This window comes from Maylandia zebra, linkage group LG23, assembly GCF_041146795.1.
Source record: "Maylandia zebra isolate NMK-2024a linkage group LG23, Mzebra_GT3a, whole genome shotgun sequence".
In the NCBI taxonomy this organism is placed as follows: Eukaryota; Metazoa; Chordata; class Actinopteri; order Cichliformes; family Cichlidae; genus Maylandia; species Maylandia zebra.
This window is the reverse complement of record NC_135188.1, coordinates 41,835,989-41,907,239: the sequence shown is the minus strand read 5'-3', so window position 1 is coordinate 41,907,239 and position 71,251 is coordinate 41,835,989. Positions and strand designations below refer to the sequence as shown.

Genomic DNA, 71,251 nt, shown 5'->3' with positions numbered 1-71,251 from the left:
TTGCTTCATAGGAAGTCAGAGCCAGTTCTAGAGTTTAGGAAGCTTACTGCTTTAATGTACAGGCTTATCAGCTCATCACACACACACACACACACACACACACACACACACACACACACACACACACACACACACACACACACACACACACACACAGTGGACCATGAACCAGTCAACGTCATATCCTACTTATCCAACCTCCCTGGGAGATCTTAAACCTGCTTCAAAGTAACCTGCGCACAGGGAGGGAGTCGTCCTATCAAAATAAAGGCACGAACCATGTCATTATCTACGGCTTGTTGCTCATTAGAATTATTATTATTATTTTTCTTATTTAGGAGGATAGCTCATAGCTAGTTGTCTTCGGTGAAGACTATGCGCTTATTTTAAGTTAGACGATATATGTTGTTTTTTTTATTTCTGTTAAGCACATTTTGTGATAAGTAGTGTATGATGATAACATTAAAACCCGATGAACTAGCTGAAAAATTACATTATAGTACAAGCTCTGTGTATTTGTTGGCTACTTTCTTATTATTGTTTAACGAAAGCAGGCAGTTAAAGGTATGAAAACAATGCTTTTACTCTGAAAGTTAAACCCGGAAGTTTGACTGATTACCCGAGCTGGCTTGATCCTGGAAAGCAGCAAGTGCATAGGCAGCAAACGGCTGGAATAAGATTGTTTTCAAGCGGACGAAACCTTAGACACCTTCAGGAACTCTTCTGTGTCTATTATGAGTTGACAATTTGGGCTAATTTGGTGTTGTTGTGTTTTTTTCTTCGTGCACAGTTTTTCCAGGAGCCGAGGGGCGACAGCGAGTGTCAGAGGAACATAACCGAGTTTGTTAAAGGCTGCGGGGCTTTCGGTGTGGAGGTGAGTTAATGCACCCGTAATGTGCCCATTAACTGCGGGAAGCCTCGGGTGCAGCGTGTCCTGTGGTTTCACAGAGAGTTTCATTGTTTGAATGGACCCTCTTTTTTTTTTTTTACTTAAAAAATGCATTTGTTATAGTAGCTGCTAATGGCACGAGACAGTACTCACGAGCTGAAAGTGTGTCGTTAATGAGTGAATACCTGTGGCTATTTCTCCTCGAGGAAGCATTAAAACACAACGACACAATTGTGTCCACTTGTTTTAATTCAATTCGTTAATTACATATTTATAAACACTGAAAAACACTGGAAGAAGGTGACCTCATAAGAAATAGATCCTAATGGAAGCCCTTTTCAGCTTTATTAATGCTTACTAAAGCTTTGTACATACCTATATGAGCCATTTTGGGGTATTCAGACACTTTTAAGCTTTATTACTGTATAATAATCTGTAAATATGAGGCTTTATATCATCAGGTGTGCGGTTTATGTGATGTTCATGTGGTCCAGGCAAACTTGGGAATGATTTTTCATAAAAATAAACTCGAAAGTTATAGTTTTTACTAGTTAGTCATTGATAAAGTCTTTAGCAAACGCCTACATGCGTGGTGCTTTATATAAAAGTTGCACAGTTTTGCTTTTATTTAGACAAGGTGGGCGTATCCTCATATGATACACTCCTCTACCCATGCTGAAAAGCACCAGCTGTGGTGTTGACTGTGAGGAGCAGAGCCAGTAAAAGTAGGCCAAAATGAGTTGATTTTCAGTCTGTCTCAAAGATGTTTTGAGCCCACAGGCTTGTATGGCTGTTGCTGCCTGTAGACCATTTGTAGTTATGGAAACAAGAAGCAGAGATAAGCGTGGATGCTCTGTTTTCATTTCTGACTTGGCAGCAGTATTCAGACTGCACAACAGATCAATAATTGGGTATGTTTGTTTTCAGGATGACTGTAGTCCAGACTAAAGATGCACCAAATGTGAAATTCTGGGCCCATACTAGGGTCTAAAATAAAAAGAGCTGATGCTAGGAGTGATCCATTTTTATGTTTTTTTATTTATTTGTCATTTTTCTTATCACTTGTTTATTCTTTGCTTCCACGTGGGACACAACAGCTAAACACAGGCCATCACCACAGGTTAATATCCTTTATAATGACAGAGAATGACATCAATGTCTGTCGGTTATATTGGTGCGTTGCTGGTCGATACCATTGAGTTGTGGGTGATCCCATTTGGAATAAGAGAAAAACACAGGTAGTTAATGTGTGACTTGATCATTACCATAGTTCTCATTTGGGGCGTGCTTTAAGTCAAAGGGAGTGTGTTGTTGGAGGTGGAGCAGACTTTTCTGCTGATCTGAATGCTGTTTCAACTACTGCCGTTAATATTTGGGAATGAATAAGCAGTTGTTTGGCAAAGAAAGGGTTAAGTATGAAGCTGGATATTGAATTTGTTATAAAATGCTGTGCTAAAAATATCCATACCGCTCTCAGTGTTCAGAATCGCATATTAGGATGTGTGCTTCTGTCTGTGTTTGCACAACGGCAGGCCCAGGAGCCAGGTTATATCCTGGCTCACAGTGAGTGTGAAGAGAAAGCTAGTAAATAGTGTATGATGTGACACACACACACCCATGTACACACTATTGATCTTAGCCGTGGAAAAAGCCATGGGGTCATAATTGAGAAGAGTAGATTGCGCAACACAAGAGTCAAGGTTCTAGACGTGTAGCGTGGTTTCGCTCAGGACTTGGAAAACAACTGTGGGCTTTTAGAAGAGGAATGGAAGGAGCATGAAAAGATGAAATGAAGGAGAGTAAAAGAGTGGGCTGATGTAATGCTGCACGCCAGGCAGCCCGAGCCAGTGGGTTTTCCAATCAGCTTGATTAGAGGCATGCCAGCCATATTGCTGGAAGCCAAGGTCTCCATTACTAGCAGTCTGACTGACATCAGCATTGTAATTCTCTCAGACAGTCCTCGGGACAAGAAGAGGGCGAGCCAGACTGTGTGTGTCCAGCACAAGAGGATTAGAGAGCGGGCAATAAGTGCCGGCTTGAGCGTGGACGAACGCTGAACGTGATTAAGAAGAGCTGCACAGTTAATAAAAAAAACCCCAAAAAACAGTCGTGATCATAGATTGGCGTCTGCTGTTAATTAAACTTGACCAGGGTGGGACAGTGATCCTGTGCATTTTGAGTGCCTTCGCTGCAACAGTAGATCAAGTGCTGCCTATAATCAGGTAAGCTGTTTGACCTATGACAGGTGTTTGTTGTAAGTGAGTTGTGACGGTAGGTGCTCGTCTACAGATGCAGGCGAGAAAATCTACAGGGCAAAGTGTAAGACAAGCATATTGCATGCTTGATTTTTTTTTTTAAGGATTGTCTGAATTTGTAATTGTAGTACATTTTTTCTTTCAGCCTAATATGCTTCAGTGGAGCTAAAGTAATCCTAGCCTAAATCTTAGGACTCTGGTTGGACAGAAGTAAGAACATTTGTCAGTAACTGCCAAATGTAACACGTAGGATGTCTGTGTCAAATGCATTTTCCTTCATTAGTTAAAGTGCTTTTTTTGTGTCAGGTGTCAGATTGATCAGGGGCCTGCATTAAACTGCTAAAATGTGTTCACATGCAGCTGTAGCACTGTTGCTAAGTCTCATTTTGTGTCTTGGGCCAGTGCCAGTAGGAGAGGTGAACGTGTGAATTAACTTTTGGGTCCACGCTGCTCTTGACTACCAGTCAAGCTTGTATGCATAAATCAAACCAGAGCACTTTCCGAAAAAGGCAACATAAAAGGACAGTGTGGTTTTATTTATTAGATCAAAGCGACTCAGTCTGCGCAGAAACAGAGAATGAAGATTACAGATGTTCTTTCTTTTTAAATAGCTCTATTTTCCAAAGCTGATTTTTATGCCTCAGTATCGCCCCACCTTCACGGCTTGGGAATTTAGAAGTCATTCAGTGTGTGTGGTGTACACAAGATTAGGAGCCTCACAAGTATGTTGATTATGGTTTTGTGTGTCTGTGTGTGTAATGTGGAGATTAATGAGGGGGGGGGGGCTCAGACTTTAAGTAATCCTGGTCCAGACTGTAGTTGGAGTAGGGATGTAAGCCCCCCACTAACTACTTGTGTTTCTTAATTTTTTAGGCAGACATACTTCTTCATTATGTACATTTACAATTATTGAAGTGAACCAAATAGGAAGAAGATATTTTCTTGTAGTCTTGTTTTTTGTTGCCCTTTGTTTTTCAAACCCCTTTTATTTGCTTCCACATTTCTATGTGAGATACATGCACAGCTATTTCAGGAAGGCAGTTTGTGTGATTCTTGATGTCATGCTCTATGAATTTATTATGAATGTGTATTTTCCCCACTTTACGTCAAACCTCTCTATGGTTTATTGCTGTTCTAAAATTCCCTTCATATTCTTTATTTGGTTTTCTCTCCTTGAAGCCTTTCGAGGTCAATGACCTGCTGCAGGGACTGAACTTCTCTAAGGTGCTAAACTCCTTGGTTGCCCTCAACAAAGCTACTGAAGGTAAGATCACTGTGTGTGTGTGAGAGCAGTATTTATTCCATCTCTGCAAACATTTGGACTTTTTTGGAGCATCTTCCTGTTTGGCCACCACATGAATTTAAGATGTATTCAGTTGCATCATGCATTTGCAGATTTGAGTGTTTCTGGGGACACCGTATGTGTGGCACACTCCTCAACCTCAAGGATCAAGTCCTTTGACTCTCTGAACACTCAGAGTCGCTCCTTGAAACTGCTGCAGCCTCAGTACCGCAGCCTGGTGAGTAACCACGTCAAAGATAAGAACGGTAATAACAGCAAACAAACAGCAACAGGGTTAGAAATATTATTGTGTTGTGAAAAAGTTTAATCCTCTAAAGTCCCCTGAAGGTGGTGCCTGCCTGAACACGACTAATAAATAACAGCTTTCTGTTTTCACGTTGTTTTCCGCTCCTCTCGTTCACAGGACATGTCAGAGGGCAGTGGGTGTGGCCAGCTGTTGGTCAGGGCACGCTTCCCCTTCCAGCAGACCAATGAGGACGAACTGTCTTTCTCCAAGGGTGACCTCATTATTGTGACCAGGCAGGAGGAGGGGGGCTGGTGGGAAGGCACGCTGAAGGACAAGACTGGGTGGTTCCCCAGTAACTATGTACGGGAGCTGAAAGGAAATGGTGGGTTAAACTATTACTGCTTCAGATGTTGTGCACCACTGAGGAGAAATAACTCCTTATTGCTTTGGTCACAGAGGACAGTTTGATACCTTTCTGCACATGGGCCTCATGTTAAGATGTTTGACTTTACATATTCCCATCTTCAAGCCTGTCAGCAGATTTAGAGCAGCTTGCTTATAAAATATTTTGAACATTTTGCTTCCATCATGCACGATATGAGCCATTAATATTATATGACAGTTTCAAGTTCTAAAATGCAGTAAAATAAACATTGGAATTGAAAAAAAAAAACACTCTGCTAATATCAATTTAAAGTGAGGGTTGTTTCCCCCAAAGCAGCAGCAAAGACACACAACCAGATACACACAAACAGACTTCCTGCATGTCTGTTCTTACTGATTATAACTTCCTGACCTCTTTTAGTTGAATGATTTCTCAAGGACTGGACAAGATATCCTTGGCACGTACTGTAATTGAGATTTATTTCATATGTCATGTTTCTTTTTGGGTTTGTTTGTTTTGTTCAGAAATTCCCCTCATTCCTCGCCGTTCTTTAACATAGTTGCATAGTTAGGTTTCTTCACCCTGGAATTCAACAATAATCAACATATATGAGCTTTTTCTGCCTTTATTTTAATACTAACATGGTGTTTCTTTTTTTGACATCTTAGGTTAAATTTGTTGGTTAGTTTTGTTGCTTTTGGGGGAGGAAAGGCAGGACAGAAGGAAGAAAGCTTTGCAATAACACAAAGAAAGGAAGTTCCAGAACTGCTGTATAAAAAGAAACTTCCTGACTTTAACATCACAGCAGAAAACTTCAACCGTGATAACAGCACTCTGAGGAATGGCAGTAAATCCAAATGTCCAGTGGGAGTTGTTTGATGTGTGAGATAGCAGGCTTATACTTGTGATTGCTGTGCCTGTTTGTAGAGTCAACAGCGATGACATAAAGCATTCTTTTTGAGAGCAATGAACCAAGATCTCGGAAAGTGTCTTTCATAGCTTCCTTAGGTTGCTCTTTAGTTTCTGTAGTCTGTCGGGTGAGTTTAAAAAGTGCATTAAGGCGACCATTATCTGGAACATACTTTTGTGCTGTTGTCGCTCGTCTTGCCTTACTTTGCAGTGTCTACAAATAGTGAAGAGAAGAATACGAGAAGGTTTCTGTTATGGGCCACCCAGGGCTGTAATAACAGTGGCCTGGACAATGAAATGACATGACATTGTCGAGTCAATGAGTTATAGCATTCAATCACTGGTTGACCTACATACTGGATCAGCCACAACATTGTCCTGCAGTTGGAGAATGTTGGAGCTTTCATCCCAAAAAAATTGTTTCTATGTGACATTTTCTGAGGGAGATTTTCTGGGTGCTCTTGTGCAGCGACTGTTGATCTTTTTTTACTAGATGAGACGTTCGGTATAAGTGCGCCACAGTGAAAGGAAGATTTATTGCTTTAGTTGCTGTGTGAGCGATCAGAACTGTTACTTTTTGGTTGTTGACCTTTGCCTTTTGATCAAGTTTGTCTTAAATTCTTAGAAAGAAAACTGTAGGGAGTTAAGTCGGTAAAGTAAAACACACAGTGACTTAAGAATGTGTTGTGTTGTTATATGAGCACATCACTTTTATTTTTATTTGACAAAATTTGTATGTAGCTTGTATTTTGTTTTTATCTCTATTTTAAAGCCAGTGACCCTCTTTCTCCATTTTTTTTTCTTTTGTTGATATTTTTAGACAAAACGTTAGACAAGCCAAAGTCTGGGACGCTCAAAAGTCCGCCTAAAGGCTTTGATACCACTATCATCAACAAGACCTATTACAATGTGGTAAGTATCACAATCTTAAGAAATTCTATTTGTGTGTGAGTGTTTGCTCACCTACATTGTGCCAATGGATGGATTTCTTAAGTGTGTGGGCTTTTGTGGACTGTTGCAATCTGTTCTTTTCCACACATCTATTTAATGATTGTGTAGCATGTAATTGTGGAGCTTGCATAGCACCCCTACGTGTGTCATCCTTGTGTGTACGTGCATATGTGTGTGTGTGAGTGTGGCGCAGATGTAATGTAGGTTATTTCTTCCATTCCACTGGTTTATGGGGCAGCCTTGCCTCAGGGTTGGCTACTGCTGATGCTTGCGTGAGTGTTTGTGAGTGTTTCAATAATGCAACAAGCTGCAAAACCTCACAAGACTATCCATCATTGGGTGGTTTACCTGAGTGTGTCTCACACACACACGCACACACAGACGTGCCTGAAGTCAAAGCTGTTCCTAAGAAAGAAATTCAAAAACACGAAGACATAGATAAAAGTTATTGTGTTTTTTCTCATAAAAGAATCCCCCAAAGCCTTAGAACAGAAGCTTTTAAAGTAGAAGATGCATGCTTTTCATCTGTTTGTGTGCTTTTTCATGATTGGTTGCACACTGGCATCGTCTCCATCTCCTCTTATAGATCATTTTTAAATAAAAAAAATATAATATATAAAATAATATATACAAAAATATAATTTACAGTTGCTTAAAATGCTGGTAAACATATACTGGCTCCTGGCCTGAGGGGAGACACAGCGCTGTCTTATCTGTCACAGTGCAATTCATTAACCTCATTACTGTGAGGTTTCTGATGTCATGGCGAGATTAGCCAGTTAGCCTGCGGAGTCAGACCCTTGGAAAGCTAATCGAGCCAGGACAACACTACAGTTCCCGAAGGCTCCAGTGACTTTCCCTGTTAGTTTGTGACAAATGCACTTCCCACTGAAAAGCTGTTTCCTTATAAACTCATATAACGCTGTACAATTATCCAAAACCTGAAGATAGACGTTTACAGTGATAGGAAACTCAATGGCCTGGCACTTTTTCACTCTTTCACTCTTTCCTTCTATATTTTAATAGTATCACTTAACATAAGTAATGGAAAATGTTGTGTGTGTGTGTGTGTGTGTGATGGCTTTTTCAGGTCCTACAGAACATCCTGGAAGCAGAGACTGAATATTCAAGGGAGTTACAGAGTCTCTTGGGTTCATACCTTCGCCCACTTCATCCCACAGACAGGTAGAGTTATTTTTACACCTTTCGTTGTTTTATTCAACAGAGTCAGATTTTAGAGGGGGAGGAAACGCACACAGGCATATCTATTACACTGTCGTAAATCTAAATTGAATATGTATACACATATATCTAATATTTACACACACATATGACAGAATATATTATTTGCTGTCCCTGTACATTCTGGAGCCAGGCATACTGTTATTATATATTTCAGGTAGATCCACATCAGACATGTACTTTAAATTACAGTGCCTTTACCTTGAATACATTTTCCTTAATATACTTTTTCTGTATTATCCTTATAGGGTATAAATGTTTGAAATTACAAGTCAGGTTTTAACAGTACTTGGCTGAATATAATTCATGAAATAGTTGGATCGATCTGACAGGTTATCTGTATATCTGTCTGTATATATACACAGTGTGGTGTGTCACACTTGTGTGTTAGATATTTTCTGACACACCATCAGAGTTAATGCTCTGCTCTCTCCTCTCTTCTGCAGACTCAGCAGTGTTGACATCGGTCACATTCAGGCAAACCTGGAAGACATTTCAACCTTTCAGCAAATGCTGGTTCAGTCTTTGGAAGAGCACACCAAGTCAGTATATATTTATTTTCTTAGTCTTTACTGTGCATGTAATATTTTTGAGTTTTGACTGATGACCTGTGATAGACTGGATGGATGCATGGACGGAGTTTGGACTGACTGGTCAGTTTGTTAGTGACAGACATTTCTTTCTTCTCTGAACCTTGCTTGTTTTACTGAATAAAGTTTGACTGCTGTATTTACAGGTTATTAATTTCACTTTTGTGCTGGAATTAAATGTGTGTGTAGCATATGTTTTTCTGAACTTTGACTATCATATAACTTCTCTATAGCCTTTCTAAAACATGCACAATACTCAGATGAACTTCCCATGTTCACATCCTGTTGCACTAAGATTACTCAGACCAGCAGCTGTCCTGAATGGACCTTCATGTTGGCGATTATTGTAACAACAGCGACATCTATTGGTCATATGAAGTCATACAACCGGTTTTTCCAGTTTGGACAAGTACACAATGATGATAATGATTTTTTTGGGGGTAATAAAAATCTTAAACCTGATGAACAACAGCAGCTGAGCCTGTGTTTCATTCGTATAGATGACGATTGGTTGTGTGTCACTAAATGATCTCTTTAACAGAAGACATTATAGTTTTAAAGTTTGGTCTTGAAATGTTGTTTTCCCATCAGTTTTCACTTCTGTTTTATGTTAAGGCTGAAGGCTGGCTAACACCCATAATTACCACAGAGTGAAACTTTTATCTTTATGTGCAGCAAGTATACTAGGATTCTGCTTTTATCCAGACTGGTATTGTCATGTCATTTGTGTGTGTAGACTTCCTGAGAGCCAGCAGAGGATTGGAGGGTTCTTCCTGGGCCTGATCCCCCAGATGAAGAAAATCTATTTGACCTACTGCTCTAATCACCCTTCTGCTGTCAATGTACTGACACAACACAGGTACTGTCTGATCATTTTAATCCACAGAAAAAAACTTTCTATCCCGAAAGAGTAAGCTCATGTGCTGTATTTTGTATATTTTGTCTGTGTGTGTGTATCACAGTGAGGAGCTGAAAGAGTACATGGAGTCAAAAGGAGCACCCCCCCCTGGGATCTTGGCACTGACCACTAGCCTAAGTAAACCCTTCATCAGACTGGATAGATACCCAACCCTGCTGAAAGAACTGGACAGACATATGGAAGTAAGCTTGAATTGCTCCCTGTCTTTCTGCATCTCTGCTAGTATACTCAAGTCCTGCAAACTTTAATTGAATCATTTTATCGAATGATGATAACTGGGGCAGAGAATGTTGACAAGAGGGAAAAAGGTTATTTGTTTTCATGTGCTTAAATCTTGAATCTTGTCTGTCTTTTAGGACCAACACCCTGACAGAGCTGATCTACAGGCTTCTATGACAGCCTTTAAAAACCTCTCTGTAAGACACATGCTTATCAGTCCTTAAACATTAAGCTAGTCAAACGTAATGTGCATGCTAATGTAGCCCAGAAATGAGGGGTACAAAGTGTATCAAACTACTCAACCTGCAGAAAGTAACCCATAAGAGGCGACTAATGGTGTCTTATGTTACATTTTTTGAGTTTGAGTGTAATTTTATGACCTGTTTTTTGTACATTTAACCTCTGTTTCACTGTATCAATCAGAAATGATGTCACGGAGCTTTTGAATGCCTGTTCTGTGTTTCTGTGTCCTCAGGCTCAGTGTAAGGAAATCAGGAAGAAGAAGGAACTGGTGTTGCAGATTTTAACAGAGCCGATCAGAAACTGGGAGGGAGATGATATCCGAACTCTTGGCCCTGTCCTTCACATGTCCCAGGCCGCAGTTCACTCACAGAACTGTCCGGTACTTATCACGACCTGCAAGAGCTTAACAACACACAGAACCTGTTGTTGTCTTTCTGAAATGAAAGGCATACTCACAGGCCAGCTACTGATTAGCCAGAAAAACCTGAGCATACTTGTTAAACTTAGCGTTTACACAAACTGTGCCGTGTGAATGTACCAGAAATTTATATTCACTCCCACAATGAACACCATTCAGTTCACAGTTCAATTCAATTTTATTTATACAGCACTTGGCACTTTTATAGTGCAAGGTAAACCCCTGCAATAATCCAATAAAACATCCTATTTTTCAGGAGTCAAATGAATGCTACCTCCTTCTCTTCCATCACACTCTGCTCATGGTCTCTGCCAGCCTGAGAATGAGTGGATTCATCTATCAGGTATGGCACACTTGATTTGATCGCTGTAATTTCCACAGTAATGTTCCTGTCACTAACATGCATGTATTTCTTTGAGGTGTCAAACATTACTAGCTTATCTGGTGCACTGATGAACACTGTTTCTGGTTGTGTCTGCAGGGGCGGATACCATTATCAGGAATGCTTATTTCCAGGATAGAGGATGGAGAAAACTTGAAGAATGCTTTTGAAATATCTGGTCAGCCCCTTTCTTCATTTACTACAAGACATTTCAGCTTAGCTCTTTTATAGAATCTCACTTGATTTCAGCATCTTTACACTCATGGCCTGTTTCAAATATGGGGTTTCACAGACAGTTTGCTCCTGATGATCTCATATTTACATTAGGCAGGAACACTGGGAGTCCGGGCATTTTCGCCAAAACTCTGAGATTCAGGGATTGTTTTTGCATAAATTCATTAATAATAAGAACCCAGAAGATACACTCCTTGCAGGACATGCTGAAAAGCATAAAGTGATTACTGTTGCAGTTTAACCCTCAAGTATAATTTGCTTTTTTGAGGACATATTTAAAAATTTAACATGTATACAAACTATCTTCACAAAATATTTTAGAAAATTCAGAATTTTTTTTATTATGTTTTACCTACACTTCTGCTTTTTTGTGAAACAATATTATTCCAAAGACTATGGAAATTAAACTACTGAGAGATCTATCCAGAACAACTATCAGGACACCCATGAATGAGTCAGCCAAGTCTGGTATTGTAATTGTTAGAATCCTGCACAGGAGTTGGTTGCAAGTTTGCAGTCCAAGAAAACAAAAACACTTCTACAGAAAAGACAGCTTCAAGCTAGACTGAAATATGCTAAAGACGACCTGGAGAAGTCGTCACACAGTCGTTCACACTGGAACTGCGTCCTTTGGTCAGATGAGACAAAACTAGGGCTCTAGGGCAGAGACGTTGCTTATGTTTGGAGAAAGCAGGAAGAGGTGTACAACCCAAAGGCCAAACAGTGGTGGGAGTATTATGCTGTGAGAATGCTTCAGTGCATCTGCTGCTGAGAATCTCGTCAATATGGAAGGAATCATGAAGAACGACGGATTTGTGAAGATTCTGAAAGAAACCCTCAAGAAAGCAAAACTGAGTCTGGTTCTTCGCTTTGTCATCCAACACGCCTCCCGCCAGAAACCCAAAATGAATGTTACAGACTGGCCTGCACAAAGCCTTGATTTGAACTGATCTGTATATAGTAAAAAATAGTCAGTTTTGCTTATGGATAAAAAGTAAGGGCTGTCGTACAAAACACAAGTAGCACATTCAGCATAATTTGGAAAATATAAGAATGACTGACTGGGGAGAGGAAGGTCAGGTTTCTTTTGTATTTGTATGATGTGTGTGCTTGTCTGCAATATTAACATCTTCCACTTTGTGTGGGTCATTGTGCAGGCAGCCAGGGTGAGCGCATCCAGGTAGCATGTAACAGTCAGCACGATCTGCAGGAATGGCTGGACCTTCTCACTAAACACACCCACGCTCCGGCTGCATCCACACACAAGACTCTGTCTGTCTGTCACACAGTAAGTCGGCACATTTTCTACAAAATAAATGAATTACAGCTCATCCACGTCATTTCCTTCTAATTTCCTCTCCTCTGATTCCTCCTCTTTTTCCACTTCACCCACCTCCTCCCAGCTGCCCTCTCACCCTGTCACTCCCTCTAGAAACTCGGAGTCTCGTGGAGGGAGCAGTGTGAGCACTTACCACACCCTTCCCCATGTCTCCTTGCATGGAATGGGAATCAGCAGCCCTATGTGGGGACCCCTGGAGCCACCGAGTACCCCCAAACCCTGGAGCTTAAGCTGCCTTCGCCCTGCTCCTCCACTCCGGCCCTCTGCTGCTCTCTGCTACAAGGAGGTGCTCGATTTTATAGTTTATTACAGAATAGATATTGCTTTTGGTGTCCTTTTTTTGCATACATTTTTCTAAATTCACTTCTGTTGTATTGCGTGATATAATCCAAGACTTGACTGAAAAAGTGAAATCTGAATTTTATTTTTTATCTTTTTTTGAAGGACATGAGTAAGAGTCCTAAGAATGTGAAGAAGCTCCTCCCGAAGAGGAAGCCAGAGAGGAAACCATCAGAAGAGGACTTCACTGTCAGAAAAAGTAAGAACAGAAACTTGAACTTTCAACTATAAAATGTTGCCATGGGGACTTCTATTACTTCATAGCAACATAACTAATAATATTATTAGTAGTGAATCTAAATTTCTTCAGTTGCTTCTATTAGATAATGTTTAAGTACTATAATCTTTAATCTGTCAGAGTCACGCATTTTGCTAAACTTCCAGCTGGACAGCAGTGTAACACTGAATAAAACTGGAATAGTTTTTGAAGTGTCTTAGACTCAAGAAAGTAACTCGTCCATTGTGACAGCCCATTAAGTACATTTCTATCAGATTTTATGAATGGAAGGAGTTCTCTCTAAGAGAGTAAACCAGCATATTCATTTCATTAGCAGAAACCCAGTTTTTAATAAAAACAATGCATAGTCCTCACCTCTGCTGAAATCCAAATTGTGTAGATTTTCTTTGGTGATCACTTTAACTTTGATATGTGGTTGAAGTTGGAGTCAGCCTTTATTGAATCTTTTAGAAAGCTGTACAGTGAAGAAATGTCCACCAGAGGGCGTGTAGGTGCAGTCTCATCAGCTCAGTTCCCTGGTCTGCCCTTGTCTCTCAGGTACAGCAGCTCTAGAGGAGGATGCTCAGATACTCAAAGTCATTGAAGCTTATTGTACCAGTGCCAAGACACGACAGACTCTTAACTCCAGTGAGTACGCACACATCCATCAGCGCAACATATGTAAACGCATCATGCGTAGAACTACATAGTTGCTGTGTCTTATTGGAAACCATTGTTTGTTTTCTGCTTTTGGCTCTAACAGTTTTTTCTCTCTTCTCCTTTTATGTCTTACCTCACTTCCTCTGTTTTCCTCATGCTCCAATTATTGTATTAACTGTTAACATACACATTGTGCTACTGGGTTTTATTAACATCATCCATTTATTTTGTTAATTTTGTCATCACTATGTTTATATTTTTTATCCCATACAACCTGGTTTTCTGGTTTTATAAATTATCGGTTACACTTTCACTTTGGTTTATATTCCTTCCTTCATCCCCCAAACATTCAATTTGGTTTTTCAAATGCCGTCCATTGCTGGTTCTGTAAAGCCTGGCAAGGAACTGACCTCATGCACAACCACGTACTCGCTGACAACAGCCTCACAGTGGCTGGCTTGCCTGGCAACCCTCCGTGTTCTGACCAATCAGAGGACTCGGATTATGACAGTATCTGGACTGCCCATAGTTACAGGACTGCCTCATTTTCTCGTAAGATATCGATGTTGCAAACCCCGACATGATGCTGAACCAGCTGGTTTACATAGTGATCGATATGTACAGTGTTGTGGAAAAGTATTTGCCCACTTCCTGATTTCCAGGTTTTTGCATATTTGTCACACTTACATGTTTCATATCATAAAACACATTTTAGACAAAGATAATCCGAGTAGCTACAAAATGCAGTTTTTAAATGGTAAAATTTTTTTTATCCAAACCCTTCTTGGCCCTGTGTCCAAAACGAATTGCCCCGTAAAAACTGATTGTTTCCCCTCTTGGTAGCAAGGACTACAATCCAGCATTTGTGATAACTGGAAATTAGCCTTTTACATCAGTGTGGAGGAATCTTGGCCCACTCGTCTTTGTAGATTTATGTTAATTCAGCCACACTGGAGGGTTTTCAAGCATGTACTGCCTCTTTAAGGTCATGGCAAAGCATCTCAATCGGATTTAAGTTTAGATTTTTTGTGTTTACTTTCATTATCTGTGTCTAATATTACAATTTGTTTGATAATCAGAAATATTTAAATGTGACAAATATGGACAACACTAAGAAATCAGGAAGGGGGCAGATATTTCTTCAAAGCATTTTATATATTAGTGTAGTGATTCAAACCTTCCCCTTGCTGTCCGTATACCTGTGTACTGTGTGTCTGTGCTGTATAATATGTACACAGTAGTTATCTCTGTGTATTACCCTGTGTGTATTCTCATTAGCATACAGCAGTCTGCTAATATACCTGATAGTAAAGTCTGTTTATTGCTGTTTGAAATGTATACAAACAAAACAAGCAAGTAGACAAGTACAGTAACATAATAACTGGTGATACGTTCATGACAACCATACAGATTGCCTTTCACTGCAGGTTTAACCTCCTAAGACCTGAACTCTTCTATGGCATGCATTTTTAATTTCTCTTTGATATTTGGGCATATTATGACCCAGTGAATGTAAAAACAAGGAATCACCAGATTATCTTTTTTTTTTTTTTATCTGATTTTTGTTTCTAAGAAAAATGAGAGCCACATATGAGGATATTCTTTTTAGATTTCGATAAAACAGAGACAGTATAATGTCCTCGTAAGTGGATATCACTCCCTTGTAGAGCAAAATTTAGTATTTTGGACTCTAGACAACCCAAAATGTGACGTCCACATATGTGTATGCCAAGTCCTAGGAGATTAAGTGCATATAGCCTCAGTCAGGCTCCAGGTAAAATGAAACAGATTTCTCAGTGTGCACTTATGGAACAGACGTCTGTCAGAGGTTTGTGTTTGAAAGTGCCACATTTCATTATCTTATATCTGCCAGCAGTGAAGGTAATATTATATCATTTGCTTGCTTGTAGTTTGTAAGGCATCACCTGTTAAAGCCTCTGATATTGTTCTTTGAACTGTATGTTTACAAGTTGAAATGATAAGAGGTTTGTGCATTTGTCACACAGGTTATATTTTTTATAATAACCTGACTGTTGTCGATGTCGAATCAGGTTCCAGTAGGAAGGACGTCCAGGTGTTGTTCCCAGAAGAGGAGAAGATTATAGTGGAGGAAACAAGGAGCAATGGACAGACTGTAGTAGAGGAGAGGTGAGAGACAAAGATGTTTTTTTTAATGTTTGCTATAATGCTTACATACAGAAAACTGATACTGCCTTTGTCATCCCTGTGGGCATGCAGTTATTATGGCAATAAATAAAAAGAAACGTTTTAAAAATCGAAGGCATAAATATGCTTAATGAAAGTGGAGGATACTAAACAGAATCTCAAAGTATATAAATCCTACATCAACACTCATGCAGAGACTTAAACATGTGAAACTGTGCATATTCAGTCAGTGCTGGTGAAGCTAAATAAATAAGAACTGTTTTCTGTGCCTGCAGGAGTCTGGTGGACACTGTGTACAGCCTCAGAGACGAAGTCCAGGAACTCAAACAGGTCTGTCTCCAGTTCTTTTAGAAACAAAGTTATTGCTGCCAAGATCTTCTTACTGTAAACAGTTTATTGCTCGTGTTTTACATAAAAGGTTCAAAATTAGGTCCAAGAACACAGATGGTCTCCAAGAAGTTGCTGGCAGTGTGTTTGAATGCATGCCTGCATGTTTAATTAAGGACACATGCTGTACTGGCAGATCCTTTATCCTGATACAAATAAAAGAAATTAGGGTTTTGGTTCTACTGACAGAATTACTGCAGATCATTAATACTTTGGAGTATTTTTGTAGTAGCTACAAAGTAGGGATGGAGGCTGTTTCTAAACAGAGATCAGGTCCTGAATGAGTAAAAATATACTTAGTGTGGAGCACAGCGCAGTGTCATGGGTTTTTTACTTTGGTTTCAAGACAAAAGTTCCATATTGGTGTAACGGAGCAGCTGAAAGAAGCCTTTTCTGTGCATCGATGCTATTTATGACCTAGATCACTGTGGTGGCTTTGACCTGACCTTTTCTCTGCCTGTTTCTGCCTTTGCAGGTTCACTTTATTTTTGGCGATGAATTTGATATCTATTGTCTCTCTTTTGATTTATTTTCATCTATTTTTTTCTCCTTATCCTTTCACCCTTCCTCCAGGACAACAAGAGGATGAAGAGGACGCTAGAAGAGGAACAGCGGGCAAGGAAAGAGCTGGAGAGGATTGTGAGGAGAGTTCTGAAGAACATGAACGACCCGACCTGGGACGAAACAAACCTCTGAGATTTGTGTCAGACACTGAAGGATGAGATTAGTTCCTGACTTTTTAATGACTTGGAAATCATTGAACCTGTGTGGACAACAAGCTGCTCATAGTTAATTCCACTGCAGCATGTCTCCATTTCCACTAGCTTTGACCTTCACAGTGACCTGTGTGCCAAACTGTGGACCAATGTAAAACACCTGCCAGCTGTTGGCAAAGCTGTCCCAACTGACCTTAAAGCTGTGAAGCCATACTAGCCTGCAGGCGAGCTGATTAGCCATCTTTGAAACACTGACACGAGAATCAAGACTTTTTTTTTTCCTGTACTTGTGTACTTCTCTCTCATTCCTTTTTAGTGCAACATTTCACAATTGCTAGGAAATTATTTTACTGACTGGCCTTGGGCATGAACACTAGCTCTACATGGGCATATATATTTCACAGATATTTGAGCTGTGTGGACGAAACTCCTCCTTGAAACTTGAATTTTATTCCCACACTCCACATTTTATTTCTCATTTTCTGATTTTAATATAATCACTTTGGTTCACTGATTTCTGAACTTAAAAAAACTACAAACTTTTTAAATGCAATCTAAGTCTACCAGCACTTATAAGAGACCTCACAGGTTTTACGGGATTAAATTGCATTTTTAGTGTCGTGTTAATACAAAAATGATCCATATAAGTGCATAGCCTTACTGATATTTGCTTGGACCTACTGTGTCAGTTTATCCACCTCTGGGTTTAGACAATTGTGCTTAAACTTGTCAAATAATAAACAAGAAATCATAGAAAAGGGTAGTTGCTGAAAATAAATCAACAGTAGTTAATGTCAAAAGGTTTCTCAGGAATTAAGATGACCATCAGGGAGTTCCAGATTCACATCCATTTCAAATTTCACATCCAAAGCAATATCTCAAAAAAATTGATTTGAAATTGTAATGCAGGGTTACTCATTTTTTTTGTAATGATAAAATAAAAGGAAAAAGTGAGATGATAGCATTGAAGTAAAGAAACAGCATTTTGCTCCTGATCAATCTTATGGTTGTGAAATTAATAAAATGTATAAGCTACCTTTAAAAACACATCTTAACTTGTGGCAACACATTATTTATCATATGTACACTGTAAAATAAAAGTAATAAAAATGTCAGGGAACAGTCCAGAGTGTAGGAAATAGTCTAACCCTAAAAACCCCCAATGTAATTCAAAATATCAACAGAAACCATGTAACAATATGAACACTAAGAAAACAATTAGGTTTTTATTTTATTCCACATAAGCGCCGGTACACTAAAACGATGCTCAGAAAAGCTCCCACATTCGTTTTCATGCAGTTCTAACAATTTTTTCAGAGGTAAACGAAACACTCAGAGTGACGGATCTGCACTCCTTCTTTATCAATACCAAAGGCAAAGCAATGCAACACTGGAAAATCTTTTTTATGATGTCAGTACGCAACTTATTGTACAATGTTTTTTTTATATATATACATATATATGTTTGATGTTATGTTTTTATTCTGGCTTTGATTTGTAACACTCGTTGTTTTCTACTTGACCTCGTCGATCACGCTAAAGGTGATTTGTACAGAAAAGCTACGCTTTTCTCGTGCCATTGGGAGAAAAAAATCTTTTGTTAAAGCTTTTATCTTTAAAACTTCACTTACAAATGACATATTACTGAAACCAGAACCACATTAATGTAAGCTATGTAATACAGTATGCCATTTTTTGGCGCTAGCTAATGTATTTAACTGAACGTGATTAATGTAAATGCATTGTGTGTTCAGATGTTATAGCAGTGAAGACGATTACAGTAGTTACTGTGACAACAATCACCCCCCCCCCCCCTATTTATTTCACCCATTTCTCTGAGTGAATAAAATATTGAACCAATCGTGGATCTCAGTCTCCATAATAAGTTCTATCATTGATTGTGATTGATTGGTGTTTCTTTGCCTGTTGTGCGCTGATGTTTTTCTGCTGTTCGCATTTTGATGAATGCCTTCCTGTGTAAGGCCAGCACCACATTAATATTTCTTTTGTTGAACAGTTTTATGTTTTTTAGGAGCCCCATGCTGGGCATGTTGTGACATCTTCCTAACACAGTTATACTACAGTAAGGGACAGATGATCAAAAAGGAAAGATGGTTTAAACTAAATTATAAATATAGCATCATTTCATAATAAGGTCTTCAAAAACCTAAAACATAAATGTGAAACTCCATCCATCCATCCATCCATCTTCTTCCGCTTTATCCGGGGGCAGCAGCCTAAGCAGAGAAGCCCAGACCTCCCTCTCCCCAACCAACCCTCTCCAGCTTATCCGGGGGAACACCAAGGCGTTCCCAGGCCAGCCAAGAGATATAATCTCTCCAGCATGTCCTGCGTCTGCCCCGGGGCCTCCTCCCAGAGGGACATGCCCGGAACCCCTCACCCAGGAGGCATCCTTGTCAGATGCCCGAACCACCTCAGCTGGCTACTTTCGATGTAGAGGAGCAGCAGCTCTACTCTGAGCCCCTCACGGATGGCTGAGCTTCTCACCCTATCTCTAAGGGAGAGGTCAGCCACCCTTCGGAGGAAGCTCATTTCCGCCACTTGTATCTGCGATCTTGTTCTTTCGGTCACTACCCACAGCTCGTGGCCATAGGTGAGGGTAGGGATCTAGATCGACCGGTAAATTGAGATCTTCGCTTTTTCACTCAGCTCCCTCTTCACCAGTGTTGGTCAAGTTACTTGAAAAAAGTAATCAGTAACTAATTACTGATTACTTCCCCAAAAAGTAATCCCGTTACTTTACTGATGACTTATTTTCAAAATAATTAATTACTTAGTTACTTAGTTACTTTTTAAAAACACGATTTACAACCTGAATAGGTGATAAAGCTTTCTTTCAGCTTTCTTTCAGCCCAATTCTACTTTTCTGCATAATCCATCATACAAAATGTAATCAAATGGAAAAGTCTCTTTTTTTAACTTGTTTTATCAGTTTTAATCTTTTAACTTTATGCATCAAGCAAAAATTAAATTATATGCAACATTCTCTGACTTGAATAAATTAGTTTAACATTTAAACCTATTTTCTGCACATTCCAGCACATAAAATAATTTTTTTTTGTGTTTACACTCAGTCTTTCAAATAGATGCAAGTAAAACACAGCAGAAAATAAAGTCAAAGACTCAGCGGTCCTGTTGCTCTATTTTCACCTGTAAAGCAGGACTTGGGTAGGCGGAGGTTTACCCTGGTGCAGGTGTGCCGCGGTCAGTTGAAGAATCCCAGAGTTTCTCTGTGAATTTCCCATTACATCGTAGCGCACTCGGTGCTTACTCGGAAGTTTAGAGGTTTTTTTCGCTGTAAAAATAAGTTTTCTTCCCACGCACAACGGACACTAATGTTTTTGTCACTTTTTATGGAATCAAACTCAAAGTAAGGTCAGTACTTCCACGCTTTAAAAGCTGCACGCTCATACTCTCTCCCGCACTCATATGATCCATTGTTGATCTGCACACAGCTGTTGTCACGAATGTCGCACTCGCTTACGTCACTGTCATGAGACATTCTCGCAAAAAACTCACGGTTTTAGTAACGCAGTAACGCAGCGTTCCTACGGGAAAGTAACGGTAATCTAATTACCGTTTTTGCAATAGTAATCCCTTACTTTACTTGTTACTTGAAAAAAGTAATCAGATTACAGTAACGCGTTACTGCCCATCTCTGCTCTTCACCACGACGGACCGGTACAGCGTCCGCGTCACTGCAGCCGCAGCACCAATCCGTCTGTCCAATCTCCCGCTCCCTTCTCCCATCACTCGTGAACAAGACCCCGAGATACTTGAACTCCTCCACTTGGGGCAGGAACTCATCACCGACCCGGAGTGGGCACTCCACCCTTTTCCGGCTGAGAACCATGGCCTCAGATTTGGAGGTGCTGATCCTCATTCCCGCTGCTTCACACTTGGCTGCGAATCGTTCCAGTGCAAGCTGGAGGCCATCGCCCGATGAAGCCAACAGAACCACATCATCCGCAAAAAGCAAAGATGAGATTCTGAGGCTACCGAAGTTAAAGTCCTCCGCCACTTGGCTGCGCCTAGAAATCCTGTCCATAAAAATTATGAACAGAATCGGTGACAAAGGGTAGCGCTGGCGGAGCCCATCACCCACTGGGAACGAGTCCGACTTATTGCCGGCAATGTGAACCAAGCTCTTGCAACAGCTGTATAGGGATCGAATGGCCCGTAGCAATGGGCCACACACCCCATACTCCTGCAGCACCTCCCACAGGACACCCCGAGGGACACGGTCGAATGCCTTCTCCAAGTCCACAAAACACATGTAGACTGGTTGGGCAAACTCCCATGCACCCTCAAGTATCATCGAGAGGATAAAGAGCTGGTCCAGTGTTCCGTGACCAGAACGAAAACCGCATTGTTCCACCTGTATCTGAGGTTCGACTAGCAGACAAACTCTCCTTTCCAGCACCCTGGCATAGACTTTCCCAGGGAGGCTGAGGAGTGTGATCCCCAGTAGTTGGAACACACCCTCCAGCCCCCTTCTTAAAGATGGAGACCACCACCCCAGTCTGCCAGTCCAGGCGTACTGCCCCTGATCTCCACACAACATTGTAGAGGCATGTCAACCAGGACAGCCCTACAACGTCCAGAGCCTTCAGGAATTCGGGGCGGATGTCATCCACACCAGGGGCTCTGCCACCAAGGAGTTGTTTAACTGCCTCAGTGACCTTGCCCCCGGAAATTGGCGGGTAATCCCCTTCATCCAAAGACTCTGCTTCCTCCTCGGAAGACGTGTCAGTGGGATTAAGGAGGTCCTTGAAGTATTCCTTCCACCGCCCGACAATTTTCTCAGTCGACGTCAGCAGCGCTATACCAGATCTATACTTTTTCCATGGCCTCTCCGAACTCCTCCCAAACTCGAGTTTTTGCTTCAGCCACTGCCCGAGCCACATTCCGCTTGGCCTGTCGATACCTGTCAGCTGCCTCCGAAGTCCCACAGGCTAACCAAGCCCGATAGGACTCCTTTTTCAGCTTGGTGGCTCCCTTCACCTCTGGTGTCCACCATTTGGTTCGGGGATTACCACCATGACAGGCACCAACCACCTTGCGGCCAGAGCTCAATGGAGCAGCTTCGGCAATGGAGATTGTCCATTCGGACTCAATGTCCCCAGTCTCCCTCGGAATGCTGTTGAAGCTCTGCCAGAGGTGTGTGTTGAAGATCTCGCGGACTGGGACCTCTGCTAGGCATTCCCAGCACACCCTCACTATGCATTTAGGTGCACTGGGTCTGTCCAGCGTCCTCCCCCGCCACCTGATCCAACTCACCACCAGGTGGTGATCAGTTGACAGCTCAGCCCCTCTCTTTACCTGAGTATCCAGAACATATGGTCGCAGGTCTGGTGATACGATTACAAAATCCATCATCGACCTGTGGCCTAGAGCGTCCTGGTGCCACGTGCACTTATGGACACTCTTATGTTCGAACAAGGTGTTCGTTATGGCCAAACTGTGATTTGCACAGAAGTCCAATAGCAAAACTATCGGGTTCAGCTCAGGAAGGCCGTTCCTCCTAATCACGCCCCTCCAGGTCTTGCTGTCGTTACCCACATGAGCATTGATGTCTCCCAGTAGGACAACAGGTGGAGGACCTTCCAGCACAGATGACAGTCAGGACCCGTTTCCCGACCCTAAGGCGCAGGGAACAAACCCTCTCATCCACCGGGAAGAACCCCAACGTACCGGCAGAAAGCCGAGGGGATATTAGAATACCCACCCCAGCCCACCGCCTCTCACCAGGGGCAACTCCAGACTGAGACAGAGTCCAGCCCCTCTCCAGGAGACTGGTTCCAGAGCCCAACTATATCTAGCCGGTACCTCTCAACCTCACGCACTAACTCCTGTGTGCTTAGGAAAAGATAGATTAATTTATTCCATAAAATATCACAGATTGCACCGCTCAGTACATCCGGCCACACGAGGAAAAATCTGACTTTTTAACATAAATCTCAGGGCAAAATTACGCCTTTAAACTGATTATTAGTTTTTCTTTATTTTCCCCTGAGTTATTGGTTCTGCTATTAGTTAGCCAATATGTAACATGCTAATGCTAATTAGCTAAAGCTATAGTAAGTCTTGACTGCAACCAACCCACCTACTCACCCAATGAAGTCACATTCTGTACTGACACAAGATGCCACTAAACATGTTTTAAAAACTTAAGCACTTATTTCCTAAATCTATCTACACAATGTTACATCTATGTCTGTGCGCTGCTAAACACTAAGTCACTCTGTGAAAATAGATTATCATACAACAAGATGCTGTGATTATTTACACTATCACAGACCATGAGACAGAGCTATGGTTCTAGGGCAAGATGCTATGGCATTTACGCTAAAGCTAGATATCAGGAAAAGAGATCCAAGTGTGGGGACACAGCGACAGGGAAAACTGGAGGTGACCGGGAGAGGTGATCAGAGATATTGCAACAGAGGAGAAATAATGCAGGAAGTAATCCAGCACAGACAGGTTGGTAAATATCTCACTTGTTTACTAAAAATGCAGCCACTGCATCTGGCATTTTTTTTTGGTACAACCATTTTAAAATGCTAGTATAACGAAAATGAGAGAACAGTCAGATGTCACAATAAGATGACAAAATTTGTTTGTCCTCCACAAGACGGAGGAGAAAGACTGTAAATAACCCTGAATGCCTTTCCTTGCACCTTATTTTGGCACTCATTCCTGTTTTCTACTACCAACTTCCTGTCCGTGTGTAGAAGCTTTTTGATGGGACGATTTCCTGTAAAACTGTTTTTGGCGCAGTTTTCAGCAGCAGTCGCGGGAGTTTAGAAAAGTGATGGCTTAACGGAGCCTATGGTGATTTCTTTTGTCATTAGCAGCCCCCTTGATAGAGGCACAAGGTATGGTTATGATGTAAATAAGGAGACGTTTAGATGTTTTTGTGACAGTCGCTACATTTGTTAAATGTTACGTTGAAACGAACTTCATGTTATAAGGTTTACGATTGTAAGAGTGTGGATTATTTTGCTTACACGCTGTTTCTATGTATACATCCCCAGCTCTTATGGTGAGATTGATGGTTTACTGCCATTAAACCTTCAAAACGTCATCAGTAAAGTGTCATCCTTCATTCGGGGGGGTTCGCTACAGTAAGAGCTTACCTCCGGGAGCAGTAAGAGCTTACCTCCGGGAGCAGTAAGAGCTTGCCTCCGGGAGCAGCGAGAGAGAGAGCTTCCTGCGATCGGAACGGTAACGGCACGGCACGGCACGGAGCAGCAAGCTACAGCAGCGGTCCGGTAACAAGCAATTGCTCTCAAAATGGAAAATATAGAAGGAGGTCAGTTAAACGAAAAGGAACAACGAAAGGAATTAACATGCGAAGCTGATGAAACAGCTAATGAAACGTTCCCAAGGTGGTCAGAACGGCCCAGTGCGCCCACAGAGAAAATGCTCTTATATCAAAGGGATGAACAGAATAAAAGAGAGAAGAAACTGCTAACCATTTATGAACATTGGAAAAGTCAGGTCAGAGTATACAGAGAAGACCTGAAAATTGATTTATCAGATTCACGGTTAGCAGAAATGGCTGATGATATTGAAAGGACAGTAAATGATATGACAAGAGCATACAGTGAATATAGAGAGCGTAATGAACCATCCCATGTCATAAGGCGCAAAATGGACTCTTGTGAATCAGTGACAAAGGACATTATGAAAATCATATCTGAGCGTTTAGCAGCTATAGACGAGTATGATGCAGATAGAGAAAGGCAGCACCTCCATCAGCTCTTAGCATATGAACATGCTAAGTCCATATTTGGTACTGCATCACAGTCAAGTTACCAATCTGAAGCAAGCATTGCAGCCAAAAGAATTGATGCTGTTGCAGAATTAGCTGCAAAAGAAGCTCAGTATAAAATCACACAAGAGGAAATAAAACAAAAACAAAAAATAAGAGAAATGAAAGAGAAACACAGGAGGGAATTGGATGCACAAAGGTCTGAACTAGAGCGTTTACAAGCAGAAAAGGAAAGGCAAGCAGCACATGCAAAATTAGAGATTTATGACAAAGAGTTTAAAGTTGATATGGACAGTCAGTTAATGTTACAGAGCAATGGGATGTCTGTTATCAACCAAAGCTTTGCACAACCAGCCTCAGAGCTCTCTACAGGTTCATATCACCCACATGTGGAACAATATGCATCCATCCCTGTCAATAATCCTCTACAACAACTGCACTCACAAATTGTCACTCCATCGCCTCCCACAGACGTATTGCAGCTGGCTAAAGCTATTCAAGACAGCATAGCAGTAAGCAGAATTCCAGTGCCTGTGCCCATCGTGTTCAGCGGAGATCCCATCACCTACATCGAATGGAAGGCTTCCTTCATCTCACTGGTGGGCCACAAAGGTATATCTCCAGCTGAAAAACTGCATTTGTTAAAAAGGTATATCACTGGTCCTGCTCTTAAGTGTCTTGAGGGCACGTTCTACCGCAGTGATGAAGAGGCATACAAAGATGCATGGAAAAGACTTGACCAACGCTACGGTCAGCCATTTGTTGTTCAAAAGGCATTCAGAGACAAACTGTCAAAGTGGCCTAAAATCCACTCAAAAGATGCAGAAGGTCTACAGGCCTTTTCTGATTTTCTCACAACTTGTCTGCAGGCAACACCACATGTAAAGGGCTTAGAGATACTAAGTGACTGTGAGGAAAACCAAAAGTTATTGCATAAGATTCCAGAATGGCTTGCAACGCGTTGGAATCGTCAAGTCACAGTTGCTCTCATGAAAGGCAAAGATTTTCCCTCTTTCAAGGATTTTGCAGAGTTTGTAGCACTCGAGGCAGAAATTGCATGTAATCCTGTGACTTCTTCATATGCACTCTACTCAAGCAGCTCATCCTTGGAGAAAAGATACGTAAGGGAGACCAAACCAAACAGATCTGTGACTCAAGTCTTCACTACACAAGCCACAGTACAACGAGAAAAAACTAAGTCAAATGACACAAGGTTAAAGGTGGCCTGCATGTTCTGCAAAGATGAAAGTCATCAGTTGTCAAAGTGCCCAAGCTTCTCAGAGAAGTCACTAGACCACAAACGGACATTTGTGAAGGAAAATAAACTGTGCTACGGGTGCTTAAAGGTGGGCCACAATGCCAGAGACTGTCGTCATCGCCACAAATGTGACACTTGCAAAGGACGACACCCCACCTGTTTGCACAATGAGAGTCACATGGCAAATGAAAGGCCTCAGAGCTCTACAAACGTCGCTTCAACCACAGAAAATGATACCATGGCAGCCACATCTCTGAATGTTACTAAGGTGGGTCAATCAGGTAGTACCTCCATGATTGTTCCTGTGTGGGTTTCCACTACTCAGAGTCCATCTAAAGAGCAGCTTGTGTACGCTTTATTAGACACACAAAGTGACAACACATTTGTCAGTGAGGAGATAACTAACCAGTTACAAGCAGCATCCCATCCAGTTAAGCTAAAACTAACCACGATGCTGGGAGTTCACATGACAGTCAAAAGTCAGAGAGTAGCGGGGTTACGTGTGAGAGGTTATAATTCAGATGTTCACATTGACCTTCCACCCTCCTACACAAAGGACTACATCCCATTTAACTATGACAACATACCCACAAATGAAACTGCAAGGCAATGGCCCCATCTGTCAGAGATCGCTGATCAGATACCCCCTCTCCTGAGTTGTGATGTTGGACTACTCATTGGATTTAACTGTCCCAGAACTCTAGCTCCAAAACAGGTTCTACTCGGAAAAGACAATGAGCCATTTGCCATACAGACAGACCTAGGGTGGAGCATTGTTGGTGGCTCATCAGAGTCAAATGAAACTGAAACAAGTCTGTGCCATAGGGTCATGGTAAAGGAAATGCCTGCTGTAACACCAATGGACATGATCAATGTTCTTGAATCAGATTTCAAGGACACAAAGGCATGTGACAAAACGGTCTCACAAGAGGATCTCGTTTTTCTGGAAAAACTTAAGGAAGGGATAAAGAAAAATGAACAAGGATACTGTGAGATGCCTCTTCCATTCAAGCAAAGGCCAAACTTACCAGACAACAAAAGGCTTGCAGAGATCAGACTGGAACACTTAAGGAGAAGGTTGAACAAGGATGAGAACTACAAAAATGATTATGTTGCATACATGAATGACATAATTGAAAGAGGAGACGTGGAAGAAGTACACAACGAAGGAACACAAGGTGAACAATGGTACATCCCCCATCATGGGATTTACCACCCCAAAAAGCCCACAAAACTGCGTGTCGTATTTGACTGTTCAGCCAAACACAATGGAACAAGTCTCAATGATCATCTCCTCCAAGGGCCAGACTTAATAAACAATCTGACTGGCATTCTCTTGAGATTCCGGCAACATCCTATTGCCTTAATGTGCGATACAGAAAAGATGTTCCACCAGTTCCACATCAGTGAGAGGGACCGGGACTATCTACGTTTCCTCTGGTGGAAAAACGGTGATGCAAGCACACAACCTCAAACATACAGAATGAAGGTACACCTTTTTGGTGCGTCATCATCTCCAGGCTGTGCAAATTATGGACTGAAGTACTTAGCCAAAGAGCACTGCCACTCGCACCCAGCAGGTTCACAGTTCATTGAGAAAGACTTTTATGTCGATGATGGAGTTACGAGCACAAACACAGTGAAAGAAGCAATGCAGTTGGCACAAGAAGCCAGAGAAATCTGCCACAAAGGTAACCTGCGTCTCCACAAGTTTGTTTCTAACAATCACACTGTTTTGCAAAGTATACCTGCATCAGAGTGTGCTGTAAACATTAACATAAGAGACTTGACATTCAAAGACATGCCTCAAGAAAGAGCACTAGGCATCCAGTGGAGCATTGAAAAGGACTGTTTCAAATTTGACAACACACTGAAAGTCCAGCCAGCCACACGCAGAGGTATTCTATCCACTGTCGCGTCAATCTACGACCCACTTGGATTTTTAGCGCCATATGTGCTGAATGGAAAGAAAATCTTGCAAGAAATGTGTCAGCATGGTGTCGAGTGGGACGACCCCATACCTAATGCACTCAAGCCAAGGTGGGTGAGTTGGCAAAGTGACTTTGTAAATCTAGACAAGCTAAACATACCTCGCTGTTACCTGCCTGCTAACTTTGGTGAAACTAAAGAAATAGAGTTGCACCACTTTTCGGATGCAAGCTCAAGTGGTTATGGACAATGTAGCTATCTGAGGGCAAAGAACGCTAAAGGTGAAGTTCACTGCTCTCTGGTAATAGCAAAGGCTCGAGTTTCTCCAACTAAACTGACCACAATCCCCAGACTTGAACTAACAGCAGCTGTAGTTTCAGTCTCAGTCAGCAACATGTTACGGGAAGAACTGTGTTATGGTGCAAAGGAGTACGTCTGGACTGATTCAAAGGAGGTGCTGGGCTACATAAACAATGATGCACGTCGTTTCCACACCTTTGTAGCTAACAGGGTTCAGAGGATCAGGGAAAGTACAAGCCCTCAGCAGTGGTTTTACATGCCATCAGAACTGAATCCAGCTGACGGTGCTTCGAGAGGTGTAACTGTCAATGAGTTAAATAAGTCTATCTGGTTCACTGGCCCCTCCTTTTTGTGGAAAAATGAACTGCCCACAGCACAACCTGTCGAGCTGGATCTGACCATAGGAGATCCAGAAGTCAGAAAAGTACAGACAATGTTAACCAAAGTCACAGACACTGTAAGTCTTGCTGAATGTCTAAGTAAGTTCTCCTCCTGGTCCAAAGCAATTAAGGCTGTAGCACGTCTCATAAGAAGGGCTAGACACATCAAGTCAAATGCATCAGCTACAGTGAGTGAGCAGAAAAATGCTGAACTTGTGTGATCATTCGACATGTACAAAGTCAAGCGTATGAACAGGAAATAAAACAGCTGAAGAAAGGAGAACAGCTCCCACATCATAACAAACTGTTTAAATTGGACATTTTCATGGATACAGATGGTCTCCTCAAGGTGGGAGGGAGACTCCAGCATGCAACGAGTGACACCTTCAAACACCCGATCGTGATCCCAAAAGAACATTGTGCAGCCAAACTCATAATATCTCACTGTCATGACAAAGTAAAACACCAAGGAAAGGGATTCACCATAAATGAAATCAGATCCAGTGGCTACTGGATTCCTGGAATGAGTAAAACAGTTGCCTCATTCATCCGACAATGTGTGATCTGCCGCAGACTCCGCAAAGCTCCAGAGGGTCAGAGGATGAGTGACCTACCTCCACATCGCTTAGAGCCCTCTCCTCCCTTCACACACTGCGGCATGGACTGTTTTGGTCCATTCGTGACAACAGAGGGAAGAAAACAACACAAACGGTATGGACTCCTACTTACTTGCTTTTGTTCTCATGCCATTCACATCGAGTTCTTAGAGGACTTGTCTACTGATGCATTTATTAATGCATTAAGATGTTTCGTTTCAATCAGAGGTGAAGTTCGACACATCCAATGTGACCAGGGAACGAACTTTGTTGGTGCTCATAATGAGTTAAACCCTTTAAGACCTACCATAGAACCAAGTCCGCCAGAGCTTATATTATATTTTTACATGCTGTGGAGCCATTTTTGGGAGCATTTCAAGTTGCTATACATCAATACAACCATTATAGCCCAAACTTTAATAATATGTCTGCATTAGGTGCATAGTAATTACATAAATTGCAAAAAAGTGCAATAAACTACAAAAAAATTGAAAATCGTTTTTGTTTTTTTAACATATATTTCTAGTTAGAGAAATTTAAGAGGCTCATCCCCCAAAACTGTAAATACAAAAAAGTTGCACAAACTAGTTTCCCACCACAGGAAATTTATTTTGAGTGTCTTCATAGTTTTATTTTTGAAATACACCAATTTTTATATACTGCAGGAAAAACGAAAATAAATATTATAGTGCAAATTTGCAAAATAACAGCATATGCATCAAAATAAACTATTTCCAGCAGTGCAATATGAGTCCTAAGCATCCCAGAAACGACACAGAAAGTCATAAACTCAAACATAACTTTTTAAAACACAAGTATAGGCTCATAAGGCCCCGATCGTAAAAAACTACATTTCCGCAAAATGACGTCACTTCCGGTTTCGGGCAGGTCATGCGGTCATGTGATAGTTCGCCTGATGGACGTAGGAAGTGTTACAAACAGCTGATCGGATCGGCGAAGCGTGTTTCTGGAATATTATGTTTTTGTTGCTGCAAGTGATTTTTATGCAGTTTTTGCAAAGCTATATGTGGAAGGAAACCGTGACCTAGGACAAGCTGATGGCATAAGATGTAAGTACAACTCCTCCGGTTTCATATGCAAAAAAAATGATTGCGCTAGCTTACGTGGTTGTAGAGCTACTGGGATTTAAAAATAGTTACGCAAAACAGAGCGTGCCCGCTCCGATCGGCTGTAAAGGGTTAAAGCAGCTTTAAATTAGCTAGACACTCAGAGACTAAATACATACTTGACTGAAAAACAATGTGACTTTGTGATGAACGCACCCCATGCTAGTCATACAGGGGGAGTGTGGGAATGTCAGATAAAGACTGTCAGAAGTGTGCTGAATACCACTCTGTCACTGGCTCATGACAGACTCAATGATGCTTCATTACGGACGTTATTCTATGAAGCCATGGCTATAGTCAATAGCAGACCTCTGACTATAGATAACTTGAACAGCCCCAAGAGCCTAGAACCGCTCACGCCCAATCATCTGCTGCACATGAAATCCAATGCACCGTTGCCCCCACCTGGTGCCTTTTCAAATGAGGACCTGTACAGCAAGAAGAGGTGGCGCCGCGTGCAGTTCCTTGCAGAGCAGTTCTGGAGCCGCTGGAGACGAGAATACATTCACAACATCATTTCAAGGCAAAAGTGGCACTCACCAAAGAGGAATCTAAAAGTAGGTGATGTTGTGTTGGAAATGGATGAACTGGCACCCAGAGGGGAATGGAGACTTGCAAGAGTTGTAGAGACTGTCAGTGGAAAAGATGGACTTGTGCGAAGGGTAAAGATCTCACTTGGAGAAAAGAGACTCAATAATAAAGGTCAACGCTCTTCTAAACTATCAGTTGTTGAGCGTCCAGTACAAAAACTTGTATTGTTGTTAGAAAGTTCCTAAGGTAACTCCTACATGGGTTATTTTGTTTGGGAAAATGATTCATTTTGGTTCTTATGTAAACCAATTATTCGTAATTTTGGTGGGAGTGTAAATAACCCTGAATGCCTTTCCTTGCACCTTATTTTGGCACTCATTCCTATTTTCTACTACCAACTTCCTGTCCGTGTGTCGAAGCTTTTATTTTGATGGGACAATTTCCTGTAAAACTGTTTTTGGCGCAGTTTTCAGCAGCAGTCGCGGGAGTTTAGAAAAGTGATGGCTTAACGGAGCCTATGGTGATTTCTTTTGTCATTAGCAGCCCCCTTGATAGAGGCACAAGGTATGGTTATGATGTAAATAAGGAGACGTTTAGATGTTTTTGTGACAGTCGCTACATTTGTTAAATGTTACGTTGAAACGAACTTCATGTTATAAGGTTTACGATTGTAAGAGTGTGGATTATTTTGCTTACACGCTGTTTCTATGTATACATCCCCAGCTCTTATGGTGAGATTGATGGTTTACTGCCATTAAACCTTCAAAACGTCATCAGTAAAGTGTCATCCTTCATTCGGGGGGGTTCGCTACAAAGACCACACCAACATCACTCCTCTGGTTTCCATCTGGAGACAGTGTTCACATTGCATTCTGTGGCTGCTGTCAGCAGCAGTTATGAAGTTTAAGGTAATTTCATGGTTTTAAGTTGCAATAATACAATATGGTAAAATACTTTATTTTTAATAAATCTGATTTAATGTACACATTGTTGGGTTTAAAACACACATTTAAAGGTTCTACAAAATGTTTCCAGGGTGGAACCAACCAATCGTCAACCCTAAACAACCAGTCTGTAGTTTAGGGTTGACGATATTTTCAGTTACACGCTACATTTGGTAAAGGGCAGCATGCTTTCCTCTCTCAGTTGGTGGTAGAGAGTTGCAGACACATGCAGTTGTCATGAATCACTGTGTGGCAGGCAGGAGTTGGACCCAAGATGCAGGCAGACTCGAGGGATGAACTCAAAAAACTCAAAAAACTCAGCTTTATTTGCTGACAGGGGAAAAGCATAGTTCTGTATCGAGGCTTCGAAGCGTGTGTCGAGTAATTGAGGGGGCGTTTCCGCGACGCGCGTATCGAGGCTTGCTTCATTTATGGGAGGAGCTGAAAATGATGACGTCCGAAGCCTCGCTGCCCGGCTGTACCACGTGACTGGTTCATAAAGCGGTTCGAACTTTGCCGCGAGCTATGACAGCGATACAAACCCCTCAGACTTCAATCAAAATGTGGGTGTTTGATGGAGAGTTGCGGTTAGTGAGAGTTTGGAGACAGTTTGGAGGTTTATGAGAGTGAGGAGAGAAAGTCAGGAGAGAATGGAGGCAGCTAAGAAGAGGAGGCTGTCCTCCCCTGTGTGGGAACATTTTGATTTTATTCCTCCCAACAAGGTATGTAAATTTCTACAGAAGATGTATTTTCATAACACTGATGGTGCAATACAATTTATGTTACGCGGCTTTACTTTTGTACAAGGTGAAGTGTTTGCTATGTGCCAGGGAGCTGGGATATAACAACAACACCTCATCCATGCTTAGGCACTACAGAGCTTTGCATGAGAATAAGGGGAACAGCGATTGTGGAGCAAGACCAGGTGAGCTATCAAATGCCATGATAATATAGCATGCAGTAATGTTACTAAATGATATAACAATATTATACAGCTGTAATAAGTTACGTGTGTGATATTTATATTTGTGCTTTGTCTTTATTGTCTTTCCTCAGGAGAACAATCTCAAATAGATGAAGACCTGGTTAGCATGGTGATTGAGGACTCCCAGCCATTTAGCATTGTGGAGGAAAGGATTCAAAAGATTTGTTGAATCATTAAATCCTAGCTATGTTCTCCCCACTAAAGGTTATAAAAGCAGTGAATATTTAGTTTTTACTGAATAAAATATGGGCAGGACTGAGGCCTCAGTGTGTAGCTGTCCATACCTCAACATTAAAGAGCACAACCACTGTCCACACCTAACCACACCTCACCTCACAGTAAATGATCATTTCCATTTTAAGCATTTCCAAATAATCATTTTCCATACTGCCAGTATAAATATACACAGTATACTGCCATCACTACAATATACATGTTTTACACACTCCTTTTGTTGTTGACATTTACAGGCTGTGTGCAAAAGGCCACACTCTTCAAATTCATGCCAACTAATATTTTTACGTCCAGTAGGTGTCCTGCTAGAGCAAATGAAGCTTCAAGAAGCTTTGTGCTGGGGTGAACCAATTGGATGAAAAGCTTCAGTGCTTCATGAAGCTTCATCTGCCCATCACTACCCATCACTAGAAAAGCATACTAAACTAAGAAAATATAAACTCACACTTTACAGAGAGGCACACGAGGGAAAAACACCGCTTGAGGGACAACACGACACTGACTCAGAGAAACACGGGGTTTAAATACACTGGGAAGTAACGAGGGGGATGAGACACAGAAGGAGGGCACAGCTGGGAGAAATCAGAACTGATGAGACAAGGAAGCAAAGCAGGACACATTCACATAAGACACGGACCTTCAAAGTAAAACAGGAAGTATAACACATAGGTGCTGTCTCCACTTGACACGGTGGAGACAGCACCTAAGAAATACAGACATAAACCATAAGGCAGAGGACTCTAAGAACCAAAATACACACAGGGAAATACTAAGCTTGGAACACAAGAAACTAGACTCGAGGGAGTAACAAAAGACCAACCATGAGAACATAATTCACAATACAGAGTGACAGTGGCGTGTCCAGCGGGGTGGCCTTGGGGGGCACAGGCCACCCCCCCAACCAGACTGGCCACCCCAGGTGCCACCCCGAAGCTAAAACAATAAAATTTAATGAAATATCAAATGTACGATTATGGCTTCACAGTGAAGCTCAGATGTCCGAGGGTAAGTGAATGCAGCACTGGCTCCTGCACTATGAGCATCATGTTAGCAAAGGTAGGAGAGCCAAGCACGAAAGACGGCACCACAGAAAACATTTTTTCAGCGAAAGATTAACAAGTTAACATAGCTGGACTAGCCATCGGACATTTGCACAGTGGGCTGATGACTTATTTTTTTTATTTTTTTTGTAAAGGCATGAACAATGAGAGGTGGTGGATTGGCCAGATGCTGGCCGATGTGTAAAAATAACTCAGTTGTTTGGTGGTGGCTATGGGGGAGCTTCCACAGAGGCAACAGATGGATGAGGGAAGGGGAGGCAGGAGGAGCAGAGACCCGAGGCAGCCGCCGGTTCGAGTATCAGGTGAACTGAACTTCAGGTAAGAAGTTATGACCTGCAGTCTACCTGGGTCAGATATAAACCAAGTTTAGGTGGAGTTTATTTTCGTTGTGCTGACTTTTTACAGTCAGTTACAATAACTCGTACTGCGTGAGCTAGCATGACGGAGTTTCTATACAGCTGTTCGGTTGCTATGATGTTACTGATAGTGAACTTTATTTTATTCATAAGGTTAGTTAGTAGAGTTGCCAACGGCTCCTTAAAAAGTGGAATGGTCCCTCATTCAGAGAAAATATTACGGGTTTCGTATTGAGCTGAGAAGAGATGCAGTTTGTCCCGAACTTTAGCTAGAATGGGAAAAGACACAAAGATGGAGTTATTCTGTTTTTACGCTGCACAGCTGCCTCTTCTCTTATCCCCCCCCCCCCTCCCTCTTCTGTTGCTACTTTAATCATGAAACTGATCAATGATCAGCTGATCGTCTCTCTTGTTTATTTATTGCCCACTTTGCGCCAGAAACAGGAAACCAGCGGATGTCGCGCTAAACAACAGCAGCACGTTTAAGCTTGATCAGCTGTTGTTAGAATTTATTTAATATTAATTTCTTGTATCAGTTGATGTTTGCTGGAGCCACAGCTGTAAAGCTGCTGGTCATGATATCGGTTTGGATATGTGGTGAGAGGGAAACATGAAGATGAAACCAGGAGATGTCCTTACTGAATCATCAGAGCTGAACAGTGATGGAGAAACAGGTTTACCTTTTAGGTGACATGAATGAGTTGAAGGGAAGTTATGAACTCTTTCTGAGAGACAAATAACACCAGGATCCTTTTTCTAAGTAGCTGACAGCTGGTAACTGTGCAGGGGCGGATCTAGCAAAGTGTTGCCAGGGGGCCAGGTAGGGCATTAACAATGTAAAATAAGAACAACAATAATAATAAAGATGAAGTAACAAGTTTTTAGTTTTTTTGTTTATTCCAAATGATCATCCAGATGTCTGTGACATGTGATGACAAACACCATAATGGAAGGCCTTAGTCATCACATGCTTAAACTCATCATATATTTTTTGCATATGCTGAACAGGCAGTCAGACATGCTGTAACTGTGGGGTAGAAAACAGCATGAACACCATACGGCAGGGGTCTCAAACTCCAGTCCTCGAGGACATGGAAAAGTTGCATGACACTGGCCCTTGAGGACTGGAGTTTGAGACCCCTGTCATACGGAATATGACAGGTGTGGTTGAACTGCATGAAGACTCTGAAGTTTCTCTTCTCTTCTGGCAGGACAGGAATGTAGCCTTGTCCTGTGAGCCACTGTAAGGATGTACTTAGAGTAGAACTGGACTGTCACCGGCCTCAAGCTCTTCACCCTTTTCAAAGACAAAGCAGTCATTTAGATAAAATATTAGATATTGTTTACCTGTAGATGCACAAAGTAAATTTTGAAATGTAATTATTGTCAAGAGTGAACAAGCACTGATAGTGTAATCTACAGCTGTGGCCAAACGTTTAGAGAATGAGAAGTGTTGTTTGCTTATTTACAAAGTTTGCTGTTTCAGTGATAGTTGAATATCACATTATATCACTTCAAACAGAGGTGATCCAGTAATGCTGCACTAATGAATTAGACTAACTATTCACTTTAGCTAAAGTTATTAAGTTAGCTAAAGAGTTGGGATGCTGTGTAAGACATAAATAAAGCTAAAATACAAAGGTTTGGACAGCATTTTGCATGTTTCCCTACTGTAGGGGTCTCTGCAAGCATACAGAGGGGCACTCTGAGAGGGTACAAGATGACAACTTTGGAATTCTACTAGAAACAGTCGATCATATTTGTTTGTCAAAGCTGAATTCAGGGCAAACTACGCTAAATTAGCGTTTTTAGCTAGCAGCTACAATAAGCATAAAAGTTACCTTACGGCTATCATTTGTTAACATGACGCTTGTTCTTATACATGTAATACATTTATTACCAACCTGAGAGTTTATCCGCTGGTCATTCAACATGATGAATGACTTCTGAAGTCTTAATTCAGCTCAAGATGCTGTAGATTCTCGTCAGTAACACTTTCGGTCCGCTAGTAAAACGTAGTTCTATTAATCTGCGCTTGAACCGGAACCGGATGTAAGTTCCAAAAAACTGAATTTTGGAACTGAAATTGAATTGTAGAACTGAAACTGAATGGTGAGAAGTGAAACTGAAATTATTCGAGAGCTGAATTTTTAAAGGATAAAATGCAGTTTCAAAGCAAATCAATTCATTTTCAAAATATAAAATTCAATTTCAATTTAGTGATGATCATTTTCAAACCATAAATTCAATTTCAAATTAGACTAATTCAAATTCAGTTTTCAAAAGCATTTATTCAAGTTACAATTCAGATTCAATCTGAGCAATTCAAATTCAAATTTAACTTATTCAAATTCAGTTTCTGATGGCACAGATTTCTGCCCATAAACCGGGCATTTGCCCGGTGGGCCGATGGTGATTTTTCGTTTTTATGGGCCGATGTTTTTTTTGTTTTTTTTCCCCGTAACAGTATAAACACTGAAAGGTGGTGGATTGGCCAGATGCTGGGAGATGTGTAAAAATAACTCAATTGTTTGGTGGTGGCTATTGCGGAGCTTCCACAGATTCAGTAACATTAGCAAGTGGTGGAGGCCAGCAGATGCAACCCGCTGGCAGGTGGATGACGGAAAGGCAGGAGGAGCAGAGGCCCGAGGCGGTGAACTGAACTTCAGGTAAGAAGTTATGACCTGCAGTCTATCTGGGTCAGATATAAACCAAGTTTAGGTGCAGTTTATTTTCGTTGTGCTGACTTTTTACAGTCAGTTACAATAACTGGTACTGCGTGAGCTAGCATGACGGAGTTTCTATACAGCTGTTCGGTTGCTATGATGTTACTGATAGTGTCAGGGTCCTTGGGACTGAGTGGCCCAGGGTCCCTGAGCAGTTATGTATTATATTATTATTATTATTGTTGTGTATTTTGGTGTTGCTCCCCCTTCCCTGTGCTTGTGTATATGTGTGTGTGGGTGGCTGAGCACTTGTTTATAGGCGGCGTCAGGCCTGGAGGGTGTGGCCCTGCAAGGGGACTGGCCACACCCGAAGCCACACACCTGCTGCTGATCAGGCCTCGTCGGGGGAGCTACTTAAGAGAGTCTTGGAGCTCCCACCGACGCGGGATCATTGCATGAGACTCCACGTTAGTCTTCTGTTCAGTTAAGTTAGTGTGCGTGTATGCCCGCAGTTGTATGTGTCCTGACGGCTGCGTCTATTGTTTCCCGCAGGAGGAGCGTGGAAGACACGAGAGCAGCGAGCACCGGGGGGTGCTGACACGGGAGCGGAGAGCACAAAGACACGGACTATTCACGGAGAGACACAACACGGGAGTCTGGGAAAACACGGGGATTTATTGTTACTTTGTTGCACACTGTAAATAAATACACTGTTTATACATAGTGCACCGCGCCTGGGTCCTCCTTCACCACACATCCCCACGGTCTGCCAGCCAGACCGTGACAGATAGTAAACTTTATTTTATTCATAAGGTTAGTTAGTAGAGTTGCCAACGGCGCCTTAAAAAGTGGAATGGTCCCTCATTCAGAGAAAATATTACGTGTTTTGTACTGAGCTGAGAAGAGACGCAGTTTGTCCCGTACTTTAGCTAGAATGGCAAAAGACAAAAAGCTGGAGTTATTCTGTTTTTACGCTGCACAGCTGCCTCTTCTCTTATCCCCCCCCCCCTCCCTCTTCTGTTGCTACTTTAATCATGAAACTGATCAATGATCAGCTGATCGTCTCTCTTGTTTATTTATTGCCCACTTTGCGCCAGAAACAGGAAACCAGCGGATGTCACGCTAAACAACAGCAGCACGTTTAAGCTTGATCAGCTGTTGTTAGAATTTATTTAATATTAATTTCTAGTATCAGTTGATGTTTGCTGGAGCCACAGCTGTAAAGCTGCTGGTCATGATATCGGTTTGGATATGTGGTGAGAGGGAAACATGAAGATGAAACCAGGAGATGTCCTTACTGAATCATCAGAGCTGAACAGTGATGGAGATACAGGTTTACCTTTTAGGTGACATGAATGAGTTGAAGTTATGAACTGTTTCTGAGAGACAAATAACACCAAGATCCTTTTTTTATGTAGCTGACAGCTGGTAACTGTGCAGGGGCGGGTCTAGCAAAGTGTTGCCAGGGGCCAGGTAGGGCATTAACAGGGAGAGGGGGGCACAAGGAAATACTTTTCTTTCTTATTCTTATTTAAAATGTCTCGCTTTTAAATACAGCTTCATCTTTGAACTAAAAACCAGCTTGAAACCATGGCTCTCACTCGAACCCCGAAACAACCTCCAAAGAAAGGAAGTCAAGCACACAGGTCCTGTTCCCCCCAAAAATGCAGACAAGTAACCCTGTAGTACAGGCACCGAGTGAGTCAGTCATGTACGATAACTGCCCCTGATCACCAAAGGCGACTCCTTATGTCTACATAGAGCCTAGCACAGGGATTCCAAGTCCAGTCCTGGAGATGCACTGTTCTTTTTTTCTTTAGCTTTTAGGTGCATCCTTGTTCTGACACACCTGAATCAAATGAATGGCTTGTTGTCAGGCCTTTGCCAAACTTGATGCCATGCTGAAGAGCTAATTCAGGCATTTGATCCAGCTGTGTTTGAGCACGTCACACATGCTCCTGCTACTCCCCCTCTTTTAGTGGAACTAGATTCAGTGATTCAAATCGTTGGTACTCTCTGGTCTTCATGTGGTTTCACAAGTCTCAACAGACAACATAAACGCCCCCAAATAAAGTGGAGCAATAAGTACAGCGTGTTGGCTGGCCAGAGTTCTGGACACTGAGTTGCCCAGAGTGTAATTTATTTTCTCAGCGTTTCTCAAATGTTCTCAAATACAGCTTCATCTTTGAACTAAAAACCAGCTTGAAACCATGGCTCTCACTCGAACCCCGAAACAACCTCCAAAGAAAGGAAGTCAAGCACTCATCTTCCCCGGTGGCCTAATGGATAAGGCACTGGCCTCCTAAGCCAGGGATTGTGGGTTCGAGTTCCATCTGGGGTGCTGTCCAGCAGAGTGGCGCAGCGGAAGTGTGCTGGGCCCATAACCCAGAGGTCGATGGATCGAAACCATCCTCTGCTATGTGTTTTGGATGGCCCGATTCTCTGAACTGTGTCCAAAAACAGACGACACTCAGGTCCAGGGCCCTGTTTCAGGAAGCCGGTTTAGAAAACTCAGAGTGAAAAACGATACTCAGGGTTGAGTAACCCCGAACTGTCCAACTCGGAATATTCGGTTTCAGAAAGGCTGATAACAATTAGTTCAGTCAACGCGGAGTTGCTTTAACCCCAAGTGAAGGACGAGGATACATAAAGCCCTGATAAGCAGAGCACAGATTAAGCGAGTCACCATGGAGACGGAGGGAAAGAAGGCGCGGTCAATGTATTTCACAGCGCTTGAGGCCGAAATTCTGATGGCAGCATATGCCGATAACATGCAAATTCCGCGGAAAAAAGTAACACAGCCACAGCTGCAAAAGAAAGGGAGCATGCATGGCAAAACATAGCCGACAGAGTCAATGCGTGAGTGTTAATTTAAACATTGATCTAGGGATTTCCACCCATTTAACACGTTATTTTATTTGTTATTTTATACATTTTATTTTGTGATGTGATGTGAGCGCAGGTGCAACCCAACAGGCCCCAAACGTTCCTGGCAGCAAGTAAAAATGAAATATAAAAATATAGTCCAAACAGGTGAGGTGTAATTGTATTATGAGCCATAGTGCTTGGTCTGTTGTCCCATGTAAATCAATTGCAGTTAGAGGCTACATTAATTTTCTTTCTGTAAGCACTTATTGAAATTATCTGAGCACATTACAAGTACATATTTGCTTACTCTGTATGCTCAAATGTGACCCGTTATAGCCAACAGAAAAAAAGCGGAGGCCCGAAAAACAGGTGGGGGTCCTCCACCACTCACAGAGGCTGAGCAGTTGCCCTCAGCCAAAACAGTGGGCGCCCTGTGGCCGAAGGCATCTCTGCGGGGACATCCTCTGAGTCAATAACCCCGCAAGACACAAGTGCCCACATAAGAGGTAAATTCAAAATAATACATGATGTGCATACATCCTTTCTTCACAGTCACCTTTGCAGTGCTACTCATTCATTTGATAAACTCTTTACCATAATGGATTATTTTGTAGTGAAGTTATTTTCCTACTGATTTTGCCTTCCCTCAGTCTTGGTTGTCTTTGAGAGCATAATGACAATGAAGTGTAAGGTGATTGGTATGTTTGTTAATTGCCATTTGGTCCCTTGTAAGTTATAAGTGACCTGTATAAACCTCATATTCTATCAGTTGATGGTGGTGGTGTACTGCATCTGGTGCAGCCTCCTGTTGAGCCAGACCAACATGCAGTTGTCAGTAATACTCCACAGATTATATGAGTTTACAGTAGAACAGCAATGTTGTTTATTTCTTTACTACAGGAAAATAATGAAGAAACATTGACAGCTGTTACAGAGGAGGAAGCAACAGAGACACTTTATGAGGTTTACATCTTTTAATACTTTGTGTACAGGAAATACAGGCGACCAATAAAGCCAGTTGAACAAAAAATCTGTTTATTCTTCTTTCAACATGTTGAGGTGATGGGTCAAAAGAAATGATTGTGACATATGGTGTCTCTGACTGCGCTTCCATCTTCTATGTCCGTGGGAGGGTCAGGATGTTCATGGTTTGGATCACTGCTGATGTTTGGTTCAGAAGGACAGTGTTCTCCTCTAATTGTGGCAATGTTGTGAAGAATCACACATGCCACAATAATGTCACATGCCCTTTCTGGGGTGACTCTGAGTCTTTGCAGGCACTGGAACCGGGCCTTAAGCATTCCGATAGTCATTTCAATTCTGGCTCTTGTCCTGCAATTAGCCAGATTATATCGCTGCTGTGGGCCCGGTTCAGGGTCAGGGTAAGGGGTAAGCAAATAGGGTAAACATGGATACCCCCTATCACCAAGCAAGTAGCCAGTGAACTCTCCTAAGACAGAAGGATACACTTCAGTTCAAATGTCCCTGAAGCAATTGGTCTTTATATATTTTACAGTATTCTCAACTCACCATGTCCAAATTTTGTGCTCAGTGTACATTCACGGAATATTTGTGAGTCATGGACAGAGCCTGGCCACTTGGCTTCCACATTTGTGATAATGTTGGCAGCATCACATATGATCTTCACAGTGCAGAGAACACAAATTAGCATCCATTACTATAATGAAATAATTTGTTAGTTTGAAATGCTACAGGGAACTATGTACCTGTACATTGATGCTGTGGAAAGACTTCCTGTTCACATAGTCTCCTTCATTTACTGAAGGAGCAATGATTGGAATGTGAGTGCCATCTATACAGCCAATCACGCCTGGGAACCGTGAAAATAAATGTAAAATGTAAGTAGTAGTTCAAATATCACCACATCATAAATTAAGTTTTGGTCATCCTGATACCTGCAATTTTGTGGCATCCCTCTTTGAAAAATCTTGTGGGTCTATGACCGGGGAACACCACAAACGAGTACAGGAGACGTTTCAGTGCAACTGTAACATTCCTGACTGCCTGACAGACGGTAGCCTTGGAAACGTGCTCAGCGTCACCAATATTATACAGAAAGCTCCCGTTTGCAAAAAACCGAAGTGCAATACAAATAATATGTAATGAACTGAGATCATGTCCGCGATGTGTCACATGCGTAATATATGGCCTGAGGATGTTATTCAAATAACTTATAGATTGTGCTGAGAAACGGTAACGTTCGCACAGAAAATCATCAGGAAATGATAAAATGTCCAAACGCGCTCTGATCACTCCTCCCGGCGGAGAGCTCTGCGGAGAATTTGGGCTTCACAATCTACTGGCTCTTCAAGGAAGGGGCACGCCATGTCCGACACTTCCTACTGTCAGGTTTCCGACAAAGGGGCGGAGACAGTCAGGGTTAGTTGTAGTAAACCTGCTAGGGGGCAGGTTAGCTTCACGGAGTGTGTCGTCATAGTGACTCACTGAGGCTTCATCTGAACTCGCTTTGTGAAACCGAAAACCCAGAGTTTTCGTTAACTCAGGGTATACTTACTCAGTTTTTCCACTAAACCGGCTTCCTGAAACAGGGCCCTGTTCCCCAAAAATGCAGACAAATAACCCTGTAGTACAGGCACCGAGTGAGTCAGTCATGTACGATAACTACCCCCGATCACCAAAGGCCACTTCTTATGTCTACATAGAGCCTAGCACAGGGATTCCAAGTCCAGTCCTGGAGAGGCACTGTTCTTTTTTTCTTTAGCTTTTAGACGCATCCTTGTTCTGACACACCTGAATCAAATGAATGGCTTGTTGTCAGGCCTTTGCCAAACTTGATGCCATGCTGAAGAGCTAATTCAGGCATTTGATCCAGCTGTGTTTGAGCACGTCACACATGCTCCTGCTACTCTCCCTCTTTTAGTGGAACTAGATTCAGTGATTCAAATCGTTGGTACTCTCTGGTCTTCATGTGGTTTCACAAGTCTCAACAGACAACATAAACGCCCCCAAATAAAGTGGAGCAATAAGTACAGCGTGTTGGCTGGCCAGAGTTCTGGACACTGAGTTGCCCAGAGTGTAATTTATTTTCTCAGCGTTTCTCAAATGTTCTTAAATACAGCTTCATCTTTGAACTAAAAACCAGCTTGAAACCATGGCTCTCACTCGAACCCCGAAACAACCTCCAAAGAAAGGAAGTCAAGCACTCGTCTGCCCCGGTGTCCTAATGGATAAGGCACTGGCCTCCTAAGCCAGGGATTGTGGGTTCGAGTCCCATCTGGGGTGCTGTCCAGCAGAGTGGCGCAGCGGAAGCGTGCTGGGCCCATAACCCAGAGGTCGATGGATCGAAACCATCCTCTACTATGTGTTTTGGATGGCCCGATTCTCTGAACTGTGTCCAAAAACAGACGACAGTCAGGTCCTGTTCCCCCCAAAAATGCAGACAAGTAACCCTGTAGTACAGGCACCGAGTGAGTCAGTCATGTACGATAACTGCCCCCGATCACCAAAGGCCACTTCTTATGTCTACATAGAGCCTAGCACAGGGATTCCAAGTCCAGTCCTGGAGAGGCACTGTTCTTTTTTTCCTTTAGCTTTTAGACGCATCCTTGTTCTGACACACCTGAATCAAATGAATGGCTTGTTGTCAGGCCTTTGCCAAACTTGATGCCATGCTGAAGAGCTAATTCAGGCATTTGATCCAGCTGTGTTTGAGCACGTCACACATGCTCCTGCTACTCCCCCTCTTTTAGTGGAACTAGATTCAGTGATTCAAATTGTTGGTACTCTCTGGTCTTCATGTGGTTTCACAAGTCTCAACAGACAACATAAACGCCCCCAAATAAAGTGGAGCAATAAGCACAGCGTGTTGGCTGGCCAGAGTTCTGGACACTGAGTTGCCCAGAGTGTAATTTATTTTCTCAGCGTTTCTCAAATGTTCTTAAATACAGCTTCATCTTTGAACTAAAAACCAGCTTGAAACCATGGCTCTCACTCGAACCCCGAAACAACCTCCAAAGAAAGGAAGACAAGCACTCATCTGCCCCGGTGTCCTAATGGATAAGGCACTGGCCTCCTAAGCCAGGGATTGTGGGTTCAAGTCCCATCTGGGGTGCTGTCCAGCAGTGTGGCGCAGCGGAAGCGTGCTGGGCCCATAACCCAGAGGTCGATGGATCGAAACCATCCTCTGCTATGTGTTTTGGATGGCCCGATTCTCTGAACTGTGTCCAAAAACAGACAACACTCAGGTCCTGTTCCCCAAAAATGCAGACAAGTAACCCTGTAGTACAGGCACCGAATGAGTCAGTCATGTACCATAACTACCCCCGATCACCAAAGGCGACTCCTTATGTCTACATAGAGCCTAGCACAGGGACTCCAACTCCAGTCCTGGAGAACTACTTTTTTTCTTTAGCTTTTAGACGCATCCTTGTTCTGACACACAGAATCAGAAACTTTATTGTCATTGTCATGAGAACAACGAAATTAAGAATGGTCCCCGATCATTGCATCATCCCTAGCAATATCAAAATATAAATAAAACAATAAAATTCAATAAATAAAATAGATAGAATACTTAAAATACTAATAAGATATAACAGTAAAACATTCACATACATTCCCACACACATGCTTCAGACCGTGCATAGATTAATACAAGAGTGGCGTGATGGACATTTTTTTGTAGTATTCAGATGTGTTATTGCAGTTGGATAACAGCTGTGTTTGAGTCTATTAGTCCTTGCTCTGATTGCCCTGTACCGTCTGCCTGAGGGCAACAGTTCGAACAGGGAGTGGCCAGGATGTGAGGTGTCTTTTATGATGTTTTGGGCCTTTTTAAAACAGTGGGCGTTGTGTAGAACTTCCAGTGTGGGGAGAGGGCAGCCAGTGATCTTTTGGGCGGTGTTAATGATCCCTTGGAGTGCTTTCCTCTGAGCCCCTGTGCAGCTAGTGTACCAGATGCATATGCAGTAAGTTAGAACACTCTCAATGGTGGCTCTGTAGAAGGACACCAGCAGTCTCTGTGTGATGTTATTCCTCCTGAGAATTCTCAGGAAGTACAGTCTCTGTTGGGCCTTTTTCAGCAGCTCGGAGGTGTTCACACTCCAGGAAAGGTTCTCCTCTATATTGACTCCCAGAAAGCGGAAGCTTGCCACCCTTTCTACACAGTCCCCATTTATGAATAGTGGTTGGATCTCTGCCTTTTTCCTTCTGAAGTCTATTATGAGTTCTTTGGTTTTTGAAGTGTTGAGGAGGAGGTTATTGGCCTTACACCATGACGTCAGCTGCTCCACCTCGTCTCTGTACGTAGACTCGTCTCCCTTGGAAATGAGCCCCACCACTGTGGTGTCATCTGCAAATTTCACAAAGATGTTGCTGTGGTGGCGAGGAGTGCAGTCGTGTGTGTAGAGAGAGTAGAGCAGTGGACTGAGCACACAGCCCTGGGGTGAGCCAGTGCTGAGACTCAGGGCTGAGGATGTGTGATGGCCAACTCTGACTCTCTGTCTACGGCCCGAGAGGAAGCTATTGATCCACATGCAGGTGCTGTATGGAAGCCCCAGGTCTTGTAGCTTGGCCACCACTTTGTGTGGAAGGATGGTGTTAAAAGCTGAGCAGTAATCCACGAAGAGCATCCGCACATAGCTACCATGCTCTTCCAGGTGAGTTAATGCAGCATGGAGTGCTGTGGCTACAGCGTCTTCCGTGGATCGGTTTGCTCTGTAGGCAAACTGGTGTGGATCCAGGCTGCGGGGCAGGGCTGCTGTGATGTGTCTGCGGACCAGCTTCTCAAAGCATTTCATTACCACTGGGGTGAGTGCCACCGGTCTGTAGTCATTCAGGCCGGTGATGTGGGGCTTCTTAGGCAAGGGGACTATGGTGGAGGACTTCAGGCAGAGTGGGACAGTCGCCTGTGCGAGAGATTTGTTGAAAATCCTGGTGAAGATCCCAGCCAGCTGTCCTGCACAATCCCTCAATATTCGACCTGGCACACCATCAGGACCCGCCGCCTTCCTCGGGTTAACAGCCTGCAGCATGCGCCTCACCTCGTGCTCTTCCAGGGTGAGGGTGGTGCTGCTATGGGTGGCGTGTTGCTGCTGTGGCTCCAATACCTCCGGTACCCTGGTCTCAAAGCGGGCAAAGAAGATATTCAGCTCCTCTGCCAGCTCCAGGTCACCGTCCGCAGCTCTGAGATTGATCTTATAGTTGGTTAGGTGCTGGATGCCTTGCCACACCTGCCGGCTGGTATTACTCTTCAAATGGTCCTCGATCCTCCTCCTATAGTCCCCCTTTGCCTCTCTGATGCCTCTCTTCAGGTTGGATCGGGCTGTGGTGTAGTAATCCCTGTTGCCAGACCTGAACGCAATGTTCCTCTCCTTCAGCAGCTGCCTGACCTCCCGGGTCATCCAGGGCTTTTGGTTGGGATAAGCCCGGATCCGTTTGACTGCTGTAACAGTGTCTATGCAGTGTTTTATATAGCAGAGGACACCGTCTGTGAACATTTCCAAGTCCTGATGTTCAAAGATATCCCAGTTAGTCCTGTCAAAACAGTCCTGCAGCTGCTGAGAGGCACCCTCTGGCCATATGGTAATATTCTTTGTGATGGTAAGAGCAGTTTTCTTGAGGGGGGCATATGCAGGGATTAGAAACAGTGACAAGTGGTCAGACTGACCCAGATGTGGCAAAGGTCTGGCCCTGTAGCCCATTTTGATGTTGGAATAAACTTTGTCCAGAATCTTGTCACCCCTAGTGGCACACTTGACGTGCTGGTGGAATTTGGGGATTGCTCTTTTTAAGTCTGCGTGATTGAAGTCCCCTGCTACGATATGTACAGCGTCAGGGTAAGTGCTCTGTTTATTATTGATGTTTGTATGCAGGAGTGCGATCGCAGAGTTAGCATTAGCATCTGGTGGTATGTAAACAGCTGTTATTATGACAACGGTGAACTCCCTAGGTAGGTAGATGGGCCTGCATTTAACAGTCAGATATTCAATGTCCGGTGAACAGTGACGGTCTATTATCACTGTGTTGGTACACCAGCTGTTGTTCACATACATACAGAGCCCCCCTCCTTTGCGCTTACCGGTGTCCACTGTTCGGTCATGTCGCTGTGTGGTATAGCCTGCTAGCTCAATAGCAGAGTCTGGAATGGATTGATGTAGCCAGGATTCAGTGATAAGAAGGATGCATGAGTCTTTGATGAAGTTATTCGCTGCTATTTGCAATCTCAATTCGTCCAACTTGTTCGCGAGGGATCTGGCATTTGTGATGAATAGGCTGGGGAGCGGTGGTTTTAGTGGCTGCCTCCGTAGCCTGGCTAGCGCGCCGGCCCTGCAGCCTCGCCGTCTCCTTCTCTCTCGACGCCGCCTGCGCCTCCACCCCGAAGGGATAACAATCCATGGGGAGCCCGGACTCCTCGCTATTTCCACCGGTATCTTGTGTAAGCGGACAAATTTGCTAGTCACGCTCTCACGGTAGCTTACTCCAATCTTGAGGAGATCATGTCGGCTATAGATGTTATTCGCTTGGCTGGTAGAACACAAAAACAAACATAAGGCGTACAAAATTATCCAAACATAGCATCGATCGGTAGAACACTGAGCTGCTGCAACTACGTGCGCCGCCATCTTGAAAGCCTGTTAACCACCTGAATCAAATGAATGGCTTGTTGTCAGGCCTTTGCCAAACTTGATGCCATGCTGAAGAGCTAATTCAGGCATTTGATCCAGCTGTGTTTGAGCACGTCACACATGCTCCTGCTACTCCCCCTCTTTTAGTGGAACTAGATTCAGTGATTCAAATCGTTGGTACTCTCTGGTCTTCATGTGGTTTCACAAGTCTCAACAGACAACATAAACGCCCCCAAATAAAGTGGAGCAATAAGTACAGCGTGTTGGCTGGCCATAGTTCTGGACACTGAGTTGCCCAGAGTGTAATTTATTTTCTCAGCGTTTCTCAAATGTTCTTAAATACAGCTTCATCTTTGAACTAAAAACCAGCTTGAAACCATGGCTCTCACTCGAACCCCGAAACAACCTCCAAAGAAAGGAAGTTAAGGAATCATCTGCCCCGGTGGCCTAATGGATAAGGCACTGGCCTCCTAAGCCAGGGATTGTGGGTTCGAGTCCCATCTGGGGTGCTGTCCAGCAGAGTGGCGCAGCGGAAGCGTGCTGGGCCCATAACCCAGAGGTCGATGGATTGAAACCATTCTCTGCTATGTGTTTTGGATGGCCCGATTCTCTGAACTGTGTCCAAAAACAGACGACACTCAGGTCCTGTTCCCCAAAAATGCAGACAAGTAACCCTGTAGTACAGGCACCGAGTGAGTCAGTCATGTACCATAACTGCCCCCGATCACCAAAGGCGACTCCTTATGTGTACATAGAGCCTAGCACAGGGACTCCAACTCCAGTCCTGGAGAACTACTTTTTTTCTTTAGCTTTTAGACGCATCCTTGTTCTGACACACCTGAATCAAATGAATGGCTTGTTGTCAGGCCTTTGTCAAACTTGATGCCATGCTGAAGAGCTAATTCAGGCATTTGATCCAGCTGTGTTTGAGCACGTCACACATGCTCCTGCTACTCCCCCTCTTTTAGTGGAACTAGATTCAGTGATTCAAATCGTTGGTATTCTCTGGTCTTCATGTGTTTTCACAAGTCTCAACAGACAACATAAACGTCCCCAAATAAAGTGGAGCAATAAGTACAGCGTGTTGGCTGGCCAGAGTTCTGGACACTGAGTTGCCCAGAGTGTAATTTATTTTCTCAGCGTTTCTCAAATGTTCTTAAATACAGCTTCATCTTTGAACTAAAAACCAGCTTGAAACCATGGCTCTCACTCAAACCCCGAAACAACCTCCAAAGAAAGGAAGTCAAGCACTCATCTGCCCCGGTGTCCTAATGGATAAGGCACTGGCCTCCTAAGCCAGGGATTGTGGGTTCGAGTCCCATCTGGGGTGCTGTCCAGCAGTGTGGCGCAGCGGAAGCGTGCTGGGCCCATAACCCAGAGGTCGATGGATCGAAACCATCCTCTGCTATGTGTTTTGGATGGCCCGATTCTCTGAACTGTGTCCAAAAACAGACAACACTCAGGTCCTGTTCCCCAAAAATGCAGACAAGTAACCCTGTAGTACAGGCACCGAATGAGTCAGTCATGTACCATAACTGCCCCCGATCACCAAAGGCGACTCCTTATGTGTACATAGAGCCTAGCACAGGGACTCCAACTCCAGTCCTGGAGAACTACTTTTTTTCTTTAGCTTTTAGACGCATCCTTGTTCTGACACACCTGAATCAAATGAATGGCTTGTTGTCAGGCCTTTGTCAAACTTGATGCCATGCTGAAGAGCTAATTCAAGCATTTGATCCAGCTGTGTTTGAGCACGTCACACATGCTCCTGCTACTCCCCCTCTTTTAGTGGAACTAGATTCAGTGATTCAAATCGTTGGTACTCTCTGGTCTTCATGTGGTTTCACAAGTCTCAACAGACAACATAAACGTCCCCAAATAAAGTGGAGCAATAAGCACAGCGTGTTGGCTGGCCAGCGTTCTGGACACTGAGCTGCCCAGAGTGTAATTTATTTTCTCAGCGTTTCTCAAATGTTCTTAAATACAGCTTCATCTTTGAACTAAAAACCAGCTTGAAACCATGGCTCTCACTCGAACCCCGAAACAACCTCCAAAGAAAGGAAGTTAAGGAATCATCTTCCCCGGTGTCCTAATGGATAAGGCACTGGCCTCCTAAGCCAGGGATTGTGGGTTCGAGTCCCATCTGGGGTGCTGTCCAGCAGAGTGGCGCAGCGGAAGCGTGCTGGGCCCATAACCCAGAGGTCGATGGATCGAAACCATCCTCTGCTATGTGTTTTGGATGGCCCGATTCTCTGAACTGTGTCCAAAAACAGACGACAGTCAGGTCCTGTTCCCCCCAAAAATGCAGACAAGTAACCCTGTAGTACAGGCACCGAGTGAGTCAGTCATGTACGATAACTACCCCCGATCACCAAAGGCCACTTCTTATGTCTACATAGAGCCTAGCACAGGGATTCCAAGTCCAGTCCTGGAGAGGCACTGTTCTTTTTTTCTTTAGCTTTTAGACGCATCCTTGTTCTGACACACCTGAATCAAATGAATGGCTTGTTGTCAGGCCTTTGCCAAACTTGATGCCATGCTGAAGAGCTAATTCAGGCATTTGATCCAGCTGTGTTTGAGCACGTCACACATGCTCCTGCTACTCCCCCTCTTTTAGTGGAACTAGATTCAGTGATTCAAATCGTTGGTACTCTCTGGTCTTCATGTGGTTTCACAAGTCTCAACAGACAACATAAACGTCCCCAAATAAAGTGGAGCAATAAGTACAGCGTGTTGGCTGGCCATAGTTCTGGACACTGAGTTGCCCAGAGTGTAATTTATTTTCTCAGCGTTTCTCAAATGTTCTTAAATACAGCTTCATCTTTGAACTAAAAACCAGCTTGAAACCATGGCTCTCACTCGAACCCCGAAACAACCTCCAAAGAAAGGAAGTCAAGCACTCATCTGCCCCGGTGTCCTAATGGATAAGGCACTGGCCTCCTAAGCCAGGGATTGTGGGTTCGAGTCCTATCTGGGGTGCTGTCCAGCATTGTGGCGCAGCGGAAGCGTGCTGGGCCCATAACCCAGAGGTCGATGGATCGAAACCATCCTCTGCTATGTGTTTTGGATGGCCCGATTCTCTGAACTGTGTCCAAAAACAGACAACACTCAGGTCCTGTTCCCCAAAAATGCAGACAAGTAACCCTGTAGTACAGGCACCGAATGAGTCAGTCATGTACCATAACTACCCCCGATCCCAAAGGCGACTCCTTATGTGTACATAGAGCCTAGCACGGGGACTCCAACTCCAGTCCTGGAGAACTACTTTTTTTCTTTAGCTTTTAGACGCATCCTTGTTCTGACACACAGAATCAGAATCAGAAACTTTATTGTCATTGTCATGAGAACAACGAAATTAAGAATGGTCCCCGATCATTGCATCATCCCTAGCAATATCAAAATATAAATAAAACAATAAAATTCAATAAATAAAATAGATAGAATACTTAAAATACTAATAAGATATAACAGTAAAACATTCACATACATTCCCACACACATGCTTCAGACCGTGCATAGATTAATACAAGAGTGGCGTGATGGACATTTTTTTGTAGTATTCAGATGTGTTATTGCAGTTGGATAACAGCTGTGTTTGAGTCTATTAGTCCTTGCTCTGATTGCCCTGTACCGTCTGCCTGAGGGCAACAGTTCGAACAGGGAGTGGCCAGGATGTGAGGTGTCTTTTATGATGTTTTGGGCCTTTTTAAAACAGTGGGCGTTGTGTAGAACTTCCAGTGTGGGGAGAGGGCAGCCAGTGATCTTTTGGGCGGTGTTAATGATCCCTTGGAGTGCTTTCCTCTGAGCCCCTGTGCAGCTAGTGTACCAGATGCATATGCAGTAAGTTAGAACACTCTCAATGGTGGCTCTGTAGAAGGACACCAGCAGTCTCTGTGTGATGTTATTCCTCCTGAGAATTCTCAGGAAGTACAGTCTCTGTTGGGCCTTTTTCAGCAGCTCGGAGGTGTTCACACTCCAGGAAAGGTTCTCCTCTATATTGACTCCCAGAAAGCGGAAGCTTGCCACCCTTTCTACACAGTCCCCATTTATGAATAGTGGTTGGATCTCTGCCTTTTTCCTTCTGAAGTCTATTATGAGTTCTTTGGTTTTTGAAGTGTTGAGGAGGAGGTTATTGGCCTTACACCATGACGTCAGCTGCTCCACCTCGTCTCTGTACGTAGACTCGTCTCCCTTGGAAATGAGCCCCACCACTGTGGTGTCATCTGCAAATTTCACAAAGATGTTGCTGTGGTGGCGAGGAGTGCAGTCGTGTGTGTAGAGAGAGTAGAGCAGTGGACTGAGCACACAGCCCTGGGGTGAGCCAGTGCTGAGACTCAGGGCTGAGGATGTGTGATGGCCAACTCTGACTCTCTGTCTACGGCCCGAGAGGAAGCTATTGATCCACATGCAGGTGCTGTATGGAAGCCCCAGGTCTTGTAGCTTGGCCACCACTTTGTGTGGAAGGATGGTGTTAAAAGCTGAGCAGTAATCCACGAAGAGCATCCGCACATAGCTACCATGCTCTTCCAGGTGAGTTAATGCAGCATGGAGTGCTGTGGCTACAGCGTCTTCCGTGGATCGGTTTGCTCTGTAGGCAAACTGGTGTGGATCCAGGCTGCGGGGCAGGGCTGCTGTGATGTGTCTGCGGACCAGCTTCTCAAAGCATTTCATTACCACTGGGGTGAGTGCCACCGGTCTGTAGTCATTCAGGCCGGTGATGTGGGGCTTCTTAGGCAAGGGGACTATGGTGGAGGACTTCAGGCAGAGTGGGACAGTCGCCTGTGCGAGGGATTTGTTGAAAATCCTGGTGAAGATCCCAGCCAGCTGTCCTGCACAATCCCTCAATATTCGACCTGGCACACCATCAGGACCCGCCGCCTTCCTCGGGTTAACAGCCTGCAGCATGCGCCTCACCTCGTGCTCTTCCAGGGTGAGGGTGGTGCTGCTATGGGTGGCGTGTTGCTGCTGTGGCTCCAATACCTCCGGTACCCTGGTCTCAAAGCGGGCAAAGAAGATATTCAGCTCCTCTGCCAGCTCCAGGTCACCGTCCGCAGCTCCGAGATTGATCTTATAGTTGGTTAGGTGCTGGATGCCTTGCCACACCTGCCGGCTGGTATTACTCTTCAAATGGTCCTCGATCCTCCTCCTATAGTCCCCCTTTGCCTCTCTGATGCCTCTCTTCAGGTTGGATCGGGCTGTGGTGTAGTAATCCCTGTTGCCAGACCTGAACGCAATGTTCCTCTCCTTCAGCAGCTGCCTGACCTCCCGGGTCATCCAGGGCTTTTGGTTGGGATAAGCCCGGATCCGTTTGACTGCTGTAACAGTGTCTATGCAGTGTTTTATATAGCAGAGGACACCGTCTGTGAACATTTCCAAGTCCTGATGTTCAAAGATATCCCAGTTAGTCCTGTCAAAACAGTCCTGCAGCTGCTGAGAGGCACCCTCTGGCCATATGGTAATATTCTTTGTGATGGTAAGAGCAGTTTTCTTGAGGGGGGCATATGCAGGGATTAGAAACAGTGACAAGTGGTCAGACTGACCCAGATGTGGCAAAGGTCTGGCCCTGTAGCCCATTTTGATGTTGGAATAAACTTTGTCCAGAATCTTGTCACCCCTAGTGGCACACTTGACGTGCTGGTGGAATTTGGGGATTGCTCTTTTTAAGTCTGCGTGATTGAAGTCCCCTGCTACGATATGTACAGCGTCAGGGTAAGTGCTCTGTTTATTATTGATGTTTGTATGCAGGAGTGCGATCGCAGAGTTAGCATTAGCATCTGGTGGTATGTAAACAGCTGTTATTATGACAACGGAGAACTCCCTAGGTAGGTAGATGGGCCTGCATTTAACAGTCAGATATTCAATGTCCGGTGAACAGTGACGGTCTATTATCACTGTGTTGGTACACCAGCTGTTGTTCACATACATACAGAGCCCCCCTCCTTTGCGCTTACCGGAGTCCACTGTTCGGTCATGTCGCTGTGTGGTATAGCCTGCTAGCTCAATAGCAGAGTCTGGAATGGATTGATGTAGCCAGGATTCAGTGATAAGAAGGATGCATGAGTCTTTGATGAAGTTATTTGCTGCTATTTGCAATCTCAATTCGTCCAACTTGTTCGCGAGGGATCTGGCATTTGTGATGAATAGGCTGGGGAGCGGTGGTTTGAGTGGCTGCCTCCGTAGCCTGGCTAGCGCGCCGGCCCTGCAGCCTCGCCGTCTCCTTCTCTCTCGACGCCGCCTGCGCCTCCACCCCGAAGGGATAACAATCCATGGGGAGCCCGGACTCCTCGCTATTTCCACCGGTATCTTGTGTAAGCGGACAAATTTGCTAGTCACGCTCTCGCGGTAGCTTACTCCAATCTTGAGGAGATCATGTCGGCTATAGATGTTATTCGCTTGGCTGGTAGAACACAAAAACAAACATAAGGCGTACAAAATTATCCAAACATAGCATCGATCGGTAGAACACTGAGCTGCTGCAACTACGTGCGCCGCCATCTTGAAAGCCTGTTAACCACCTGAATCAAATGAATGGCTTGTTGTCAGGCCTTTGCCAAACTTGATGCCATGCTGAAGAGCTAATTCAGGCATTTGATCCAGCTGTGTTTGAGCACGTCACACATGCTCCTGCTACTCCCCCTCTTTTAGTGGAACTAGATTCAGTGATTCAAATCGTTGGTACTCTCTGGTCTTCATGTGGTTTCACAAGTCTCAACAGACAACATAAACGCCCCCAAATAAAGTGGAGCAATAAGTACAGCGTGTTGGCTGGCCAGAGTTCTGGACACTGAGTTGCCCAGAGTGTAATTTATTTTCTCAGCGTTTCTCAAATGTTCTTAAATACAGCTTCATCTTTGAACTAAAAACCAGCTTGAAACCATGGCTCTCACTCGAACCCCGAAACAACCTCCAAAGAAAGGAAGTCAAGCGCTCATCTGCCCCGGTGTCCTAATGGATAAGGCACTGGCCTCCTAAGCCAGGGATTGTGGGTTCGAGTCCCATCTGGGGTGCTGTCCAGCAGAGTGGCGCAGCGGAAGCGTGCTGGGCCCATAACCCAGAGGTCGATGGATCGAAACCATCCTCTGCTATGTGTTTTGGATGGCCCGATTCTCTGAACTGTGTCCAAAAACAGACGACACTCAGGTCCTGTTCCCCAAAAATGCAGACAAGTAACCCTGTAGTACAGGCACCGAGTGAGTCAGTCATGTACCATAACTGCCCCCGATCACCAAAGGCAACTCCTTATGTGTACATAGAGCCTAGCACAGGGACTCCAACTCCAGTCCTGGAGAACTACTTTTTTTCTTTAGCTTTTAGACGCATCCTTGTTCTGACACACCTGAATCAAATGAATGGCTTGTTGTCAGGCCTTTGTCAAACTTGATGCCATGCTGAAGAGCTAATTCAGGCATTTGATCCAGCTGTGTTTGAGCACGTCACACATGCTCCTGCTACTCCCCCTCTTTTAGTGGAACTAGATTCAGTGATTCAAATCGTTGGTACTCTCTGGTCTTCATGTGTTTTCACAAGTCTCAACAGACAACATAAACGCCCCCAAATAAAGTGGAGCAATAAGCACAGCGTGTTGGCTGGCCAGAGTTCTGGACACTGAGTTGCCCAGAGTGTAATTTATTTTCTCAGCGTTTCTCAAATGTTCTTAAATACAGCTTCATCTTTGAACTAAAAACCAGCTTGAAACCATGGCTCTCACTCGAACCCCGAAACAACCTCCAAAGAAAGGAAGTCAAGCACTCATCTGCCCCGGTGGCCTAATGGATAAGGCACTGGCCTCCTAAGCCAGGGATTGTGGGTTCGAGTCCCATCTGGAGTGCTGTCCAGCAGAGTGGCGCAGCGGAAGCGTGCTGGGCCCATAACCCAGAGGTCAATGGATCGAAACCATCCTCTGCTATGTGTTTTGGATGGCCCGATTCTCTGAACTGTGTCCAAAAACAGACGACAGTCAGGTCCTGTTCCCCCCAAAAATGCAGACAAGTAACCCTGTAGTACAGGCACCGAGTGAGTCAGTCATGTACGATAACTGCCCCCGATCACCAAAGGCCACTTCTTATGTGTACATAGAGCCTAGCACAGGGACTCCAACTCCAGTCCTGGAGAACTACTTTTTTTCTTTAGCTTTTAGATGCATCCTTGTTCTGACACACCTGAATCAAATGAATGGCTTGTTGTCAGGCCTTTGCCAAACTTGATGCCATGCTGAAGAGCTAATTCAAGCATTTGATCCAGCTGTGTTTGAGCACGTCACACATTCTTCTGCTACTCCCCCTCTTTTAGTGGAACTAAAAGTAATTAAAAGAACAGAACTGTAGATAAATAAACATACCTTTATCCTGTCAGCTAGATACTTGTCATGCTTAATGGCAACAATGTTGCGTTTTTCATTTCTCAAATGGTAATGGTGTTATATGTTTGATGGACATGAGCTTTATGAATTTCAAACTAAAGTATTAATTAAATTACTAAAAAAAATAAATAAAAAAGAAACCAATGCTCCTCTTGCATTCTTGTTAATAACTGCAATATATTAATCACTTTCTACTAAACTGGCCCTTTTGATTACTGCACTAACAAACATTTCCAGTCCCCGTACCTTAATACTAAACCTAAAACCAATCAATGACATGAGCCTGATGTTAACAGGTAGATTACCTCAGTTGATGGATCTGATTGGTGCAACATCTACCGAGTCAATAGTGCCTGTTAAAAAAAAAACCCAAAAAAAATGTCTGGTATAAGACCATGACACCTGAAAGAACATATTTACATAACATGCAGTTACGGCGTGACGCAGGTGCTCATGATGCAGGTAGGCAGCAGATTGTGCATTTTGGAATGTTAGTTTATTTAAGCTTATTCACTTAAATAAGGGTAAAATGCTTGCCTTTTTCCAAAGGGTAGAATCACCTATTTATTTATTTTTGATTAAAGATTTTTTTAAAATTGTCATTTGACAAATAACACAGTTTAACAGGTACTTGGAGGTTCTTATTTCTGCTTGAATGTACTTACATCTGATTATTGTTTATTAACTTCTCATTTAAATATCACAGAATCAAGGTTAACATGGGAATAACATTTTCCAATCCTCAGTGTCAACGTTCAAATAGTCTTCCGTATGATGCAGTTAGTATGTAGGCCTATTTACAAAGAGTAGTTATGTAGCATGTGAAAAGGATGACAACATGTCAGTTTAGTCAGTTAAATTCTCTATATTTACCAGGCAGTGAGCTTTGCATTGAGCTTAAGTAGACTGTGATACAAATGCACTTGTATATTTTTTGCAGCATGTATACAGTAATGGACTGGTATGAGAACACTGGAAATGTAAAAGATGGTGTGAAATTTGTAAAATTTCTCCTGTGTGATTTATTTCAGTGCTGCTGCACTTTGATCATGAGTCAACATTGCAGTGTTTGCTTTTGCTTTAACACAAAATAGAAGTTGAACTCAATGCACAGATTCCCACTGATTATTCTCTAAATCAGAGACATCTGTTGTGTTGTAATAGAAATTGTTGTGCATTGTGTTTGTGATGAAATGGATAAAATGATGTTAATGCAAGTGCAACTCTGCTTAATTTTCTTTTTTATAAGGGTTGGCTTTTCCCCTCAGTTCAATGAGATGTCTTTAAGCAGAGTCATGCTGGGAGGCTTAGGTGAAGGGCCAATCATGTGGTCTCCTGACATGACAGCCTTATAGTGGATTTAAAGTGTCCAGTAGTGTCTGAGCCATCTATCTAGCATCTCATTTTTCAATCCATAAATGTCTTAGATTGCACTTGAGAGGTACCAAAAACTTATATATATATATATATATATATATATATATATATATATATATATATATATATATATATATATATATATAAAAAACTGATATGTGCAAAGCACTTTTTAGGGGCTTTTAAATGTGTGGTGACGCTTATATGTAGAGCTTTGTGTCATCTGAATAATTTAGGTCAGAGTTGCTGTGATGTTCCAGTTCTGATGCTCACAGACGTCAAATAGCAGAAGCCTGATAGAATTACCTTACACTACGGTTTCTGGATCTTATCCTTCTGTCTTACTACATATCTTAATAATAGCATTCTGTAAAGACGGCCTTTATTCTTAAAATATGACCTAAGATATTGTAATTTTAAGATAAATTGTAATAATTATTTTCCCTACATTTCCAAAAAAAAATAAAATGCTGAATTGATATGCTCTTCTGTTGTCCTTCCAGGAGAATGACCATGACATTGAGAAACAAGGCTTTGAAAACCTGGCCTACGAGTATGGGAGCCAAACTGAGCTCTGCCCTCCACCTAAAGCTGCCTCAAGAGCATCTTTTAAACTTCAGCGGATCACCTCTGAGCATGAGGTCCACATCATCCAAACCAGAATCTGCAGCCTGAATGGAATAATTGCTGTCACATAGAGCTGGGCGATATGAAATTTTTTCATATCACGATATGTTTTTTTCATTTCAGGCGATAACGATATCTATCACGATATAAGCCAAATAACTATATTTGTAAGATTTAAATGTGCCGTTGCTCACAAGTAAAATGTGAAATAATCAGCAGCTCGTTTTTAAATATTTATTTCCCATAATAAGTTCAACAGGGTAGATGTACTTAAGGAACATGAGACTTTTTCAGATAAATAAAGGCAAATATTGCAAACTACACAAAAGGCAGCCGCTAAAGCGTTTAAGTTTCAAAATAGAACAAACGAAACAGACTAAATTGTCAATTCCACTTAGAAACAAAATATAAATTCTAAAAATAAATCTTAGTTTGTTTTACAGAAGAACAGACAAAACTGACTAACTTTTGTCAATATCAAATAAACTGAGAACTAAAAGGAAATTCTCAATCTCTCCTTGTTGTATAGCTTAGCTTTTCAAACAGTTTTAACAGTTACTTTAGTCTGACAAAAGCCGAATGACGAATTAGCGCTTCCAGTCAGAGACTGAGGCTACGTCCACACGTACACGGGTATTTTTGAAAACGGAGATTTTCCGTTTTCGTTTTAAAAAATAATCCCGTCCACACATAAAGGCAGAAATGAAGGAAAACGCTGCTATGAACATGCCAAAGCAGCAGGTGGCGCTAGATTCCTAACCGTGCAGAAATGTTGGCCAATCAGAAGTCTAGAAGCCTCGGTGGGAAAAAGTAAACAAAGCTGCGGCATAGAAGCAGAACCGAGTCGTATGTGTGGAGGGACAGTAACTGTGTGTATATGTAAGCATTTAAACACTGCAGAGAGTAGAATTAACAGTAACAGTATTGTAGAAATAACGTGGCGCACAGTGTGACGCATGCACCAGTTTATTGTATTTCCAGACTTGCTTTCAGCACAATTTACAGTGCACGCTACTCTGTTTTTTGTCAGACTTGAAATAGCCGAAATACCTTCACACTACGGAACTTCTTTGGCTCTTCCGTTCGACAATCTCTCCGGCATTGGAACCATCATCTGTTTTCTCTTCGGTCACGCTCGGTTGATTTTTCTAGTCGGCACACTCATTTCCTCCATTATGCGCTGGCTCCATTACCCGCTGGCTGCTTCCCAAACAAACACACGTGCGGCTTGGCACTTGTGCTGTATGTAGCAAGTCACGCGACGTGACGCTGCGGCTGTGATTGGTTCAGCTCTGCGCTACGGAATTTGGATCGGCTGACCTTTTTTTTTTTTTTTTTTTTTTTTTTTAAGAGGACAAGAGCGGCGAGGTCTATCGCGATAGCTTAATTTCTCTATCGAGTAAAAGTTATATCGCGATACATATCGTTATCGTTCTATCGCCCAGCTCTACTGTCACATGGTCTGTACCCAACAGTTTGGCCAAGGTGGACTATGATGCTTCAGTTATTCCAACCAAAGAGATCGCCCTGGAACTACAGACCTTGGGATACAGCGTGGAGTCTGTGGTGCAGATCAGGGTGGATGGTATGCACTGCCAGTCCTGTGTGCAGTCCATTCAGGGACAGATCGGGGAGCTGCAGGGGGTTTCACATATTCAGGTGTCTCTTCAGGACAAAGCAGCGCTGATTGTTTTTCAGCCTCTTCTAGTCACACATGAAGAGCTGAGAGACAAAATTGAGGACATGGGCTTTGATACTGCTTTGTTATCTGAGGACCCATCAGTAGAAGATTTAAGTTTCTGGCAGAAAAAGGAGGTGGATGCCTCCACCCAGACTGTAACCATTTTGATTGGAGGGATGACTTGCAGCTCTTGTGTGCAGACAATAGAAGGGAGGATCTCTCAGATGACTGGAGTGCGGTTCATAGCGGTGTCCCTGGAGGCGGAAAAGGGAACAATAACCTTTGATCCCTATTTGACAGAGCCAGAGCAGCTCAGGGCAGCTATTGAGGACATGGGCTTTGACGCCTCACTTAAAGGTAGGTAACAAAAATAAATGTTTGCTTAATGAAGCTTTTAAAAAATATATTATTTTAGGATTATTTCAGTTTTCTTTTTCAGTGTGTCAAATCTTAATAAATAGTGAGGGTGACAACTGACTGAACATCCAGGGAACAGTTAGCATTTGTTTTTGCCATCCTGTTTTTCTTTAACATCTTACTTGAGCTCCGCAGCACTTGGTCCAGATCACAACCTAAAGATCCCAAAACTTCTCCAACATAAAGGGACACAAACACTCAGGAACTAGATACCTTACCCATTAGTTCACATGGTAGCAGGTGTTAGCTTGACTCCAGCTGATCAGGCTTGGACAAGAAGTTGTGCATTTTAATTTATTTTGGGTAGAATTTGGCACAGGTTGGTGCATTTTTTCCCTATCCCTATCTTTCCATTTCTGAGTTTGTACATCATTTCCCCAAATCCTCTCATCTGGTCTCAGTGCCTCTCACCAGAGATGCAAGAACAGTAGCACAGCTGGATCATCTGACCAATTTTTAATTTGTTATGGCCCACTGCTGTATTGGCTGATCTCAGGTGTCAGGGCAAGACAGAAACAAGAGGTAAAAAGTAAAAGTCTACATTTTATGCAATATAATAATAATAATAATAATAATAATAATAATAATAATAATAATAATAATAATTATTATTATTATTATTATTATTAAAGGCATACACAGACCAATGGGATGAACATGAAAAACAACTCTCATGCCTCAGTGGCACCTCATCTCTTCATCTGGTATTTCTGTCAGGCAAGGAGTGAGTTGGGAACTCAAGTATCTTTGAACTAGTTTTTACACCCGAGGTATAAAAGCACTCATTGTTTGATGTCCTTGGAGGGGTTTGCTTTCATTTAGGAAATGTCTGCCATTAACCGTAAAATCGTGTACATGCTATCTAAAGGGTTTCTTAGAAGAGGTATGTTGTTTAGAGTAAACCAGAAACTCAACGGTTACTCTGGGAACCAGACAACTGTACTCCTCAGTGAAACTCTGATCCTTACCAGGGCTTTAATTGCAGAAACAGCCTGCCAAGATGAGGGATTAATGCAGGCAGATTATGAACAAATTCTTTAATTTCTCTTTATCTTGCTCAGCTCTCAGTGTCAGGTTTTATTGGCCTCTATTGGCCTCTTATTGGGATAGAAGTTATATATCATGTGGTTGTATATCATATGCCAGTGAGCTGTAAAAAAGTCTATCCAAATTTCTCAAACTAAGCAAATGCTTGGTTATTTTCTCTTCTGCATTATCTGTTTAGCAGAAGGTGTGGGAGAAGATTGTGGATTTAAAGTAAAAAAAATAAAATAAATCCAGCTTGCTTTAGAAATGCCATTCATGCTCGTTTCCAATTCTGTGCTTTGAAGCTATATGAGAATTAAACAATCAAAAATCATTCCTGTTTACTTTGTGCGCCTTATATTTCCAGTACAACAGGGAATCATGCCACCTGCAGATGTTCTCTGACGACCGAGTTGTTAGTTCCTACCATGTTATCCAATCCATTAATCCATTTGTTTCACTGTGAAGGCATACAATGTTTTAAAGAGTTCAAGCAAACAAGTAATTTATGTTCCTATTGCTTTAAAGTTTGGAGATGACCCATGGAAAATAAGGCTTTTTCCTAATTTGTGTGAACCTGACCGTTGACCTTGAAGCATTACATACTAAAGTTTTATATCTTTACCCTTGTCTTCTATAAGTTGTGAAAGTTTGACATTTTAAGATATATTCATGCATGCGTGATTTTGCAAAACTTTATGGCGTCACTGTGATGCCTCTCCAGGCCTTTTCACAGGATATATTACTTGATATTATTCCTTGAAGTGTTTTTTCCAAGGTCAACTTTGACCTTAAACAATAAATGTCAATGTTAAATACTTAGCCAACCTAGGTACTCATGTCCCACAGGGCCTAGTATATTGCTGTGAAATCTGAAAAATTATGGGTGATATAAAGATTTTACTAACTTTCACATCTGGTATGACCTTGACTTTGACCGATTTTCTTGAAAATTTAATCACCTTGAGCTGTTATTGGTATCTATTGGTTATTGCTATCTACCATCACACAAAATTCGAAAACTCTGGTTGCCACACTGCTAACAAACAGACAAAAAAAATGAATGAAAGAGATTATATCCTCCCTCCCTTCAGGAAGAGAATAGGATGAGTTTTTAAAATTTCTAGTTGGACTATGGTGATTGAAGATTCTAAGTTGAGCCTCATAAATCTGTAGAGCTACAAACTTATATGGCGCCTCCATATTTTTTTGTCCTTTCAGAACCTATAAAGAGTGTTCAGAGTCATGAAAAGTCCCAGCCTGTAAGCTTTGGACTTTCTGACATGTCGACAAACAGGCCTGTAGTCAGCAATGGGACGGGTTCACAGGCACCATCTGCAAGTTCGCCTGAGATAAAAGCACAGAAATGCTTCATCTGCGTTACGGGGATGACCTGTGCCTCCTGTGTGTCCAACATCGAGAGGAACCTGCTCAAACACAGAGGTGAGCGACTTCCAGGGATGAGGCATTTGAACTGAGATGAAGATTGTTGATAAAGTGTACTGTGTTTGTTAACCAGGAATCTTCTCAGTGTTGGTGTCGCTAATGGCCGGTAAGGCAGAGGTGAAGTATGATTCACATGTCCTGGATGCTACTGCAGTGACTGAGCTCATCAAAGACTTGGGCTTTGGTGCCAAAGTGATTGAGGATAATGCAGTAGCACATGGAAAGCTGGACCTCACTGTAAGTCTGCGGGACACCATATAATGCAGAATTTTGTGCAAATTCCACATCACATGTATTTCACATGCAGATAACAGGCATGACGTGCGCATCATGTGTCCACAACATCGAGTCCAAGCTCAACTTAACCAGAGGGATCCTCATGGCTTCGGTCGCACTGGCAACCAACAAAGCTCAGGTTGAGTTTGACCCAGAGGTGCTCGGACCTCGGGATATTATCAAGCTCATCCAGGTGTTTATCACAGGACTTTTAAAAGCTATCTTAAACCTACAATTTTTTACACATGCAATTTCACACCTTGGAGTTTCTCCTCATTTCAGGGTCTTGGATTTGAGGCCAGGCTGGCTACATGGCAGCGTCCCCAGCAAACCATGTGGAAGTCAACCTGACCGCGTAGCTACTCATGCAGCAAGGTGGTTCCCCTCTCTTCCTAATCTGTCTTGGGTGTGTGAGGGCTCAGAGAAGCACTTCCAGTTCATTAAATGCCTCTCACTTCATACCCCATCATTCAAAGTTGTTAAGAATACATCACACTAAGTGTGCATTTATGTCTCATAGTGATGCATTGTACATACTAGGAGTACACTGCTGCTGCTTAGTGTAGTCTAGACCGCGGTCAGCTCCTCGACTAGATGGATGAGGTCCCGATGATACCGAGATTTTTAATTTTGATCATTTAGAGACAAAAAACCTCCATGAGGCTTGCATATTTCTGGTTCATGCTCCAAGTCACGCACATATAAAATTATAATAAATAAGATGTAATGTTAATGGAACACCTTGAAAACCCATCAAATGTCAATGAGAAAGAAATCATGCTGGAACAAGAAGATGTCACAGCGTTAGACAGAAATGAAAATGATCATCCTACATCCCAAAAATCAAAGTAAAAAAATTACTATTAAATTTTACTTGATAACTAAATCAAAACTAATGCACGAGGACAAAAACGATGGTTGACTGCACTGACACTTTTATTAGCAAATAAAAAAACAAAAACAATCATTTTCACTTAGTTATTGAATGTGTATATGATCTGTTTTAATAAGTTATTTATTTTCATATTGTGAAATAGCCTAAAAAACAGACTAAGCATTCTAACTTTGTGCTATTCAGTCAGTCCCATACATGAACATGGACACACACTTGATCTTGTTTTATCTCATGGTTCTTCTGTTTGTTTCTGTTTTTAACGTAGAGATTTGTGATGCTGTGTTTTCTGACCACAGTCCTGTGATGCTTCAAGTTCCTCTTGCCCGTACCTCAGTTAAACCGCGCTGCTGCTCGCCGCTGTCGTATTTTTGACCCGTCCACTGCTGAGCAGTTTTTAACAGTTTTTAACCAGAACTGTAAAATCCCGGAGCTTTTGTGCAGCCAGACTGAGGAACTGAGCTCATGGTTTTATTCCACCTACCAGATTGCTTTGGACACTGTGGCTCCGTTAAGAACCAGGCAGCCTAAAACTAAATCTGACCCCTGGCTGAAGGCTGTCAGACGCAAGTGCTGTTGAGCTGAGCGTGAATGGAAACAAGCTACAAGTGTCATTCCAGATGCTAAAGGACTGTTGGCATCAATATCAAAAAACTGTAAAAGATACCAAAAGACAACACTTATCTGACATTGTTTCATCAAACTGTCGCAACCTGCATGTTTTATTTAACCCTAGAACACTATCGCTATAAATAGTAACACGATCACTAATGCCGGGTGATTTTTACCCGGTATAATATAACCAATGAAAAGTAATCAAATATATCAAAATATGACAACACATGACAAATTAGAGTGGTCTTCTTTTACTTTCAACTGTGCCATGTCTAACAAAATGAAAAATAAAACTCCTAAAACAAAATAATGACTCTGGAAAGCTGGTGTTTGGTCCACCCATTCCTGGGACATTTGAGACTTCCCTGGTGATGGCACAGACTCCTCGACACGCAAACAGCTGCAGGAGTGAGAAATCATGTAAATGTATTTTCTCGGGTGTAAATCACCCAGCGATAGTGTTCTAGGGTTAAAACCATTAACTCTGTTCTTAGTGCACCACATACTGACTGCAGCCTGTAAACGTTTTTTTAAACACTTTTTTATTGAGAAGGTCTCCTCCACCAGGGTTCAAATCTCTTGGCAGCCCTACTGAGACCCCCAATGTGTATTTAGATACCTTGACACAGTACGTTAAACCAGCTGTGACAAACCTGGAGGTCAAAGTGAACTCTGACCTGAAGCTTGTCAGCCAGATTAAGGCAGTGGTAAAATCAAGCTTCTTTCAGCTCAGGCAGCTGATAAAATAAAGACATTTATTTCACAGCAGCACTTTGAGACAGTTATCCACGCCTTTGTTAGCACTCGGCTGGATTACTGTAATGCACTTTATATAGGGATCAGTGCTTCATACGTTACTCGTTTACAGTGGCGTGTCCAGCGGAGTGGCCTTGGGGGGCAGAGGCCACCCCCCCAACCAGACTGGCCACCCCAGGTGCCACCCCGAAGCTAAAACAATAAAATTTAATGAAATATCAAATGTACGATTATGGCTTCACAGTGAAGCTCAGATGTCTGAGGGTAAGTGAATGCAGCACCGGCTTCTGCACTATGAGCATCATGTTAGCAAAGGTAGGAGAGCCAAGCACGAAAGACGGCACCACAGAAAACGTTTTTTCAGCGAAAGATTAACAAGTTAACATAGCTGGACTAGCCATCGGACATTTGCACAGTGGGCTGATGACTTTTTTTTTTTTTTTTTTTTTGTAACGGCATGAACAATGAGAGGTGGTGGATTGGCCAGATGCTGGCCGATGTGTAAAAATAACTCAGTTGTTTGGTGGTGGCTATGGCGGGGCTTCCACAGAGGCAACAGATGGATGAGGGAAGGGGAGGCAGGAGGAGCAGAGACCTGAGGCGGCCGCCGGTTCGAGTGTCAGGTGAACTGAACTTGAGGTAAGAAGTTATGACCTGCAGTCTATCTGGGTCAGATATAAACCAAGTTTAGGTGGAGTTTATTTTCGTTGTGCTGACTTTTTACAGTCAGTTACAATAACTCGTACTGCGTGAGCTAGCATGACGGAGTTTCTATACAGCTGTTCGGTTGCTATGATGTTACTGATAGTGAACTTTATTTTATTCATAAGGTTAGTTAGTAGAGTTGCCAACGGCTCCTTAAAAAGTGGAATGGTCCCTCATTCAGAGAAAATATTACGGGTTTCGTATTGAGCTGAGAAGAGACGCAGTTTGTCCCGTACTTTAGCTAGAATGGGAAAAGACACAAAGCTGGAGTTATTCTGTATTTACGCTGCACAGCTGCCTCTTCTCTTATCCCCCCCCCCTCCCTCCCTCCCTCGTCTGTTACTACTTTAATCATGAAACTGATCAATGATCAGCTGATCGTCTCTCTTGTTTATTTATCTCCCACTTTGCGCCAGAAACAGGAAACCAGCGGATGTCGCGCTAAACAACAGCAGCACGTTTAAGCTTGATCAGCTGTTGTTAGAATTTATTTAAGATTAATTTCTAGTATCAGCTGATGTTTGCTGGAGCCACAGCTGTAAAAAAGCTGCTGGTCATGATATCGGTTTGGATATGTGGTGAGAGGGAAACATGAAGATGAAACCAGGAGATGTCCTTACTGAATCATCAGAGCAGAACAGTGATGGAGAAACAGGTTTACCTTTTAGGTGACATGAATGAGTTGAAGGGAAGTTATGAACTGTTTCTGAGAGACAAATAACACCAGCATCCTTTTTCTAAGTAGCTGACAGCTGGTAACTGTGCAGGGGCGGATCTAGCAAAGTGTTGCCAGGGGGGCCAGGTAGGGCATTAACAGGGAGAGGGGGTCACAAGGAAATACTTTTCTTTCTTATTCTCATTTCAAATATTTAGCTTTTATTAAATAATTATCTGAATCTTGCGAACAAATTTTTTATCTGACGTAAAATGTATAGAAATCATACATATACCAAAAAGACAGTGTACATCACTGTCACAACAGCGTTTGTTTTCATTCAAAGGCTTTATGGCTTTAATACCTGGTGGGCTGGTCTGTAGTGAAAATGCCCAATTTTTTGTCCCAGTCCAGCCCTGCAGGTTAATACTGGCAGTGTCACCATGCCAGCTGACTGTATTTCATCATCAGCCAGTGTTGTTCTTTATACATCAATATTACCAAAGTTTACCATAAGGCAGCATATAAAGTATTTACTTGCTTTCAGGTGTTATTCAAATGTTAGTCTTTTCAGTTGTTTCCACACTTTTTTCCTGTTTCAAAATCAAACACCAGTTTGTGAGAAGATTATCTTCTTTTTTTAATAGGCATTGGTTTTGCATTGGCTAATTTGCCAATTGTATGTTAAAATGTTCGTATTTTAATATTAAAAAATGTTTTTACCCAAAACATATGTGCACTACATGTCAGTAAAAATACTATGCAAATATTGATGTCCTTGACTGCTGAATAAACACTGACTGATTGTGTCTCTTGTACTTTATCAACGCAGTATCTAAAAACTTTGCACCGTAGTGGTTAAAATCTCATTCTAATAAGAGTTAAAAGCGCATTTGGTTATTAGGTTTATAAGATTATTGAATTATGGTTAACGGTTGGTAGAATTTTTTTTAAACATTATCTGCCAATTACATCTGGCACCCTTCTCCAAATCTGTGCCCCTACCTGGCCCCCTAACAAAAATTTTCTAGACACGCCACTGTTAAGGCCTGACTGGTGGCATTGGTGCCCATTGCTTTACTGTGCTGTTGGGTGTGTATGTGGGCTATCCCTTGTACCTGACATTTGACTGGGCATCACTGTGTTGCTATGGCATGATCCTGGTAGTTGTTGTTAATAAAACAATAACAAATTCAAATTCAAACATTGCTGCATTCTTCTGTCACTGAGGATTCCAAACCTGCACTCAGTCTCCTCATTACTTTGGTACTGAACAGACAAACCTTGGAGCTCCTGCAAACTTTATTCACAAACTGCAACTATTTTACACAAATCTGCGACTGACAACAAGCACAGAGACTTCAAACAATCACTGAAGTAAGGACTGAAAGATTTACTTTTAAACAATAATGATTAAGACCTTTTTCATAAGGTTGTTTTCCCTTGATTGCCAGCTGTTACTGTTTTTATCTTCATATCTTTCATATTTGTCCACCTAAACAATGCTTTAATGATACAGTTTGAGAAGTTTGATATGAATTTATCCAACTGACTTGAAAATGAAACTGACAACTGTCCTGTAATCTTACACAGAGAAACCAAATCCTGCGTCTTTGCCTTGACAGATGCCTAAAATGGCTCGAGCTGTGGTAAGTTACCCTTCACTGTGTCTGTTTCTAAACATTAAATCGTGTGAATTTTTAAAGAAAAATCCAACAACAACAACAATAATATGTAACAGAGCAAAACGTCAGATGACTTGAATGTTCCTCTGCAACACGAGATCCCTTTGGCTCAAAGTCTGCCTCCTCCACAGGCAAAGGAGAAGCTCCCACACTCATCCGATGCAGACCGTTGTGCTCTGGACAATGAAGTTCCCGCTTTCATGTTCAGACCTATCAGTGCACCTGCATGTGAGCTCCCAAGTCCACCACCTGCTGATGCCAGCTTTCATTCAAAGGACACAAACAAGATCATTCACCCAGATTTGAAAAATGATCGTTCATCCCTGGATGATGAAGTGGCGTTTTTCATGTGTCCTACTGATGTTCCTCTGCCTCCGAGACCTCCACCCACTGCAGAGTTACGTCTCTGCAGAAAGCGCAGATATTCTGCTGTTTTTTCTGTGGAGGATGAAGAGGAACATTTGATGCCTAAACGCATGAGGCTGATGAGTTCTGATGTTCCAGTTTCTTCAGTTCCTCCACCTGCTGATGACAGCTTTCATTCAAAGGACACAAACAAGATCATTCATCCAGATTTGAAAAATGATCGTTCATCCCTGGATGATGAAGTGGCGTTTTTCATGTGTCCTACTGATGTTCCTCTGCCTCCGAGACCTCCACCCACTGCAGAGTTACGTCTCTGCAGAAAGCGAAGATATTCTGCTGTTTTTTCTGTGGAGGATGAAGAGGAACATTTGATGCCTAAACGCATGAGGCTGATGAGTTCTGATGTTCCACTTTCTTCAGTTCCTCCACCTGCTGATGCCAGCTTTCAGTCAAAGGACACAGACAAGATCATGCATCCAGATTTTAAATATGATTGTTCATCCCTGGATGATGATTTGGCCTTTTTAATGTCTCCTCTGCCTCTGACACCTCCACCCATTGCAGAGTTAGGTCTGGGCAGAAAGCGCAGATATTCAAGCGTTTTTTCTGTGGAGGATGAAGAGGAACCTTTGCCTCAGCCTAAACGCATGAGGCTGATGACTTGGGATGTCTCTAAGTCTCCAGCTGCTGAAAAGAAGTATGTTTGCTTTCCGTGTCCTGAAGATAAGAGGTCTGAGTTACCTCTCAGCTCCCCCCAAGGCCATCCACCATCACCGGTCAATAATAATGACACTGACCAGTGTACCATTCTGCTGCCTCCTGAAATCCCAGTACCTCCAAGTCCTGCCCCTGTTGGAGTTCTAGAAACTGTTGATTTTCCTTGTGTTGATAATTAAATACGTGTTTGTAATAAATTTTTGAGCAAATACATCTTGAAATGATTCAGTTGCTTATGATGGTTATAATTATCCAAACAGTATTGTTCCTAAGAAGATCTTTACTTTTTCTACTTATTTTCTCCATGAACTATTTTGATGTCTATTTTGAAGATCCACTCATATCGTGACAGTATGCTTATTCTCAGTAGAGTGTATAGCCACATCTGAAGAAAGAATAAATTAAAGTCACTCATTAACAACTTACCACATACGCCGGAGCTGAATTCAAGATGTAAGCAGACGTTTCACAGATATCTTGGTTGTCTTTCCATTTCCTACACTAACAGTATCCTGAGAATTGTCTTATACAGCTGATATAAAGGTGAAATTTGATGACTTAATCGAAGCATCATCAGCTTAAATGCAAATGAATCCACTGTACTTGAGGTAACCTAACACTGACCATGAACGCCACAATCACTGTGCGCCAGTCCAACACAGTGCTTTACTGTGAACTCACCACAGTACTGCAAACTAAAGTGTTTATCTTCCAGTCCAATCCAATCCATCTTTATTGAGAAAGCACTTTAAAATACCCAACAATAGAATAAAACTTAACAGTAAGAAAATAAAACACATAATACATAAAAAATTTAAACAGCCCTATATTTAAAAACAAGATAAAACAGCAAAAATAAACTAAAAAACTCAAACTAAAAACCAACATCTTACAAGGTGTCAAAGGTCAGGGTGAAGAGATGAGTTTTCAGGAGTGATTTAAGAACAGGCAGAGAAGAAGCCTGTCTAATCTCTAAAGGCAGATCGTGTCACAGTTTCAGAGATGCTACAGCAAAAGCACGATGTCCTCTAAGTTTGCGCTCAGTCCTGGGAACATTCAGGAACAGCTGATCAGCTGACCTGAGACAGCGGGTGGGTTTATAAGACTGTGGCAGCTCAGAGAGTTAAGATGCAGCTAGGTCATGGAGAGCTTTAAAGGCAAATAAAAGAATTTTTAAATGAATGCCAAAAGAAATGGGCAGCCAGTGAAGTGAAGCTAAAATAGGGGAGATGTGCTCAAACCTTCGAGTGCCAGTTAAAACACAAGCTGCCGCATTTTGCACCCTCCGTAAACGAGCAGTGGCGTGTCTAGAAATCTTTTGTTGGGGGGGCCAGGTAGGGGCACAGATTTGGAGAAGGGTGCCAGATGTAATTGTCAGATAATGTTAAAAACAATTCTACCAACCGTTAACCATAATTCAATAACCCTATAAACCTAATAACCGAATGCGCTTTTAACTCTTATTAGAATGAGATTTTAACCACTACGGTGCAAAGTTTTTAGATACTGCGTTGATAAAGTACAAGAGATACAATCAGTCAGTGTTTATTCAGCAGTCAAGGACATCAATATTTGCATAGTATTTTTACTGACATGTAGTGCACATATGTTTTGGGCAAAAACATTTTTTAATATTAAAATACGAACATTTTAACATACAATTGACAAATTAGCCAATGCCAATGCAAAACCAATGCCTATTAAAAAAAGAAGATAATCTTCTCACAAACTGGTGTTTGATTTTGAAACAGGAAAAAAGTGTGGAAACAAATGAAAAGACTAACATTTGAATAACACCTGAAAGCAAGTAAATACTTTATATGCTGCCTTATGGTAAACTTTGGTAATATTGATGTATAAAGAACAACACTGGCTGATGATGAAATACAGTCAGCTGGCATGGTGACACTGCCAGTATTAACCTGCAGGGCTGGACTGGGACAAAAAATTGGGCATTTTCACTACAGACCAGCCCACCAGGTATTAAAGCCATAAAGCCTTTGAATGAAAACAAACGCTGTT

At 42.6% G+C, this 71,251-nt stretch overlaps 2 protein-coding genes and 6 non-coding genes across 9 annotated transcripts in view; all 8 read left to right on the top strand.

Moving 5' to 3' along the window:
• Positions 1–18,848, top strand: part of LOC101465658 (rho guanine nucleotide exchange factor 7) — a 20,048-nt gene extending 1,200 nt beyond the window's left edge. The window contains exons 2-22 of one of the 2 annotated variants that reach the window (XM_004575362.4): positions 791–874; positions 4,324–4,408; positions 4,540–4,664; positions 4,851–5,055; positions 6,788–6,879; positions 8,009–8,103; positions 8,607–8,702; positions 9,487–9,609; positions 9,713–9,851; positions 10,026–10,085; positions 10,364–10,510; positions 10,806–10,892; positions 11,031–11,109; positions 12,323–12,453; positions 12,569–12,790; positions 12,949–13,042; positions 13,619–13,708; positions 14,114–14,272; positions 15,772–15,868; positions 16,162–16,216; positions 16,847–18,848. In XM_004575362.4, the coding sequence (XP_004575419.1) occupies positions 791–874; positions 4,324–4,408; positions 4,540–4,664; positions 4,851–5,055; positions 6,788–6,879; positions 8,009–8,103; positions 8,607–8,702; positions 9,487–9,609; positions 9,713–9,851; positions 10,026–10,085; positions 10,364–10,510; positions 10,806–10,892; positions 11,031–11,109; positions 12,323–12,453; positions 12,569–12,790; positions 12,949–13,042; positions 13,619–13,708; positions 14,114–14,272; positions 15,772–15,868; positions 16,162–16,216; positions 16,847–16,969 (2,388 nt within the window). In that variant the 3' untranslated portion in view covers positions 16,970–18,848. The remainder of the gene's footprint in view (positions 1–790; positions 875–4,323; positions 4,409–4,539; positions 4,665–4,850; positions 5,056–6,787; positions 6,880–8,008; positions 8,104–8,606; positions 8,703–9,486; positions 9,610–9,712; positions 9,852–10,025; positions 10,086–10,363; positions 10,511–10,805; positions 10,893–11,030; positions 11,110–12,322; positions 12,454–12,568; positions 12,791–12,948; positions 13,043–13,618; positions 13,709–14,113; positions 14,273–15,771; positions 15,869–16,161; positions 16,217–16,846) is intronic. The other variant, XM_004575363.4, reaches the window with a different exon arrangement.
• Positions 18,849–43,213: 24,365 nt separating this feature from the next.
• Positions 43,214–43,286, top strand: trnar-ccu (transfer RNA arginine (anticodon CCU)). The gene has a single exon. It is a non-coding gene; the product is annotated as a tRNA-Arg (tRNA).
• A 756-nt stretch (positions 43,287–44,042) lies between these two features.
• trnar-ccu (transfer RNA arginine (anticodon CCU)) lies at positions 44,043–44,115 on the top strand. The gene has a single exon. It is a non-coding gene; the product is annotated as a tRNA-Arg (tRNA).
• A 3,950-nt stretch (positions 44,116–48,065) lies between these two features.
• trnar-ccu (transfer RNA arginine (anticodon CCU)) lies at positions 48,066–48,138 on the top strand. Its single transcript has one exon. It is a non-coding gene; the product is annotated as a tRNA-Arg (tRNA).
• A 748-nt stretch (positions 48,139–48,886) lies between these two features.
• On the top strand, positions 48,887–48,959 carry trnar-ccu (transfer RNA arginine (anticodon CCU)). Its single transcript has one exon. It is a non-coding gene; the product is annotated as a tRNA-Arg (tRNA).
• Positions 48,960–54,563: 5,604 nt separating this feature from the next.
• trnar-ccu (transfer RNA arginine (anticodon CCU)) lies at positions 54,564–54,636 on the top strand. The gene has a single exon. It is a non-coding gene; the product is annotated as a tRNA-Arg (tRNA).
• A 748-nt stretch (positions 54,637–55,384) lies between these two features.
• trnar-ccu (transfer RNA arginine (anticodon CCU)) lies at positions 55,385–55,457 on the top strand. Its single transcript has one exon. It is a non-coding gene; the product is annotated as a tRNA-Arg (tRNA).
• Positions 55,458–59,497: 4,040 nt separating this feature from the next.
• Positions 59,498–63,478, top strand: LOC112430427 (copper-transporting ATPase 2-like). The gene is made up of 5 exons (XM_076880393.1): positions 59,498–60,030; positions 62,338–62,559; positions 62,636–62,799; positions 62,870–63,031; positions 63,121–63,478. The coding sequence occupies exons 1-5, from the start codon at positions 59,580–59,582 to the stop codon at positions 63,187–63,189; spliced, it is 1,068 nt and encodes a 355-aa protein (XP_076736508.1). The 5' UTR covers positions 59,498–59,579; the 3' UTR covers positions 63,190–63,478.
• The last annotated feature ends 7,773 nt before the right edge of the window (positions 63,479–71,251 follow it).

Coding starts and splice junctions, on each gene's coding strand:
- LOC112430427 (XM_076880393.1), top strand. CDS start 59,580: ATGCACTGCCAGTCCTGTGTGCAGTCCATTCAGGGACAGATCGGGGAG. Junction 60,031..62,337: donor CTTTGACGCCTCACTTAAAG/GTAGGTAACAAA, acceptor TTGTCCTTTCAG/AACCTATAAAGAGTGTTCAG. Junction 62,560..62,635: donor GAACCTGCTCAAACACAGAG/GTGAGCGACTTC, acceptor TTTGTTAACCAG/GAATCTTCTCAGTGTTGGTG.